This window comes from Perognathus longimembris, chromosome 12 (assembly GCF_023159225.1).
Source record: "Perognathus longimembris pacificus isolate PPM17 chromosome 12, ASM2315922v1, whole genome shotgun sequence".
Lineage (NCBI taxonomy): Eukaryota > Metazoa > Chordata > Mammalia > Rodentia > Heteromyidae > Perognathus > Perognathus longimembris.
This window is the reverse complement of record NC_063172.1, coordinates 23,080,546-23,152,634: the sequence shown is the minus strand read 5'-3', so window position 1 is coordinate 23,152,634 and position 72,089 is coordinate 23,080,546. Positions and strand designations below refer to the sequence as shown.

Below are 72,089 nucleotides of genomic sequence, written 5' to 3'. Positions count from 1 at the left end.
CCAGGACCAGCACCCAAACAAAAAGCAAACCAATAGATATCCATGTTAACAAGGGTAGAAGCTACAGTTTCAATCTTACATTACCAGCAAAGATATATGATGTTACATCTTTTTTTTTTTTTTACCATTCATTTGGTGTTCATAGCAAACATTTTAAAATCGAACACATATCTACTTATCTAAAGTGTTTACTATAGAATTTTTTATCAGTTCCATAAGTACCAAAAGAAGAGTTTGATTGAATATTAGAGTATATTTGTTCAATTAATAAATAATCCAATATTATCCAAATTATTCAATTAATAAATTAAGAGAATTATACAGGAGCTAGGAATGTGGCCGAGTAGTAAAGTGCTCACCTTGTATACATGAAGCCCTGGGTTCGATTCCTCAGCACCACATATATAGAAAAAGCCAGAAGTGGCGCTGTGGCTCAAGAGGTAGAGTGCTAGCCTTGAGCAAAAAAGAAGCCAGGGATAGTGCTCAGGACTTGAGTCTAAGCCCCAGAACTGACAAAAAAAAAAAAAAAAAAGAAGAGAGAATTAAGCAGGTTTATATATGCAAAAATGGGAGAAGTTCATATGTGTTATGTGAAAAAGATAATATTCGGGATTAGTTTGTATTTTTTTTTAAAGAAAAAGACAAACATCTACAAAATGAATGTGAACTGGTTCACAAGTTAGTGCTACAGCTTTCTATTTTACTTGAAATAATTTAATGGCTTATGGGAAAAAATTCACCTTTTTTCACTATTGATTTTTATGTCTAACATCCTAGGATTTTATTCATTTGTTTCCTTTAAAAATAAGTCTCAAAGTATCTAGATTTTTTACTTCCTTTGAAAAATTAATTTTAATAAACATAATAACAAAACTATTTCTGGCATTTAAAAGTATTTTTAACCATCTTTTATTTAACACTGACATGCTAACAATGTATAATTACTGAATAAAAGGGAAGCTTATCTTATTTTCATATCATTCTTAGGATAGCCATTCTTGTGTTTTTAAGTGAAAACAATCTATGGTCAAATCACTTTTCAATTTAGCAATCTGTAAAGAATGACATAGCATTTATGTTCTGCTAATAACTTATAACACAAACGTTTTTTCATATAGTAGAGTTGTGTCTAGAGAGGAAATTGGTTTTTAATAAGAAAATGGGAATAAGGACTTATGTTTTAAGAGGCATCTCAAGTCCTTCCATTTCCTTACGAATGGGACAATGGCATTCTTTCTGACAGAGGTATAGAATTCTGATAGAGGTATAGAATTCTATTGTGTATATGTACCACATTTCCTTTATCCCCTCATCTACTGAGGGCCATCTGGCTTGGTTCCATATTTTAGCAATGACAAATTGTGCTGCAATGAACAATGTTGTACTGGTGGCTTTAGTGTGGTCTTGCTTGTAATGTTTTGGGTAGATGCTAAGTGAAGTGAGCCAGACCCAAAGAAACATGGACTCTATGGTTTCCCTCATAGGGAATAATTAGTACATGTTTAGGCTAGTCATAGCAGAAGATCACAATAACCCAATAGCTATGCCCTTATGAACACATAAGATGATGCTAAGTGAAATAAATGAACACGTTTTAGAAACAAGTGTTATATCATTGTTGTAATTATTTTCAACATGCCATGTGAAACTGTACCTTTTCTTTTTGTTTCTCTCGTATTCCCTTCCAATGTTTGTATCCCCACTATCACTGTATCTCATCTGAGTGCCCTGGATACTGTAGATATGTGTATTGGAACTAGGGAAGGTAAAGGGAATATCAAAATTGAGAGACAAAGGATAAAAAGACTAACAATTCCAAAAGCAATACTTACAAAACCTTTTGGTGTAAACTAACTGTACAACTCATGGGGGGAGAAGGAAAGAGGGAGGCAGGGGAAAAATGAGGGAGGAGGTAACAAGTTGAACAAGAAATGTACTCACTGCCTTACATATGAAACTGCAAGCCCTCTGTACTGCACTTTGACAATGAAGAAGAAAAAAGAGGCATCTCAAAACCTAGATGTACAAATGGAAAAGAAAGTTTATACAACAAACTCATAAAAATACATGAGAGGCTGGGAGTTGGTACTGCAGTCTATCTAATCAGGAGATAAAAGAAAGAGGATTGTGATTTCAAGACCAACCTGGCAAAAGTCAACAAGACCCTATCTCAGCAAAGAAGCTGGGCATTGTATTTTGCTTGTAATCCCAGGTAAATGACAGGCACAAACAGAATGATTGCAGTCCAAGGCTAGTCCCAGGCCCAAATCAATAAACAACAATAACAAAAAGAAACCTGGAGAAGATCCTATCTGAACAAACAACTGAGAGAAAGGGATTGGGGTGTGGCCAAGTTGGTAAAATACTTGCTTACAGAGTTGAGGCCATGAGTTCACCCCATATAAAACAACAAAACCAACTACAACCACAACAACAACCAAACATATCTGCAAGTGAACTTTTTAAGGAAAAATTCTTAGATCCGCAGCACATTCTCAGTCCCTCTTCTTGACCATTTTCATCCATAGAGGAATTGATACAAAGTTCATTGACCTTCACTATATGGTATTATTAAGTAATTTGGAAGGATATGAATATCTTCTGAAAGTACAAGTTAAAGTTAAAATTGAGTATGTCAACTGAAAAACATGACACAATTTTTACATCAGTAGAATGTAAAATTTTTGTTAATAGTGCATGTAGTATATTTTTGTTTTCTTTTATACTCTGTTGCACTGATTTTCAAGTAACCTAAATGGTTGGAAAGTTCTTTGTGCTTTCAGAGCAGAATAGCCAGTTCCATCTTTTTCATTAGTAGTCCATCAGTATATTACTTTATTAGGCATCCTAATGAATGTGCACTTAAAAACATTATGACACTAGCTGCTGGTGGCTCCTATAACCTGAGCTAATCAGGAAGCTGAGATCTGAGGATCTTTGCTCAACGCCAACCCAGGCAGAAAAGTCCCTGTGAGATTCTGATCTCCAATTAACCACTCAAAAACCACAAGTGGAGCTGTGGCTCAAAGTGGTAGAGTCTAGCCTTGAGCAAAAGAGCTCAGGAACAGTGCCTAGGCCCTGAGTTCAAGCTCCACAATGACAAAAAATACTATGTATGGCTATCCAGATGAATTAAAGTGAGGGTATTTATCTGAAGGATGTAAGAGGCACAGAACAGCTAAATCCATTGCAGTACTATTCACAATAGTCAATCTGTGGAAACAGCCCAGATGCCTTATAATTGATGAAGTGAAAAAGAAAACATGACATAGATATGCATGAGAATATTACTGAGTCATAGAAAAGAATGAAACTATGTCATTTTGAGAGAAATAGATGGACCCAGAACTATTACATTAATGAATTAAGCTAGTCTCAGAAGGATAAAGAACATTTTTTCTTTCATTTTTGGATATCAAACCTATAATATAAAAACAAAAGAACATACAGTATTTTGTGTGTGTTTGTGTGTGTGTGTGTGTGTGTGTGTGTATGTTCAAGCTTATTAAATATATACCTGTGTGAGAACACCCCTTCAAATAATTGCCAAGCACTTTAACCTAAGAGAATATTAGTTAGTTGGATTTTTTTTCTGGGGTACAGGCACTAGTGGGGAAGAAAAATGAGGAGAGGAAGGAGGGTAAATATAGACAAATACTTTATATACATGTATGAAATGGAACAAAGGAACTTGATGAGACTGATCAGAGAAAGGGAAAGGAGGAGGAGGGAGAAGAATCAGTGTACACTTAAGTGGACTTGTTAAAACTCCATGTACAACTAATTTTAATAAAAAAAGAAAACATCAAAAATATGATACATGCTATGACACAGTTTTTAAATTTTAAAACAGGAATTTATACTTGAATATATACTTACATGGGCATACGTTACATATGATAAATTATATATGGTAAGTCTACAGCACTATGGCTGTTAAGTATTGAAGTATGGTTGGCACAAGCAAGGAGCCATTTAAATTTATTTTATTTCAATTAATTTAAATTTTAATACCACATAGGGATAATTGGGACCAGATGGACTTTATAGATCAAGAAGGGTATATATTGTTATGGTAACAGTAGTTATCACTCACTGTTTATTTTCATTTTACCTTCAAAATTCTTAGTTTACAAATAAATACCACATGAGATATAATAAAGTGGGGCTGGGAATGTGGCTTAGCAGTAGAGAGCTTTCTTAGCATGCATGAAGTACTGGGTTTGATTCCTTAGCACCACGTAAACAGAAAAAGCCAGAAGGGGCACTGTGCCTCAAGTGGTAGAGTGCTAGCCTTGAGCAAAAAGAAGCCAGGGACAGTGCTCAGACACTGAGTTCCAGCCCCAGGACTGGCAAAAAAAAAAAAAAAAAAAGATATAGTAAAGAAAGAAAATTAGATACAGGTAGAGAAGTTGAAAACAGGAACTTGAGTATTACTTCTGCTATTTAATGGGGTACATTAATTTCTTTATTTTCCTTTACTTTTGTCCTGGTACTGTAGCTTGAACTGAGGGCTTCAAGTTGTTGCTTGGCTTTTTTGCTCAAGACTGGCATTCTACCACTTGAACCACAGCTCGATCTCTCCCATTTTGCTGGCTAATAGAAGATACCGGTTTCATTGACTTTTCTATTCAGGTTGGCTTTAAATCAGGATCTTTAAGAAGGATTTCAGTTTTCTGAGTAGTTAAGACTACAAGCTGAGCCATCAATTCTCAGCTTACATTAATTTCGAATTATAATTTCTAAGCCTATATAATACCTGCAACATCTCTCGTGATATTGTAATTTCACAATGTTTTTGTTGAATTATTTAATACTTGTGATCAAAGTCTTTATACAGATTAAATCAATTATAAAACATGATTTATTTTGGAATTATAATGTGGAAAATAAAAGAATGGAGAAAAAGAAGTATAATAATACTGAAATCAACTTATGGTTATGCTGTTTATGAAATAGGAAATGAAAACCAAAAGCTTGCATAAAATGAAAGAGTAGCCACATTTCCCAAAAGTAAATGAAATTACTTGAGGCAGAGTAATTAATATGAATGAAACCTTTGGCATGTATGCTAGAGTAACCATTAACCATTTTAATGAAGAGGAATAAAACCAAACTATTGTCAAGTAATGATTAGATGACTTATAGGAGACATGCACCTCATTTAATTAAATTCCAATAATTAAATTTTAAAAATTGACATTACTCTGCATTAATAATATGACATTTTTAATGCCTATTATACAATAACAGTTGAAAAGTAGTCCTGTTTTAAAAGACTTGTAAAAAAATCTACTAAAGATAATATTTTGTAAATTCAGAGGATAGCTACTCAAATTTTTTTATTTAACAAAATAAGTCAGTTCATGAGGTCAATAGAAATTCCTTGTAGTGATATTTATAAAGACTTTATAAGCAAAAATCAAATGAATACTTTGTATTCATTAAATTAGGTGTTAAGTTAACCACATTTGGAAGGTTGCATTATGTCTTTTTTTTAACCTTTTTTTTCTTTTTTGCATGTACCTAGGTTTGAATTCAAAGCCTCACCCTTGCCAGGCTTGTTTATTTAGCTGGCATTCTTGACATTTGAACCTCACACCCCCCTATCCTGGAAGATGAGATTTCAAGAATCTCAAAAGGCGGTGTCTTTAACTTTCTTTTATATTTCTTTTCTTTTTTTTTTTTGGCCAGTCCTGGGGCTTGGACTCAGGGCCTGAGCACTGTCCCTGGCTTCTTCTTGCTCAAGGCTAGCACTCTGCCACTTGAGCCACAGCGCCCCTTCTGGCCATTTTCTGTATATGTGGTGCTGGGGAATCAAACCCAGGGCCTCATGTATACGAGGCAAGCACTCTTGCCACTAGGCCATATCCCCAGCCTTATATTTCTTCTTTAAGGTGGCCATTTAGAATAATATTTTAAAAGACCGTTAAATGTGTCTTAGGATGTTCTCATGTAATTCACATAAGAAGCCTAAAGAAATGTTATACATATACAGAAATGAAAATATTTTTCATATTTTAGGGGAAAGAAAATAATAAATAATAACTCAACTGTCTCTGTGATTTTTTTTTTTTTTTTGCCAGTCCTGGGCCTTGGACTCAGGGCCTGAGCACTGTCCCTGGCTTCTTTTTGCTCAAGGCTAGCACTCTGCCACTTGAGCCACAGTGCCACTTCTGGCCATTTTCTATATATGTGGTGCTGGGGAATCAAACCCAGGGCCTCATGTATATGAGGCAAGCAGTCTTGCCACTAGGCCATATTCCCAGCCCTCTGTGATTATTTTGAAGTATTATTTACTTTAAATCTCTCAGATAGATACACTGTTGTGACCTAGCTGATGTAGGGCACTATAAATGAATGAAAGATTATAAAGGTCTGTCTTAAAATAAATGAAAGGGGGATATTTTTTCTTAAAGATCATTCCTCTTGAAGTCATCATAAGCCACTAACCATTATTTTCAAGATTTGAAGAGACTGGCCAGATGGCTAGTGGGTTAAGTTTTAAGTGTTTATAACCACAAGGAAGAAATTAACACTGTTGGAAGCTATAGATGTTATTCATAGCATCAATTATACAACTCAGAGAATATCAATACATATTTTAAAGTAATAGCTGGACACTGGTAGCTCACTCCTATAGTTCTAACTATTCAGGAATCTGAGACCTAGGAGGATCTTGTTTGAGGTCACTCCATTTCCCCCAGCAGAACCCAAAGAAACAGATTTACAGCCATTAACTCCATGGGTAACAATAGCAATCACATGTCCTCCAAAGAAATCCTCTAGGTAACAATCTGAAATGATGGTCTTTGATGGTATTATAAAATCCACAAAAATTATTTCCTATTGTTTGCATATAATCATGAGGCATTGAAATTATACTGGTTTGTAGGTTATAAAATGTTATGCATGTTTCTTGTAGTTTTATCATAAAACTATGAGCTACAATTAAGATAAGATGTAAATTTTATATATGAGAAAAGCAGAGAAATTAGTAAATTTGCCTAAAACCAGTAATATCAGTGGGAACTTAACCCAAGTTTCCTGGTTTTAATGATATAAGATCACTCTGAGGCAGAATCATATTGAATGGGCAGATATTTTATGACACAGGTATTTTTTTCTTATACAGTGTCAAAACCAAGGAATGAATGCCTTCTTAATCTTTGCTATTCCTTTTGCTATTCCTGGTACACAACCATTCTGTGTCAAGGTGGGCCTTCAATTACATGTCCTTTGGTAACAAAAATACCTAACTTGAGGGAAAAAAGTTTCTAAAAATACTTCAGTTAAATATTAAGTATTTTAATTCGGATTTATGACTACTATTAAATTTTTGTAGATTTATCATCTTATAGAATGCTCTATAATTCTGTATTGTACTAATTCTGCAGGTTGCTCTAAGTTCTTGCTTCAAGAGTATGACAGATGATCCCAGAGGTTTCTTTAGTAAAGAAATTATGGGATGTAACATCTTGTGAAACCCGCTGAGTTTTTATGTTGACCATCAGAAGACAAGAAGTTTTACAGGAAGGCAATTACAACAATCCAGGGGAGAGACAGATGTGGTGAGAAGTTTGGATATATTTCAAAGGCAGGACCAAAAGATTTGCTGACAGATTGTGGATGTGAAATGTGAAAGATGATAAGGTTTTTGGCCTGAACACCTGAAAGAATGGAGTTGCCTTTACTGAGGAAAGGGAGACTATGAGAAAAGACATTTTTGATGAGAATGGAAGAATGGAACATTAAGAATTCCATTTTAATCATGCTAAGTATGAAATGCTTATTGTACATATAATTGGGGATAGAAAGTACACAGATACATGAGTCTGAAAAGTTCTCTAAAAACTTAGAAATAACCAGAAAATGCTTGTCATGTAAATCTATGAACTTGGACTCGATTTTATTAAGAGTATAGAGACGTTGACTCCATTTTGGAGCCTTTCACCATTGTCAGATCAAAGAGATATGGGAGAAACCAATAAAGGAGTCTGAGAAGCTAGTGGGGCAGGAAAAGAAACACAAGAGTGTACTAGGACCAAACAAAATGAGAACTGACAATAAGCCACTAGATTTAGAAAGATGAACATGATTTGGGTCCCTGATAAGTCAGAAATGGGAAGAAGAGTTTACAAAATTCTGAGAGAAACCCAATATGATTTTAGGTTTATAATCAGGAGAAAGAAAACCCATGATGAAGCAGGAGAGGGAAGAATTGATGGAATGATAGATGGAATCATTACAAGGATAGGATATGGTGATCAAATGTAGAATCTTCCCTTAGATGAGTATGCAAACAACTCACAAATAAAAACAATGGAGTAGAACCAGTAGAAAATACTTACGCTTTAAAATTATTTTAAGAGTGATGTACAGAGGGGTACAGTTACATAAGTAATGAGTCTCTTTCTTTTTCTCTATTTTTAATTTTTTTTATTTCTTTATTGTCAAAGTGATGTACAGAGGGGTTACAGTTTCATCTGTAAGGCAGTGTGTACATTTCTTGTTTAGTTTTGTTTTTGTTTTGTTTTTTTGGCCAGTCCTGGGCCTTGGACTCAGGGCCTGAGCACTGTCCCTGGCATCCTTTTGCTCAAGGCTAGTATTCTGCCACTTGAGCCACAGCCACTTCTGGCCGTTTTCTGTGTATGTGGTGCTGGGGAATCGAACCCAGGGCCTCATGTATACGAGGCAAGCTCTCTTGCCACTAGGCCATATCCCCAACCCCCAGTGTGTACATTTCTTATCTAACTTGTTACCTCCTCCTTCATTTCTCCCCTTTCCACCTGCCCCATTTCCCTTCCCTGATGAGTTGTTCAGTTGGTTTACAGCATATAGTTTTGTAAGTATTGCTGTTGCATTGGTTGGTTGGTTTGTTTGTTTGCTAGTCCGGTGGTGTGAACGCAGAGCCTAGGCGGTGTCCCTGAGTTTCTTTTGCACAAGGCTAGCACTCTACTGCTTGAAGCACAGTGCCACTTCCAGCTTTTTCTGCTTATATAGTACTAAGGAATAGAACCCAGGACTTCATGTATGCTAAGCAAGCGCTCTACCACTAAGCCACATTCCCAGCCCTACATTTCTTTTTTGTTGTTGTTTGGTTTTGTTTTTGTTGCCACTCCTGGGGCTTGAACTCAGGGCCTGAGCACTGTCCTTGGCTTCTTTTTGCTCAAGGTTAGCCCTCTGCCACTTGAGCCAGAGCGCCACTTCCGGCTTTTTCTATATATGTGGTGCTGAGGAATCGAACCCAGGGCTTCAAGTACAGGAGGCAAGCACTTTACCACTAGGCCATATTCCCAGCCCCCTACATTTCTTTTTGATCAGTGTTACAGTGTTACCCTCTCCCTCATTTCCTCCTGTTCCCGATTCCCCTCTTCCCCAAATTGTAAAGTTTATTTCCAAAATAGTGTCTAGTGAGAATCACTGTTGCTTTGGTTCACTCTTTGTCCCATCTTTGCTGTGATTCCCCTTCCCTTCCTGAAACCAGATGAACTTATAAAAAAGACAACAGGTACAGAAAAAAAAATGTCCCTCACCATAAAGACAAGATGCCCGACCCTACCATCCACCATGTGGCCAAGATGGTGCTTGCCAGACCTGATCACCCTATTTCTGTATCTTACCTTACTCATTGGTTGTAAGAACAGAAGTTCAAACTAGCTATGTAATGATGGAGGATTTATTTAAAGGAAATTTTGAAAGATAAGCTCTACTTTGAAAACTCCATGGAAGGTTTTATGAGAGTGAAGAAATGGGATAGAAGGATAACATAAAGACAATCACTCCCATTCTTCCTATTCTCTATCTCTAGGGTTACAGGGAATTTCATCTCTTCACCTAAGTTCCAGAGTCATTACTGTCCTGCACTTATGGGGATTCCTTTAAAAAAAATTTTAATTAATGTATTTTTCGTCAAAGTAATGTACAGAGGGGTTACAGTTTCATAAGGCAGAGAGTACATTTCTTATCAAACTTGTTACCTCCTCCTTCATCTTTCTCCCACCCTCCCTCGAGTTGTACAGTTATATAGCTGTCATTTATACAAGCCTAAACACACCATACCAAGACCATCTTTATATGATCTCCCCACATACTTGAATTTCTGAATCTCCACTTCAAATGGTTAAGAGAATCTCATTGGTTTGCTTGAGTCAGGTGATGAGAACTGAATGTGGGTGTGTGTGTGTGTGTGTGTGTGTGTGTGAGAGAGAGAGAGAGAGAGAGAGGTTGTATGTGTGTGAGTTGGTGGGGACAGAGAAGATATCACATTGGCACCGAGGAAAGAGAATTCATCGAAAAACAGGCAAATTGACCAACACATTACATATTTATCCCTTTCAATTCTTTTTTTTTTTTTCCAGTCCTAGGACTTGGACTCAGGGCCCGAGCACTGTCCCTGGCTTCTTTCTGCTCAAGGTTAACACTCTACCACTTGAGTCAAATAACCACTTCTAGCCTTTTCTGTTTATATGGTGCTGAGGAATCGAACCCAGGGCTTCATGCATGCTAGGCAAGCATTCTACCACTAAGCCACATTCCCAGCCCTATCCCTTTCAATTCTCTTTATAAGGACCCAGTAAGTTTCTTCCCTTCCATATCCAGGTCCTCCATTTCTATATGGAATGAAGGTATCCCAGTAAGCTGCAAAGTATTTTGGAATAAAAAAGAATATGTCTCCCTTATTTTGTTTTGAATACCTTCCCCCTACCCCCACACACATGTATGCATTAAGATTCTAAGTGGTGTTACAGGAATCTCTCATTTCTAATTTTTCTACTAGAAAGATTACCATAATCAACTACTATTTTTGGACAACACTATTCCTTGATGGGATGAGTTGTTACTTGGAGGTTTTGCTTTTGCCACCATGAGGAAAACACAAGAAAAGATTCTGTGTCACAAGAAGTTTTCTAAAAGTTAACATCCATACTATTGTTGTCTCACTATCAAATGATTAAAAGCCATTTATATTTCCAACTAGGTCAAGCCATTCTTACAATATAGAGATCATCAGTAAGGAATAGGTTTAGGATTAGATGTGATAATAGAAATAAATTCTGGAATACAAAGGATCAGTATGTTGGTCTCCATAAAAAATATCCCTTATGCTCATTTTTGGATACTGGCTTTCATTTTCTCCTAAAGCTGAAAAGAACACTAAAAATGTAAGTAAAATATCTTGGTTTTTAAACCTAAGGACATTAAGGAAATATGTCAAAAAGAAGAGAGTAAAAAAATCCCTATATGTTAGCAAGGTTTATCAGCAGTGTTTTTTAAGGGTGAAAGAAGTTCAGCGTTAGGTTATGTGTGGGAAGAGATGTGAGAAAGGCACGATTATAATCTCACTGCATTCCACTTCTTCATAGAAAAGTTTGTTTAGAGTAGGAAGATGCTTATTTTACAAGTTTAAGAAATACTTAGGCTTCTTGGATAACCGGCTGACAGTTAAAAGTGTCTGAAGATTTTACAAATTTAATGTAGAGACTAGTACAGCATGCATAAAAACATAGAAATTACTTTTGCTAATTTTAAAATATTATTTTAAAGTCTACACCAATCCTCTATTTAATTGTCCCTGAGAAAATATTACAAAGATTGCTAGATCATTCTGTGCTAGAACTGAATGATGAATGAAAAAGAAAATGGAAAAAGTCCATGAAATGATGACTTCATTAATTTGATTACTTTAGCCAGTTAAAATTTATTCATGTGTCAAATATTGTGTTAACTTTTCCAAGACATTTTTACATGTGATTTTTAAAGAACTCTCAAAGGCAGATAATACCTTCTATCAAACAATATAGTCAATGACTTATATAGATGATATTTCAAAGATCTATAAAGCTGGAAAGCTAGAGAAAGTTCCAATTTCAAGGAATATAGTGCTAATGTAGCCAAAATTGAAAAGGAAATAATGAATTTAACACTTTTTGTGCAGTAACTGTAAGAAATCTCATATCCTCATGTTTGTGTTTATTCGATTCATTATTTACATGTTAACAACTTTATTTTGGTATCTATTTTTTGGTAACAATTCCTTAAAATCAATGGACTTCTTACAGATTTGTCTACCGGTAAACTCAAAGATATACTTAGAAGCTCAGATATATAAGTCTCTCAACAAGTTTTTATAGTTCATTGAAAAATGCATAACTTTTCTTTGTCAATTAAAAATAATGTTTATTTTTATAATTTTAATAAGTTATTTATTTAACTTAGTTTCATAGATTTGAATTTAAATGGTCATAGTCTAAAGCTTTAAGAATTACTGTCAAATTCAGACCACTGCACTGTAGTTGAACTTTTGTTTTTCGGTTAATTGCGCTTAGTATGCATTTTATGGAGATAATCTTAACTGTGTTGACACTTCAGTATCTACTCATTGATATTCTGCTGCCAATAATAACTATTTTCATAAGTGATAAACAAAATTTAGCTCCTGAGAGTTCAAAAATATTTAACTATCATTAGCACTTCTCAAAAATGATATCAACATCATTTTTTCATTTTCTAGAATGTACTCAAAAATTAATTTTATACAGTATTATTAGTCTATCTATAAACTAACTGGGAACTCAAAAATCTGGTTTATCTTTTAAAACAACATAGTGGGCTGCGATGTAGCTGAGTGGCAAAGAGCTTGCCTAGCAAGTACAACATCCTGGGTTTTTTTCCCATTACCAAAATAGAAGGAAAAAAAAAAAACAAACCTCAACATAGTGCAAAATATGATCCATTGCTCCTTAAATTTTGTTGAGTCAGGCTACATTAACAACAATCATAAGTAACCTTTTCTGCATACTAAATGACCAATTTCACAAACAAATTATATTGTATATTAATTAGCAAAACCAATATACCAAATATATTACTTTTCATAAGTTTGATTCTATATGTTCTATATTCCAAACTCAAGTCTAAAATTTTATATTCATATTTTCAGTAAATTCTGATGAAGTTAAAAAATAAAAGCAGGGGCTGGGAATATGGCCTAGTGGCAAGAGTGCTTGCCTCATATACATGAAGCCCTGGGTTCGATTCCCCAGAACCACATATATAGAAAATGGCCAGAAGTGGCGCTTTGGCTCAAGTGGCAGAGTGCTAGCCTTGAGCAAAAAGAAGCCAGGGACAGTGCTCAGGCCCTGAGTCCAAGCCTGGGACTGGCCAAAAAAAAAATAAATAAATAAAAATAAATAAATAAAAAATAAAAGCATAATTGCTCTAGAAATTCATGAAAGAAGAAATTCATAAGATACCTACTTCTTATTCCTTTATATGCATTTGCTTGATTTGATATTTTACTGGGAGGTAATACTTTAGTTGAGAATTTATAGGAGAAAGTAACATGTTTTGCTTTTAGTATTACTATTGTGAAAACAAAAATAACTAAGACTAGATTAAGGCTTATTTTCTTTTCCTCTCCTCTCCCTCCTTAAGGATAGGAGAAAAATTACACCTACATAAAATACAAACAAGGTGAAAAAATATACTTGTGAAGGTACAGCCATATTCAGATATTTCTTTTAGCTTGACAATTTATAACGGATATGACATGTAGGCGGGATTTGTAAGGGAGTCTCTGGTATCTTCAAAGATCTAACTTACATCATTGATTTAATCTTTTCCATCTCCTAATTTTTAATGACTCTGCTTTCCCAAAGGCTTCTGTCATTTATTCCATGGGTTAGCAAAATAAGTGAAATTTAAAATAGAAGCACTACTGTTACACTTTTTATTGTCTTCTCCATTATTAACACTATATTTATTTATAGAGATAATATGATGTCTGGTCCACCTCTAATGAAAACACTTCTTGGATATTAACTAATTTGTCACTGAGATAGGATTTTTGTTACTTGTGAATAATGTGAAATAAAATGGTAATGTGTTTATTTTGCTTTACTGAAAAATTTCACCAAGAAAAATTTTGAGCAATATCCAAAATAAATTTGCTAGAAATGTTTTACATCATGAAATACTTCAAGTATAATTTTATTTTTCTTTTTAGATCAGAATGGAACAACTCTTCCCCAAACATGTTTTAAAAATAAGCAAAATTACAGTAGTTCTTACTTCCTAATATATTCATTCCTTCTGAGATCTATTAGGAAAGAGAGAAATAACTCTTGGAGATAAATTGCCAGATGGAAATCTCATGTCAAGATAGTCATTAATTTTTTTTTTCTGTGAAGAAACCGAAAATAAGAGTAATGGGGTTAGAGTTCAATAGCAATGCCCATATGAACGCATAAGATAATGTGAAGTGAAATGAACTCCATGTTATGGAAATAAGTGATATATTATTGCTGTAGTCAATTTCAACATACCTTGTGAAACTGTAACTTTTGTTCTCTCATATTCCCTTCCTGTGGTTTTACTCCTGCTACTACTGTAACTGATCTTTGTACCCCGAATAATGTATAGGATAATGTATAGATATGTATTGGAACTAGGGCAAAGAAAAGGAATACCAAAAAGGAGAGACAAAGGATAAAAAGACAAACCATTGAATTAGCGATACTTACGAAGCCAACTGGTGTAAACTAAGCATAAGACTCATGATGGAAGGGAACTGGGGAGTGGGAAGATGGGGGAAAATGAGGGAGGCAGTAACAAGATGGATAAGTAATGTGCTTGCCTTACATGTGAAACTGTAACCCCTCTGTATTTCACTTTGACAATAAAGAAGAAAAAAATACAGGACCTGGTACACATGTGAACTTTAACACAATCTAGTTTTTCCTTTAGTTTGCTGTACAACTTAATTTTCAATGATTTCATCAACAGGAAATAATCAGTTTATGTGTTTGTTTGCTAATTTACACTTTGGATATTTATCTTCCCCTGAAATACAGATCGATGTTCCTCTTACTGAGCAGAAATTGGTTGCCAAATAAATAACAGAAAACAAAACAAAACAAAAAAGAAGTAATGGGTTTAGCTGGGAATGTGGCTTAGCAGTAGAGTGCTTGCCTAGCATGCATGAAGCCCTGGGTTCAATTCCTCAGCACCACATAAACAGAAAAAACCAGAAGTGGCCCTATGGCTCAATTGGTAGAGTACTAGGCCTTGAGCAAAAAGAAGCCAGGGACAGTTCTCAGGCCCTGAATTCAAGCCCCAGGACTGGCTAAATAAATAAATAAATAAATAGTAATGGGTTTAACTATTTAGAAGCATTATTTAAAATAAGTTAATATAGGCATTTTCACCTTGAAAAATGTAGAGTTAGTATTCTTTATTGCACTAACTTATCTATCAGATAGGATTTTATAAATTTTCTCATGTCTGAGTGTCTGTTGTGCAATGCTATTCCAGGAGGAAACTGTGTTGGGCCTTTGGTAAAGAAGTTAAATTCACTTTTTCAGGAACTTTAGTGAATCGTTATAATTCCTTGGCTGTTAAAATTTGGATGGTAAGAAAAAACGTTGGGAAACTGAAATGTAGTTTGTTGTTTTCATGTTCTCACTTTTCAAAACAAAAAGGTGATGATCTTATTTTTCTCCCCATCTTTCTCCTAAAAATCTGTGCTAGTTCATAAAGTCATCCATTTGAGAAGCATAGTTTGAATAGTTTTTACCTCTTTACAAATGCTTTTTATGACTCTGGAAACAGGATATGCATGTGTTAAGAAGAACTTGAGTACAGTGACAGACACAAGGACGTACTAATGATAACAGGGTAGGTTAAGTGTGTTTGAGGAAGAAAAAGAACACTGTAGAAAAGTAGAAAACAAAAGGAGTGTCTTTTCTTCAACTTTGCATGGATATCTAAGACACAGTTTAAAAATTCTGAGTGGGTATTATTGTTTGGATATGAAGTGCTGTACCCCACTCCCAGCCTGCCCAAGGCTCATGTACTGGAGGCTTGCTTCCCTAGAGTGGTGCTATTTTGAGAAGTTCTGCAAACTACAGGAGGTAGGATCTACACAGAGGAAGCAAGTATCTGGAGGCAAGTCTATGGGGTTGAATCTTGCCCCAGCTATCCTTTGTCTATATTTCTTTTACACCATGAGGTTTGGGGCCTCTGCCACATGCTCTTAGCACCACCGGTGCCAGACCAACAAAAAGGACTATGGTTGGGTTGAAAATTCTGAAATTGTGAGGCAAAATAAATTCCTCCCATTAAGGTATTCTCTAAAGTATTCTGTTCACAGCTACAGGGATCTAACAGTAAGTTTTTATGTCTTTATGAGCAAAGTATCTTCTGTGAGACCCTCCTTCTACATTGGTGCTTGGGAATGAAAGGACTGACTGCCTTCTCAAGGTGTTATTAGAGCAAATGGCTTTAAATCTTGACAAAATAATTATGTCCCAGTCAAACAACAGTTCTTTGTGTTGTTGTTTTGTTTTTGCTGTTATCAAGACTTGAACTCAGAGCCTCATGCTATTGTTTGGCTTTCTTGTTGACAACTGGTATTATAACCCTTGAGTGATGCTTCAAGTCCAGCATTTTACTGGATAATTGGACATGGAATCTCAAGAGCTTTTCTATCTGGGCTGGCGTTGAACAACAACCTACAATTCTGGATAAAGGCATGAGCCACCAGTGCCTGGTGAAACAACACTACTTTAGTAAGCAGCTATGATTTTTTAAAATCCAGGGAAATGGTACATTTTTTCAAGTAAGAGTGATATTTTTCCTCTTTCTTCAGAAATAACTTTCAGAAGATTCTTAGTCATTGTTTCAGCGGGAGAGACACTCAGGGGAGAAAACTGGAAAGATGGAAACTTCATCTCTCTGACTTTAAATTTAAAAAAATGTTCAAAGTTTTTTAAAAAACAATGTTCTGTTGCTACAATTATTTTGTTAAAAGAATGCTTAAACAATGTTATTTGTGTGAGTCTTGGAATCATTCTACCTCTCCCCATGAGGTACTAATTTCATTATATCATTTCTTCTGGAAGCCAAGAGTATGGAACATTTTGTATTCCCCTCCCAGAACTGCATCAGTGCACCAGAGCAGATGCTAAGTAGGGACACTTTGGCATTTGGAAGGAATAAGTGCAAGGTGGCCATAAGGGTCTGTAGATTTATGTAGTGTTCATATCTCACACCTGCAACCAATCATGTATTGTTGAGCAAAAACTCTAATGAAATTTAGCCTGGTTTAAATTTATTAATAAGTTAGTAAACAATCATCAATGACAAAATGGCAGCTTGCCCATGAATTATCAAGGGGCACCCTTAGTGCAATGTCTAGAATTTTCTAGCCGTTTATGGAAATCTTGAATGTTAGAATATTACAAATGCTGCCATTTATCAGCTATATTGTTCTTGGTGGAAGGGCATTCAAAATGGTTAATTATAAGGATATATTGAGCATCTAAGTGAAAAGAAGAAATGTTACCTTCTAGACATGTTACTGATGGTAATAGTATTAATGGTAGCATTAGTATTTATGATAGCATTAATCTCCACTGCTGAGAAGTATAAATGATTCTTGGTCTGTATCATATAAAATACAAACAAATGGTTAAGCCTCCATGGAATATAAACATATACTTTTATATATATCATACTTTCAAGCCAAGGCAATCACTGCTGTACTTTTCATAAAACTATTCAGAAAAAAATATTCTGTGTAAATGAGACACATGTCAACATTTATCTTAGCTTTTGATTTGATGTCACAGGCAGACTCTGTCAATAACTGAATATGTGGATAAACTAAACTTGGACCTTTATTTCCCAGTGTGGTTTATCTAATGGTTAATATTTTCTCAGGAGCTTCTCATAGAGTTGAGTGATTAATCATCATATCTAAATCTTGGTCTCAAGTTCCTCCTGCCAAACTTTGTTCCTTATCTGCTTTTCTTCCAGTTATCAGATATACACAAAAGCTCTGAGTAACGAATTCTGCATTCTTCACTTTCCCTACTCCAATAAAACTTTTCCATTCCTAACTACCTTAATATCTGTTTCCCAGAGGACCAAAGTGAACCAGCTACTATGTATTAAGAAACCATTACATGAAAATGCTGTACTGTATTTAGGAAGTTAATTAACCTCTCCTGTTTCCTTATCTGCATGAGAATTGTTACAAGAATCACATGAAAACAATCTAGTGAAATAAATCTACTTAATTCCTATTTATACAGTAAATACTCAACAATAAGCATTAATAACATACAGGGTCATACACATGTACATGTGATCAGATTGAATAAAGTATGGCATACACAATAGTGAGAATCCATGGTATATTCCTTTGAACAATTAACAGACAATTGAACAAAATGAGTATCAGGAAGCTGAAACATGTATTGACTTGATAAGCACTAATGAGATTGTGGGCTGGTAAATGGAAATAGTAGTGGTGGGGGAATCGTCATAATGCTGAATGTACATATGTGGCAATGGAACTAGAAAATTTGCTGAGACTGCTGAGGGAAAGGTAGGTGGGGGAGGAGAATGTTGAAGGACTGACTGATCAAGGTGAACTATACACATGAAAGGATATGGTAAGGTGAAACCCTTTTTACAACTATGTGAAGATAATAATATAATATTATACAATATGTATAATATATGTATATTCCTTATATATAATATATGTAACTATATAATAGTTATTGAACCAAACATGGTGGTTCATGCATGTGGCAAGAGGATCAAGGATTAAATGTTTTGTAAGGTTCACCAGAAAGGAAACCCAGCACATGGCTCCGGAGTTTACTGGGGGGAAAGCAAATTGCCAGCCCATACAAGATGGAGGTGTGGGGAGACAGAGGGGAAGGAAGAAGGGAAAAGGAGAGAAAAGAGCAAGAGAGAGTAAGAGAGAAAAGGAAAGAGAGTGGTGACCGTGTTGAGCTGGATTATATAGGAAAAAGTGGATTGGATGTAACCTCAGAGGAGGTAGAGATAACTGCCTCCAGGTGTGCTAGTTACCTAGTTAATGTAGGTACTGGGTGCAGACTTAAACAGGTGAGGGGCATCTGCATGGATCCCTCGTGGGGGTGGACTTTATATGTTTAAGGTTGACTTTGAACCAGTCTTTGAACACCTATTAAAAAGAATACTGTAATGCCAGATTATGTGCATATTACTTGTAATTTGTTATAATCAGCAAATATTTAAAGACTCTCCTTTAGTTACTTTAAGACACACTGTGCTATATAATGAACACACACACACGTTCTTGAGGTAACCTGGGGTTAAAACCAACAAGGTATGTAGACGAGAGCAGTGTATACATATGTTGACAAAAGAATCCACTGCTTTATCCAGAATAAAGCCATTTGGGCATGGTATATGCAATTTGTAATGAATACAAATCATTTGTGAAATTCTCTCAGGAATCTGATTCTTTTTTTTTTTTTCAGTACTAAGGATTGAAATTTGTGCCTCACACTCACATGGCTGGCTTGCTCAGCCAGTACTCTACCACTTGAGCCATGCATTCAGCCCAGCTTTTGCTGGTTATTTTAGAGATGCAGTCTCAGGACTATTCTGCCTGTAGGATTTGAACCGATATCTTACATATTTCAGCTTCCTCAATTCTATGATCTTAATTTCACCAAATATATGACATTAGAATGTGAATGTGTTTAAGATTAAACCACTGGGCCAGAAACTCAAAGGAACCAATTAAAATTCTTCAGCCACTCCCTGATTAGCACTAGACCATTATTCCTTTAGAAAAGTTATCAAGTGGTCTGAGTTTTTCCCATGATTATATCTAGCTTACACTCAATGTTGTTGTTTCTAGGAAAATAGTATCAACTGAAAGCATTCCCTACCCTCTGCAACTCCTTACTATTTTCCTGCTTGTACTAGACAATGTAAGCCCACTGTTTAAATATTGAAATTAAATGTATTCTAGAAACATAGTGAACAGCAAGAAATCCCAGTATTATAGTGTTAACTGGTGTTAGTAAGGTGGTGGCAATTTTAACTAAGTGCGTACCTTCAGAACCACACCTATATTGTTCCTTACCCCATAATTTTAAGAAAAAGAAGTAAAAATTATGTTTCATATTTTTTGGGAAGCTGCTTTTTTAGGGGGGGGGAAGTTGCTTTCTTAAAAGTCAAGTTTTGATGCCTTACGGGGTTAGCAGGATGGATTTTTAGGGTTGAACAGTCCTCTTGGAGAATCTGCCAGGAAATTAGACTTTTCCCCCAAAGAAACCCATGGTGTTGATTAAGTCAGTATTCTTATTTACAAAAAGGCATAGGATTAGTCTCTCTCTCTCTCTCTCACACACACACACACAAACACACACACACGGTGAGACTTTGTGCCCATTGTATCTATAGGGCTTTTAAGCTAATTTTAGGCAAGAGCTGTCAGTATATGACCACTGAAAGAAAAAGACTGAGAAGGAAAGTAAATGGCATGTGGCCTGGTGACTAGGGTGAGAGGTTACAACTACAACTGTGAGAAAAATGATTTAGTCACTTGTAGCTAGATTTCTCCAACCAAACCACCAAAGAGTGGAACTATTCAAACATAAAAATTGTATCTATAACAGAATAACATGGAATTAATAACACATGTGCAACTTTATATTTAATATATTTGCACATGAGTTTGACATAATAAAATTTACTTATTAGAATCAGGTATCACTTAGGGATTTTTTTTCTGTCTTAGAACTAAGTTATGGTACTGTTGCAAAAAGTAGAGCCTATTGGGTCTCCATAGACTGTCAGGTCACAGTGGTAATATTTAGAGTCTTCTGGATCCTTGGTACTCAAAATGGATATTCCATTTATTTTTTCCACATTTTTATTAGCATCCTTAAGCACTACAAGATTACACCCCTTCCATCACTCTCCTTTATCCCCACCCCACAAACCAATGTCAAGAAGAGTATTCATGACAAAACATTTTCACCCAAGGACTATTACATTTATACAGATGTATGTATGCATCTGAACAGAATATACAATATGAGGAATATTAAATAAAAATTAAATGAAATAGTCATTAGAAAAACTGGTCTGTTTAAGTATGGATCTGTAAAAGAAACAGCTCTATAATTGTCCAAGTGGGAGAAATCTTGGTAGTGTACTCTTTCTGGATATTCTTTCCTCTGCAGGGTTACAAGTGCAGCACAGAGGGGTAATCATCAGTTTGCAAAATCTACTGTGAAAGGACTGAAATGATCTCACTGGAAATGCTTTCCAGAGATTCTTCTCTACTTTCTAAAACAATATAATTGGACATGAAATGAATGGTGAGCACATTCCAAACTACACACATAGCAAGTGATAGCAAATGTTTTCTTTAAATAAAAAATTTCCCTTAAGTAAAAAGAGATTATGGTCATGATCCGCCAATTAGAAACAAGAACATGATTTAAGAGCTATGGTAAATTTTTACATGAGAATTGTAGCAAGACCAATTTACTTTGGTGGCTAATTTTCATAGCAAATAGAGGTTATAAATTGTGCTACATAACACAGCACACTTTAACTCACTATGATTAAGAGAGAACAAAGCAGAAAGATTATAAATAAGTGATTTGATGAAAAGGCTGGATCTTACAAAACCAGTTCTGCCCTGTTAAACATATTTAGAAAATGTTATAAAGTTTATTAAATTTAAAAAGCTGCTTTAGTCTTTCCTAATGTCTGAAGATATTAACTACATTAAGTCAGTCATAAAACAGATATACTTTTTAAATGCTGTATTGGCCAACCCAGCTTGATAATCAAAGTAATCAAAATCAGTCTTATTTCAAACAAATACTATCTTGGCATATTTAAGTAGGTAGAGAATGGTTGCAGTCTAGTGAAAAGGGACTATACATATAAGCTTAATGAAGGCCCTAAGAACAACTGAAATAACTTTTGGAAGATTTCTTAATTGGCCCAGGGAGTCATGTATTGAGAACTTGAAGCAAAGAACTTATGTAATTTGGGGGCGGGGGGGTGGAGGGGGTATGGGGTATGGGATGGGTCCTGAATCTGGGCACTGTCCCTGAGCTTTGTTGCTCAAGGGTAGTGCTGTATCAGTTGTTCACATACAGAGTTTGGGTAGTTAAAGGAAGACAAGAATTTCACAGACTTTCTTGCTCACGGTGGCTTCCAACTGTGTACTCAGCTTCCTGAGTAGCTAAGCTAGGATTACAGGCATGAACCTGTAACTGGGTTCTGTGATTTTGAAGACCACTGCAGCTGTTGTATGTAAGACAGATTTGACATAACAAGAATGAAACAAAGTTAAGTTAGAGATAGTTGTGATTTTGAATTAATCAGTAGATACAAATTATTCCTACTGTTAGATGATCCATCAGTTGTGATGGTGAAGAGTCAAGTAAGACTGGGTTAGGTGGCAGCCAGAACTCAGAGGTCTGCTTAGGATATAACAGAACCAATATATCATGAGAGTGCCATGTATATGATTTAGCTTCAATCTCTTCTCTTTAATCTTGATTTTTTTTCCAAATTTTTATTATCAAACTGATGTACAGAGAGGTTACAGATTCATACCTTAGGCACTGGATAAATTTCTTGTACTGTTTGTTACCTTGTCCCTCATACCCCCCTTCCCCCTCCCCCTTACCCTTTCCCCCCCTGAGGTGTTCAGTTCACTTACACCAGTTTTGCAAGTATTGCTTTTGTAGTTGTTTGTCTTTTTTTACCCTGTGTCTCTCAATTTTGGTATTCCCTTTCAATTTCCTAGTTTCAATTTAATCTTAATTTTTAAGTCAAGGCATTATTTTCTTTTATATAGACATTCTTAGCATTTTACACACATGCATCTCTGATGCTTCAAAAAATATAAAAACTGAACTTTCCTGAGTTATTATTAAATGGGTGTCCTACATGGAAGTCTTAGTTTTTGTTCTTCCTAGATGTCAGATGGTTTTAAACTGAAGCATTAGCAGGATATGAATTTGAGTCGAACTTTTTAAACTTTTTGAATGAACTTTTTTTTTTAAGTCTGTTTAGTCTGAAGAGAACAAGGCCCATTCAGAATGTAACCCATGTGTATAAATTCTGTAGTCTGTTATGTCCTTACATAACGTCTGTGGCAGATGACATCGATTTCTATTGTTTGTTTTAAAATTTTTCCTTTTATAAAACAAAAATTATGGCCGGAAAAGAGGAGATGTTGGTCAATGGATACAAACTTGTGTTCATCTTATAGGGGGATTTATTTAGGTACACGGAGAATGTAGTTTAACACTGTAATAATAGATGTTTTTACTTTCCTTCCTCTATGGTAACTGTGGAGGTGAGGGATAAGTTAATTAGCTTGAATGTGGCAATCATTTAAAAGGATCACTTTGTATACCTTAAATATATACAATTTTGTCAGTTACAGCTCAGTAACGCAGGAAAGAATAAAAATAAACCTATAGTGGGCTTATTAGACAGTATTTTCATTTCAAATCTTTGCTGTTACTTCTTCATTCATCCTTCAGTATGGCAATTTTGGAAATTTTAGCCTTTTTACCCATCCTTCCTCTATAATCTGATATTTTGATTGCTTCAAATGCCAAAATGCGTGGTTGCCGCCCTCAAATTTCTCACTTGCAGTGCTGCCATTTCTCCTTAGCAGTGAGATAGGGAAAACTCCCTGAAGGTTAAAAAAGAAAAAAAAAAAAAAAAAAAAAAAAAGAAAGAGGGACAAAGTTGAGGCGCTTGCACTTGGGCTGGTCCTAAGGAGTTCCACGTCCACGGCTGTCACTTTGTGCAGGATGGGCACGGCCCGAAGGCTGGAGAACTCGAAGGCACGGGAAGACCCCGGACCCAGGATGACCCCGCACGAGGTTCCACTGAGTCCCTCCCGCCCCCCTCACCCCCATCTCCAGGAGGTGTGATGGAATCTTCCTGGCGTTTCCAGTTCAGTTAGAGGCTTACAATCAGAACGGAAGGCGAATCCTACTAGGGAAATAGGGAAGCTGGGGACAAGTCAGGTACTAACGGTGGGACGGCAGGAGGTGGCCGCTACCGGCTGCGGGCCCAGAAAACCGAGCGCTGACCGCAGGAGGTTAAGAGAACGAACACATTTAGAGGAAGAATAAATGAAAACAGAATGAAACAGGAGTGACGGGCACTGAAAAACGATGCGGCGTTTGTTAAAAATCCATTCTGGTGAAGGAGGGAGGGGAGAGGGAAAAAAAGAGAAAAAAAGAAAGAAACCGCCTCACCCACAACCGGCTCCGCCGCCCAACCCGCAGGCAGGACGCAAGGAATCTGGTAGCGCCTCTAGTCGCTCTAGCTCCACCCACTTCCCCCCGAAGCCCCGCCTTAGAGCTGCGTGCACGTGCGTGACAGACACCGCCCTCCCAGATCTCTCAACCAATAAGAGAGGACTTCGTCACTCGTCTCTGCCAGGTCGCAGGTCACGTGACGGCGTCTCCCCTGCTCCACCCCCGCCCCTCCCCAATTCCTCTCCTACCCTTCCTGCCTGTAGGTTCTAGGAAGATGGCGAAGGTCTCAGAGCTTTACGATGTCACCTGGGAAGGTAATGTTTTGAAACAGGGCGGGCTCCGGAAGACCCAAAGCCATGAGAAGTAGTTGGGAAGTCCCCACTTCCCTCGGAGAGCTGGGTTTCCCCGGTCTGTCTTCGGCACCCGAGTTGACTCTCCCTGGACGGGCCAGGCTTAGGTAGAGGTGGAGGCTGACCCCCTTTCCTGGCCCAGGCCACTGACTGCGGCGTTCCCCGCCGCCTCTGCCTGTCGGTGAGCTGACAGATCTCCCCTCCCGCCCGGCAGCCCGAGGCTGCTGCTTGTGCGAGGCCAGAGCGACGTGGGGCCGGCGCTGTCACCCCTTCTCTCCCCCTGGTTAGTCGGCGGCGTGGAGCTGGAGGAGGCGGTGGTAATTGAAGCTTTTGCAGCCGAGAACCACCGAGCCTGTGAGGCCTGTGATGTGTGTGAAAAGTGTTATGGGTCTGTGCAGGGAGGAGGGTGTGTGGGTTTTGACACAGGTCTGATTCCTCCACATGCACTTTGCATCTTGTTCTCTTCTCAGCTGGGTTTCTTGTTGCTGTTTTTATTCTCTGCCCCACATCCCCTTAAAGTACGTTTGTACTCACAACACAGCTTTATGTTTAACTCTGCTAGTAATTTCTGAAGGCGAAACATACCGGGCACACTGTGGGACAGGAGCTCATGTGTGATGCCATTCTACCCTTCCCCTTGTTTGACTTAAGAGTCAAGCTATCTTTTTTTTTTCTTTCTTATTTATTGTCAAAGTGAGAGTCAAGCTATCTTTGGACCAGTTCTATAAGTGTTTTTCCCCCCACCTCTGCCGCCCCCAAAATTTAGTGGGTGGGGTGCCAATGGCTCTTGATTGTAATCCTTGCTACTCTGGAGGCTGAGTTCTGAGGATGGACATTCAATGCTAGCCCTGGCAGGAAAGTCTGTGAGACCCTGATCTCCGATTAACCACAAAATAAACTGGAAATAGAGCTGCAATTCAATTAGTAGAGCCCAGGAACCTCCCCCCACTTTCTCTCTCACACACATAGACCCACAAAACTTTATATATACTTTTAGTAGTTCACAATGCTCCATTGTCCAGTGAATGCCAAACAAAACGGAGTATTTGCTGTTGGGTTGTGAAGAAATCTCTCTTTTTTTTTTTTTTGGCCAGTCCTGGGCTTGGACTCGGCCTGAGCACTGTTCCTGGCTTCTTTTTTTTGCTCAAGGCTAGCACTCTGCCACTTGAGCCACAGCGCCACTTCTGGCCATTTTCTGTATATGTGGTGCTGGGGAATTGAATAGAATTGGCCTCATGTAAACGAGGCAAGCGCTCTTGCCACTAGGCCATATCCCCAGCCCCAAGAAATCTCTCAAGCATTATAAAGTTGCAAATATATAAGGGAAAGGGAAAAAAAATACTGGCATTGTGTCCTGCAACACACTGAACTGTTTCTACTTGTATAAGGGGAAATCCATTATATTTAAAAATTTTGAGTGTGTGCATGCACCTGCCTGATTGTACTGAGGTTTGAACTCAGGGCCTCCAGCTTTTTCCTTTCTTTTTTGCTCAAAGATGGTACTGTACCACTTGAACCACACTACCACTTCAGGATTTCTACTGCTTAATTGTAAATAAGCATCTCTTAGTTTTATATACCCACACTTCCTTTGATTGGAGATCCTCAGCCTCCTGAGTAGCCAGGATTACAGGCATGAGCCACTAGCCACAGTTTACACTCACATTTTTAAGTGTACATATCAAGTTAAGTAAGACAGGAGTTTCTACCCTCAGAGACCTCACTGTCCAGTGGAGAAGAAAATCCAATATGTAGTTTTAGAATGCCTGTGTCAGAGTATATCCCTTCAGTCGGACAATAAATAGATATATGCATAACTGTTCTTTTCATTATTTTAAAGACATATTTTAGGGAATTCAAAGTAGTATTAGGAAGATATGTTTAGGATAGCTTTTTTTTTTTGTATTTTGTAGCACGTATGCAACTTGAAGGATTAGTAGGTATGTAACCACCTACTTTCAAATTATGTGATTTAATGAAGTCGCTTGGCCTTAGCCCTGTGGTTATTATAAAGAGAAGTGGTGTAATTATATTTGGAAAAAAACCACAACAACCACCAAAAAAACTACCTCACAAGTTGGTTGGGGAACAAAAGAAAAAAATACATTAAAGTGTCTAGCAAACATACTATGTCCTCCTATAAGATATCCCCAGCTTTATTTGGAGATAGTTTTTATTGAATGCCTCAATTGTCATGCTCCTTTTTTGTCCTAGAGCTAAGCACAGGCTATTTCTTCTATCAGAAGTGTTCTTCCCTTTGGCCTCCTTATTTTTTCTCCCATTAACTTTTTTTCATTTATTAGAATTCCTAAAAGGTCATATATTGCAGAGGACCTTCCTTGACCACACGTGGCTACACCCCATTTTTCTATTCTTCCACTACAATTTTATAAAGAAGGAAATAAACCCACCCTCAAATTAAAAATCAACTAAGCCTACTTCTGGATCATGTATTCCCAAACTATGGAAACACTTAGTTGATTCTTCTAAGTTACTTCTGAGGTACTTTTTTTGTTTACTATCACTTCACTATTACTTGCCATTTAGGAGGAAATCGGTGATTACTGACTGAATGAGTTGTGAATGGTATTAATAATAAACTACCAAATTGTTGATCAAAGGTTATATATATATATAAATCATTTTTCTCGTGTTGGGATCATTTCTTCAGTATCTTTGGTAAACTTAGTCAACTCAACTAATGAGCAAAGTTTGCTCAATTGTGAAATAAAGGTTTAGGACTTTCTGAAACTAAAACTCTTTTGCAATGGAATTTTAAGAAAAGATAATCTAGAATTTACAGACTTACAGTAATAGAATTTTAGAAATGGAATGTTAACAAAGGGACTCGACATTTAATTTGGGAAGAGGTAGTGTCAAAGCTGTACAATTCAATGGAATTCAGTTTAATAGCATCCAGAATTGATAAGTTCAATTCTTTTTTTTTTTTTTTTGGCCAGTCCTGGGGCTTGGACTCAGGGCCTGAGCACTGTCCCTGGCTTCTTCCCGCTCAATGCTAGCACTCTGCCACCTGAGCCACAGCGCCACTTCTGGCCATTTTCTGTATATGTGGTGCTGGGGAATCAAACCCAGGGCCTCATGTATATGAGGCAAGCACACTTGCCACTAGGCCATATCCCCAGCCCAGTTCAATTCTTTTGAAAAGAAAATTTATCACATATTTATAAAATACCTATTTATAAATCTGAAATATAGAATATATGACTTATTTATTTGTTCAGCCAGTTGAAAGCACCTATTATGTAGAGGATTTCTTCATTGGTGGGAAACAGAATTTAGACTAACAATCAAAACCAGTCAAATTTCTTGAGAATATGTGTTTAGATGGGATTGAATAAGATGTCTAGCACAATGCCTTTCATATAATAGGCACTAGATGAATATTTGTTGAAAAAATTAATAGTTGAGAAAATTTTAGTCATTTATGCTCACTATCCTTGAGCTATATCTCCACATCTTTTCCTTTTAGTTATTTTTAAACTAGCATCTAAATTTTTGCCCAGGCTGACCTGGGAAAACCTCTTGTTTACAACTTATGTGTAGCTAAGATGGCAGGTCCATGTCACCAGGCCCAGATTATTGATTGTAGGCATGACTTGCTGACTTTTTCCCTGGGCTGGGCTTGAACCTCAATCTTCTCAAAGTCTGCTCCACCCCTACGCCACCCAAGTAACTAGGATTATATGTGAGTTCCTGTGCCTTGCCATAGCTCTTTGCTTAAAATATTATCAATAGTTGTTAAGCTGAGATCAATAAATTCTTGATTCATGCTGGCATAAGTGTTAAATACTTCATGAACACCATAAGGTTGTATGCAAAGCTAATTACATATATGCACGTGTATATTTCTGGGAAGAGATGAGCGAAGATCTTACGAATTAAAACATCTAAGAAATGATTATCTTCTGTGGGCAGTATCATCCACATTCAGTTTAAATATTAGCCTGTTTGGTAACATTGAAAATAGTGGAGTACAATTACTGTAGGCATTGTTCTATTTCTTGAGGGTACAATGCTGAATAAGATAGATAGGATCCTAAGTTCCATGGAATATATGTTAAGATTTTAGTTCTAAACTGAAGATCTTTTTTTTTTTTTTCTTTCTTGGCCAGTCCTGGGGCTTGGACTCAGGGCCTGGGCACTGTCCCTGGCTTCTTTTTGCGCCACAGCGCCACTTCTGGCCATTTTCTATATATGTAGTGCTGGGGAATTGAACCCAGGGCCTCATGTATACGAGACAAGCATTCTTGCCACTAGGCCATATCCCTAGCCTAAACTGAAGTTCTTATATTTTCAGTTCATACAGGACACACCTTCCAGATTGTCCTCAGTTAATAAAACTCAAAACTGAGCTCTTCTTCCTGACAGACTATGTCAGCAATACCACTTCATTCTTTTTGCCTTTGGAAAGATGCATGCTACCATTTTCTCTCCCTCCATCAATAAGATGAGTCCTGCTCAGCTTTTAAGATATAGACTGTTTTTGCAAATGATGCTTCCAAAAATGAATCCCTCTTTTCTACATTCTGAACTTCACATTAAGAACTATTTCTTAGAAAGTTACTCAGTGCAGTTATACATGCTAACAAATGCTTGAGTGTGTGTATAAGTTGAAATAAAAGTTTTACTTAAATAGTATGAGTTATACATTCTTTTCTATTCATCTTGTTTAATTTCCACCCAAATACTATGAGAAATAACAAAACATTTCATATTGTGTTAATGTGTAGTATCATGTGTTGGGGAAAACATTTCTGTTGGAGTTCTCTGGATGTTAACTTTTTTTTTCTCCAAATTAAATGGGCTGTTTTCACATGAACTCTTTTCACCATCCTTCCACAATCCGATTAGACAAATTTGTGGGATTATGAATAATTTAAAACTTATTGTATCGTAAGTACCCCTTTAAAAATATGCTAGTTCATGTAACTGACTCTGTGTTACCTCAGAATTTAATAGTTACTATGAGGAGGGAGAGAGAGGAATTTGGACCATAGGAGACAGCAGAGCAAAACTCAGGCATACTTTTCCATCTTTTTCAGCTCATCCATCTTTTCACAATTAATACCCTAGTCCTCATGGAAGAAATATGTACAATAATCAGAGCTACTCTTTTAATGATGATCCTTAGGTCACCTCACAGCATTTATACAGTAGTAAGTAAAATGAATAAGCAAGCAATGAACATCTTTACCGTGGTAAATGAAATGACTTTGTATTTGAAGCATGTGTATTTGGCCGGGGTGTCATAGTACAAAATGAAACAAACGTATTTGAGGAAGGAGTACCAAAACGTCTTTATATTTAGCTGGAGGATGAAACTATTATTCCCCTTAAAGTAAGAGTAATTAAAAATTTTATAGCATTTTACATTTTGTGAGGTGCCATGTATATAAATTACCTAATATTAGGAATTCTAAACACAGGGACTAAGCAGAGGAGGAAAATGTTTGAAATTGGATGAAAGACAATAGTAGCTTATGATGAACTGGTAAAGTGTTTGCACTGTTAAATAACAGGTCCAAGATGAGCATGCAATGTTCATGTTAGAATTTAAATGCTAATCCTTTAACTGTAGGTCTTTGCCCTTTCTGCTACTTAGTGTTCTGGGTGTCGGTGTCAGCATTTTTCTTTTTTGTAAAGTACCAAATGGTAAATATTGTTTTGTGTGCTGTATGGTTTGTTTCAGCTTGGTCTACAAACAACCATGGACATCTCCAAAATGAGTAAAGGTAGATAGATTCTGATAAAACCTGCAAAACAGGTGGCTGTAGAATTTGAACCTGGGGTTTTAGTTTCTTGAGCTGTATTTAAATTCTGTGACCCAAATGCCATGTGAAGAATGAAACCAAAATAAATGGTTGAATTAGAACAAGATGAGTAAAACTGGCTATTTTCGAATATGCCATTGATTTAGATGGCTTCAACCCCTGTTGATTCAGTAATCAAAGTAGAATTAACCCCTAAATCATTTGCATGAAAACAGGGAAAGAACTAGAGGGGAAATACTAACAATTTTTTTTTAGCACATATACTAGGCAATTACCAATTTGTTTGTTCATAAAAAACAGATGATACATCATTTGTAGATGAGAACATTGAAGTCCAAAGTGATTTAACCCCACTAATACCACATTGCTAAAAAGTGATGGAACTGAGATTCAAAACTGAGCCATTTGTATTACTATTATGGAATACCCCAGACTGTACTTTGTTTTGTTTGTTTCTTGATACTGGGACTTCAACTCAGGGCCTGATGTTTGCTTAGCCTTCTGGCTCAGGGCTGATACTCTTACCACTTTAGCCATGCCTCCAGCCCCACTTTTTGCTTATTAATTGGAGATGGAGTCTCAGGTTTTTCTCACTTGTCTGGCTTTGAACCACTGTCCTCTAGGTCTCAGCCTCCTTAATAGCTAGAATTATAGGAATGTGCTAAATGAATAGCAATTTATTTGGCTTACGGTTTTGCAGGTTGGAAAGTCCAAGATTGAATGTAGTATTTAGTATTTGTGGAATTTGCCTTGTTGTGCTGTCCATAATTGGACAAAAGAATGTGTGCAGGAGGGGGCTGAATTCATGCTTCCATCAGGAACCTAAGCCTGTGATAATTAAACCTTCCTTAGTAAATAACCTCCTCCTCTTATAAAGCATTGATCTATTCATTGCAACAGAGACCTCATGACCTAAACCTTTCAACATGGTTGAACATTTGGTGGTACATTTAAACCATAGAAATGCTGCTCATTACAACTTCTAGAAATCCTTACTACATAATGTGCAGAGTTTTTGTGCGTTTGTTGTTTCACTGCATGTATTTGGCATTATTCATGTTATTCTTTTAAATACAATCAAGAGAATTTCTTTAAGTGTCTTTTGCTGTTTATTTCCTTGCTTTCATAATTAAGGTAGTTTGTGGTGAATACGCTGATACTCTATGAAAATTTTACGTTAAAAATTTTATGTAGCAGTGAATGAGCTTTATTGCATGTATTTTTCTAAGAAAATAATCCTGTCTTTTGTCAAACTCTGGAATTGGTCTGTGACCAATTAAAACCTGTAGTTAAAGGAGTAGAGGATCTTTGTAACAGAACACATACACACACACACACACACACACACACACACACACACACACACACACACACACACACACACACACACACACACACACACACACACAGCAGAACCGAACTCAAGGTCAGGGTGCTATCCTTTTTCTTTTTAGTTCAAGTTCAGCTCTCTATCACTTGAATCACACAGCTCCACTGAGCTACAGGCACCCACCTTTATTGGTTTTAGTGATAGTTGTGATATCAGTTGTGATACTATTTTAGTTTTCTAAAGGATCTGTTGCTCTTGGTACTTGGTTTTCTATTTTATCAACTTTAGATATTATATATTTGTATACTAGTTTGAGTTTATCTCTATGTAGTAGCTGATTATAGTTAGTGTTTTGGACATTGTTATATGTGTACATTTGTGTACAAGCACATAAATAACAAATATTTCTTTCAGAAATGCGAGATAAGATGAGAAAATGGAGAGAGGAAAACTCACGGAATAGTGAACAAATTGTAGAAGTTGGTGAAGAACTAATTAATGATTATGCCTCTAAGCTTGGAGATGATAGTAAGTTCTTTGAGTTATGTATTGCCTTCAGGCATGTGTTATTTATGGCTCTTTATTATTTTTTAACTTATCTTCATGTATTTATTTTTCTATTGGCCATTATCACTCTTATCTGTGACCTTTTTGTCTCAGCAAAGTTAATGGTGCTTTGAGAAAGATTTATAATTAGTAGTAATAAGGCTGTCAGATAGTTTTGTTTTAAAGCTCACATGTCTGCTAAATGTCTGGCCAAAGTAGATTTTATAAACATATTTTATTCTGTCCAAAGTATCTTTTATACAGAACCTTTTAGAATAGTAAAGTGTATTAAATGAGTAGAGATTTTTACTTTATATGACAATAAATATTTTATTCCACTGAATGCATCTCCTTAATTCCAGAAATAATAAACCAGTTTTTAATAAAGTTCTCTAAATTATCAGAAACTATACACATTCATTAATTTCTGTTTGAGATATTTTTGTATTCTTTTTTTCCCCCTTTAGTTTGGATCATATATGAGCAGGTAATGATTGCAGCCCTTGATTATGGTCGAGATGATTTGGCTTTGGTAAGTATTTAAACTAATTGTATTGTCTTATGTTTAATTTCCTTTGTAAAGTGTATATAAGTAGTTAAGAGTTATATATGGGCTGTTGTACGTGTTTCCTATAATGAGTTTTGTGTGCTGCTTCTTTTAAGTGGAGAGTTGGGTTAGTAGCTAAAAGGCATAGTGCTTGCCTAGCACAAGGCTCTGGATTGAAATCTCAGCACCTTGAGGATCAAAGGAAAAACATACACAGAAAACAAAATAGTGACTAACCAGACGCTTTTCAGATGCAATAGAAATTTGTGCATTTTTCATAACCCATTTAGGATACATAATATAATTACTGCTCTTTAAGTTTTTTTCTTTTTTTTTAAACCAATTATATTTTCAGTTTTGTCTTCAGGAGTTAAGAAGACAGTTTCCTGGCAGTCACAGAGTCAAGCGGTTAACAGGCATGAGATTTGAAGCTATGGAAAGGTAACCAAATCTTGTGAACAATGTGATTCCATTTAAAGATGTCAATATAGAAACCAATATTTAGATTATCCTATACCCGTGGCATATCTTTAATTTCTAAAACTCTTACTGCTGAGCTCTAGACTGATAGAAGAATGCTTTCTAGTACAGATAAGGATGTGACATAAAATGTAAATCCATTTACTACCTCTAGCCTAGTCAGATTAGATCATGTTTTGAAGTAGAAACTGGCTTTAGATCCTGGTTCTAGAATTTCTTTTCTGTTTGTTTGTTTGCTCTTTTAGACAGTCTTAGTACTACAGCACAGGCTATTGCCTGCATTAGCTTTCTGAGTGATAAGATTATGCGCATGTACCACCATACACAGCTTCCTAGTTTTTGACTTGACATTATTTAACTTTTTAAAAAATACTCTTTAGTTTTATTTCTCTAAAATAAGGGTATTGCCAATATCCTAGGACTTACAGAAATACACACAGATACACACATACTTACACATTTTAAAACAAAGAATATGAAAGGACTTTCTAACCTTTTTAAAAACACCACCTTACAAGTAACATTTTACCTAGAAATGGAAGAGAGAAAAAATTTGTTATTTTAATTGAAACATAGGGACCTAATTGTCCCACCCTTCCTTCTTTATTCAGTGATAACTTCTGAAGCACATCTGTGGGAAACTACAGAAACAAATTAGTAGTTAATCACAGCTGAATGTAAGTTATAATGGAGTTTTATGCCATGTTTGAAACTAGAGACATAGGCAATACCAGGTGATGTAGACTTCATATGCTCTGTTAAGGAATTTTATTGAAGCTTGGAGAAACCATTACAATATTTATGGAAATGAATACTAGTTGGATTGCTTAGTAAAAACACTATATATGTGAATAGTAAGTAGTCTCAGAAAGAAAATAGTTTTTGAGACTGTTGTAATTGTCAACTATGGCACAAAGTATAGAGAAATGAGGATGAGTGACAAATTAAAAGAGGCAGAAAATGGGCTACCAGTTATATTTTGTGGTAAATGGAAAATATGAAAAATGATTTATTTTTCTGTTTTGAATACTTAGTTGCCACCAACCAAGTTTTACATATATATGTGTATATATATATATTTATGAATGGTGATGAGAAAAATGTAGGTGTAGGTGGAAAAAATTTGAGTTTGAAATACTATTAGAATTCTGACTGCAAAAAATAAGGAGGCAGTTGACTGTATATTCTGAGGGAGATATTCATAGGAACAAGAAAAGTTCACTCCCAGATTTATGCTTGTATTGGGAGGTTGGAAAGATCACTCATACCAAGTAGTGAGAATGTCCTCCAACACAAGTTTTATATCAAGAATATTGAATGTATTTTTGTTCGTTTCTAATAATCTATTCTTCAGCTTTTTTAGTAATCAGAAACATAGATATATGTCAGTCTATGTTTATAATAGCCAATCTATTTGTTTATATTATTACTTGTTTATATTACTTTTTGTGCATCCTGTCCAAATTTTCCCTAAGGGCCATGAATGTATGTAAGTGTTTATACTTCCAGTCTATTGATGCTAATGTTTCTGCTATGTTTGGTTCTGATGCCCCAACCTGGTTGCTAATTTTTATCTTTGTATTTAGACCAAATTGAATCAATATCTTTTGAAGTAAGTTTTTCTTTATGTATTTTATATATGATGTTTTTTAGATTTTTATTGATAAATGAAGATGTGAAAACAAGCATAGTAATTATGAATGCACTTTAATTCTTGCCAGTATAATTTTTCTTCGTATTTACTATTTATTGGTACATTTTTAAGGTAATGATTCTTAAAAGTTTCTATTTCTTTTTAAATAGATATGATGATGCTATACAACTCTATGATCGAATTTTGCAAGAAGACCCAACTAACACTGTAAGTTTGCAAATGGGCCTGAAAATGAGCTAATGTTTAATTTAAAAGCTACAATTAATTCATAGAGCAAAATAATGCAAAACTACATATGGGCCAAGTTTTGTTTAATAGATTTGATATTCTTCACCAAGATTTGACTTCTAGAAGATGTCTTATTAGAAAATAAGTTTGTTGAAATTTGTGGGAAAATTAATTATATTCGTACATAAAAGCCCAGAAGAACTCTATTTTTATAACATTTTGTAGATATATACTATCTTCTTTATGTAGTTATTTTTTACTTGTTTTAATAAAAAAAACGAAAGAAGTAATTAAATCCTTTACTGGTTAGGTAAACATTTTTGAACAGATGATCAATTCAGTTTTGCCAGGTACATTATTTTCTCATCATTATCAATTGTCCCTTAGTCCTTTGTTTTTTTCTTTAAATGTTAACTCAGTACTCTGATGAAACACCAAAATGTTTATATCCTACCACTATGTAAGTTCTATTCCTATATCCTTGGAAAACAATGTTCTAGCTATTGATGGAGAAAGAAGGCCATATAAGAATTAAGATTAATGAGCCTACTAGCACACTGACTTTACTGTTTTAACATTGAAGTTACTGTGCAGAAGACATCACTTTTTCCTTTTTTCAAAGCAATTGAGAAAGTTGTGCCTCTTTCTTATCCATAGTTGTGAATCAGATTTTTGTACTGTCATTATTTGGTTATCTGGAATGCTTAAAGGTGATCACATGACTTAGTTGTCCTGTTCTTTTCCTACATATCCAAGATAGAAATTAGGTTATTCATTAAAGCTTGAAGGGACTCAACTTCAAACTAATATGCATTCATTATTATTTGAAAAACAGTTGTTTTCAGTGTGCTTGGTTCTAGAAGGAAAAGTGGATTAAATATCTTAGCCTTGCTTTTATAGATGCAGAGTAATGTAGTAATTTTACTGTGGTCTTTGAAATACATTTACTGAAATCAGAACTTTTGTGTGGTACTGGGGTTTGAACTGAAATTCTGATGTTTATTAGGCAGATACTCTACATTTGAGCCTCCTTTCCCCTGCCCCAGCTTTGTTTTGTTTCTTTAGGTTGTTTTTTTTTTAATAGGTATATGTCTGTGTGTGTGTGTGTGAGAGAGAGAGAGAGAGAGAGAGAGAGAGAGACAGAGAGAGAGAGAGAAAAAGAGAGAGAGAGAGAGAGAGAGAGAGAGAGAGAGAGAGACAGAGAGAGAGAGAGAAAATCCTAAAGTTTGAATCCAGGATATGGATGCTGTCTCTGAATTATTTTGCTCAAGGCTGGTGTTCTACCACTTGAGCTCAGCTCCCCTTTCAACTTTTTGGTGGTTAATTGGAGATAAAAGTCTCTTGGACTTTTCTGCCTTGTCTGCTTCAAACCTCAGTCCTCTCTGTTGTCCTAAATTCTGATTCTTGTTGTCTTGCTGTATTGGACTCATAAAGAATGACCATGGCTTAAGATGCAAAAGGACAGTGAGTTGGGGAAAAACATTAAATTTCAAATAAATGTCATTAAGTAAGTCTTAGCATTATAAGAAGAATTCAATGGTTAGAATGTTTCAATGGTTCAATGGTTAGAAGTTTCAATTTTTTCCTTGGCAAAGTTTTCTTTTGTTTTGTTTATGTAATACTTTGTGAAATGGGCATTCAAAACGTAGTACATGCTGATGCTAAAAATGATAATACAAAATATGTGTTAAAATTAATTCAGTTCTTATACTTTGGGGCCCACATTTCCTTCTAATAGACAAACACTAAATTATTTTTGTTATTTTTTCAGAGACTTTTGTTTTATGTACATACAACTATATGTTTTGGCAATTACCTCATGAAAAGTTCCCCTTTCACAGGGAAATAGTTGGAAATTCAAGAGTAGCATGCATTGCTTAACAATGTGTCTTTGACAAGTTGTCATGTCATCACCTCCTTCCTGTTGAATTAACTGCATAGCATTGAAATAGTCTTTAAGTTCTCCCTGGGTACACATTTAGATTGATGCATTGTAGCTACTTATACCGTTATTTTATTTTCCATTATTTATAAGATAATTATTTTTTGAAAGTAATTTTTAAAAGTCAAATTCCCTTTACAACATTCTAGAGCTTTGCAGAAGCAAAGTACCCTCTAGCCTGAGGGTACTGGCCTTAACCTGTGCAGGATGCTCCTTACCTAAAAATATTAGTGTGGCTTCCACTGTAGAGGAATGATTTTATGGTCAAATAAATGAGAAAACTAAACATAATTAGGTATTTTCAGTATATCCCTTATGAAACTTAGACTGTTGATATATTACATCCAACAATTTTTACTATAACTTCATATGTGTTATTTGAAGTTCAGTATTTTAATATCTGTTATTTGGAAAGATTGTAGATTTTTCTTTTAAATTCTAAAAAAGTTGTCAGAACTCACATTTCCATAATGATATTCAAGTGCCCACAGGGAGATTTCCTTTTCCCTAATCTTTACTATCATTCTACTTCTCAAGATATAGATCTTATGAATGAGACAGAGTAGAAGACTTTGGGTTGGATAAAGATTAGGATTTCCTGCTGGCTTTTAATTATCAGAATTTCATCAGAATTTATTTGGATGAAATGATGCGTATATTGTGCTCATCAAAAACAAGGTGTATTAGATTGTTAGAAGAATGTTTGAATTCCCTAGTGAGATGTCATGGGGTATGTTTATAAACTCTCGCTAAGCAGTAGTTCTACAATGGAATTTCACTGGCACTGAGATAATAATTTGCACAGTCAAATCACCTTCTTTGCAAAAACTCAGCGAATCATGAGGGCCTAATCCTTTATTAATGTCAAACCACAGGCTGCAAGAAAGCGGAAGATTGCCATTCGAAAAGCCCAGGGGAAAAATGTGGAGGCCATTCGGGAACTGAATGAATATCTGGAACAGTGAGTGTTTACAAGAGGATTGTGTTTTGTTATTCTGATAAATCTTTTTTAATTAAAATGGAATTTGCATTTGATTTTCCTATTTGCCTCCATGCTGTTCATTTACAGAATATCTACACACTTACTCCTTCCCACTTTCCTCTACTAGATTTGTTGGAGACCAAGAAGCCTGGCATGAACTAGCAGAACTTTATATCAATGAACATGAGTAAGTTGTTAAGCACACATTACGATTTTATTAAGGGCAGTTTTCATCACTGTATGTTCATAAGACAGTGATTTCCGAAGGAAAAGTGACAATTACCTTTATTTTAAATGAGAGATAAAATAAATGAGTAATTGAATGAAAAACAAAACAAATAATTTGCAGATGATTATATGTGAATAGTTAATAAGTAGGTCATCTATGTTTTGCTGGTTAGTTTGGAAAATAAATTTTCCTTTCAAACAGATAGCAAGGGCTTCATTTGCTCAGCTGTTATTTTTTTGAACTAAAATTAGTGAATTTTTAGAGTCCAAATACAAAGAGTGTAATACTCCCTGCTGTTCAAAGATTCTGTCAAGTGTATGCATTATATTAGCCTTAATTCTAAGAGAATCAGCTCTTCCAAAGTAGAAGCGTTGTGTTGCCTGGGTTAAAAACTAAGAATAATCAAGAATGTTGAATGCTATAGGAACTTGATTATTGGATATTTAATGTTTTTGTTAGCTTTCTTATTGATGTAGTGACAGGAGGAAATCCCAGTGTGAGAGGATTAGTGCCAAGTCTTAGTGCAGGTTTTCTAATATCACAGCATTAAGACTAACCTCTATCTAGAAGCCTAGGCTCTCCCCGCTCCTTCTCCCTCCCCCTTATTTCTGAATCTGAAGTATATCACACTGGTTCTTTCCTTCTTTTTGAGAGAATAGAATCAGATTTTCACACACATTTCTTACTGTGCATGAATAGTTAACCTTGTTCTCACACTATGTACAACTGATAAGAGTTAAGTAAAATAGAATGAAGACGTTTGTTGCCTTTCCCTAGATTTATATGTATAATTTCAAATAAAAGACTGAAGTAAAGTGAGAGCTAAAATAAAAGTTATAGCTACCATTCAGTTAAGTGTATAATATATTCCAAGAACCACTCCTCATTTGTCTGTTGCATGAAACTCTGTTTATGCTTAGGAAACTATTTACCTAATTCTATTTAGAATACACACATGCACACAGACGTGCTTACATGTATATGCTGGAACATATACATGCATATACATGCTTATATGTACATGTAAGTAAATGTTCTCATTCTTTCATCTATGAGACTATATAATACTTACATTTAGATGTTATAAAACTCAGTTTTCAGAATTCAATAAAATATAAATATTGATGATTTTAGTTTGTTTGTGAAACAACTAACAGTCATTTAAAAATTTTTTTGACTGAAAGCATTTGAAAATATTTCACACTGAGTGTGGTGGTTCAGGCCTATAATATCAGCTCTCAGAAGGTTGAGGCAAGAGTGCTATGAGTTCAACACCAGACTGGTTGCAGTAGATAGAACTTGACTCAGGAAAACAAAAAGAAAATAAGTGAGTAAATAATTAAAAAAATTTTCAAATCATTGTATATGTCTCTCTGTTTTCTACTTAAAAAATAGCCAATGCGGAAAATTTGGAAAACTCAAAAAGACGAATATTACTTCTAATTCCATCAGCCTATGTTAATACACAGTTATCAGCCCATTTCAATCCTATGAACGCTTATTCTTTGCCTTACTATCAACTTTTGGTATCAGCTTAGTTAAAGGGACATGTAAAAGAAACTGTCTTTTGATTTAGATATTTTAAGTAGAGACAACTTTCTGCCTTTCCTTTTAGAGATATGGTAATTAGATATCGTTATAATACTTTTATTCTAGGTATTCAGTTGTCCTTTCAGTCACTCATTACATTCCTCTTACGTTTCAAGAATCAATGCTAAGTTTTCCATATAAAACTGCAAACAAATAGCTGCAGATTTAAGATGAGAATCTATATGTAAGATATTTCATAAATCTAAAATATGCTATAGTTTCTGGGTAGTCTGAAAAGTGCAATTGATTCTTCAAGCCCTTTGGATTTGACTGCTTATGTCTCTTTTTTTTTCTGTCATCACTGAAAATTTCAAAACTGGGTTTCATTGGGGTAGTGTGCATTCAAGTAGTATCTGTAGTATTTATATAGCTTTCTGGAGTTGCACAACCTGAGATTCAGTTTATTCTTCTGTGCCTCATTGTTCTCAGTTGTAGATTAGTGAAAATGATTTTTTTATTTTTTAGTATTCTGTAGGATAAAATGAGTTGTTATATATAATATATTTGGTGCAGTATATAACACTTAATAAAAGGCAACTATTGTCAATATACATGTATAGAACTGACTTTAAAAACTTTAAAATAACTATATTAGGTGTTAATCTAGGAGTATGTACCCTAATAGATGAGTGATAAATGCTACAATTAGCTATAGGTACCTTAGTGAGAATAAATCTGAACATCTGTATTCTTTAGGATTTCCTATAATGAGGATATTCACAGGGTTTTAGCATATAAAGTATATTTAGGTAAATTGTAGTCATATGGCTTAAAGTTGTTTCTTCAGAGCCCTTTTGGCAGTTCTCTGCATAGGTTTTCAGCAAGATTTTTGTTTTATTGCCACATGATTTAATAGTAGTAAAGGCCATGTCAAAACGAACTTGATTCATAGGTTTAGAAGTAAACTTAAGTTATGAGAGGACTTTGTAATAGAATACATGATATCTATACATATATTACATGTAAATACAGATGTTTATATATTATATATACATACATAAATATATACACACATATTAAATTAGATAGTACTTGATAAAATATTTCCTTTTTATGTGTTAGATACTTATAGACTTACAACAGTATCTTTATATGTTGGTCCAATGTCTTAAAGCCCATGCTACTAATATTTAGATGTCATAATAATGACCCAATCTTTTCAAGTGTAGTATCTATTGATAATTCATAGGCTGATTTATATTTTAAACATATATTTACTTATTTATTAAAACTTGTAATTTCATTAGTATTTTGAGTGCAAGAGAACTGCTAATGAAACTTCTTGAATTGTTTTAGGAATATATATCTAACATCACTAAAATGATTTTTAGACATACCTAACATAAAACTGGTGACTTTAAGATAAAATACTTTAGATAAAATTGGGTACTTAAGCTTTCTCCTATTGATATTGTTTAGCTATGCAAAAGCAGCCTTTTGTTTAGAGGAGCTTATGATGACCAATCCACACAACCACTTATACTGTCAACAGTATGCTGAAGTAAGTATTTTCAGAAACAACCATATGTGATTTTATTTTTGTTGCTGTTGCATATTGTATGGTACTAATATTTTCTTACTAATAGGCAACTATGTGAAGCTTTACAACATCTGATGGATGTTGAATTAAAGAATCAAATTTATGACCAGAGATGTTGAGCATTTCTTTATGTATCTATTGACCATTCTTATTCCTTCTTCAGAGAAGTCTCTTTTTAAGTCTTTAGCCAATTTTTGGGGGTGTTGTTTCTTTGAGGATTTGGTTTTGGGGGGGTTAATTTTTTGAGCTCTAAGTGTATTTTAGAACTGAGCCCTGTCTGATGCACAGCTAGTAAAGATCTCCCGATTTGTGGGCTATGTCCTTTGTCATGCAGAAACTCTTCAGTTTAATGCAGTTCCATTTATCCAGCCTTTCTTTGATTTGTTGTTTCTAGATATTTTAGTAGGAAGTTTTACCTCTGCCAAAGAGCCCTAGTGTTTCCCCTAGCACTTCCTGTAACATTGAGCTCTTTGATCCATTTGAAATGGAAATAAAGGTTTTTGTTGTTTTTGTATTTACAGTTATTTCTTTTTTCTTCCTTTAGTTTATTCCTTATTGTCACTGTTTTTGATTTCTTTACCTTTTGTCTTGTATATAAGGGTTTTTTTTTTGTTTGGTTTTGTTTTTTTTTTTGCCAGTTCTGGGGCTTTCAGGGTCTGAGCACTGTCCCTGGCTTCTTTTTGCTCAAGGCTAGCACTCTACCACTTGAGCCACAGCGCCGCTTCTGGCCATTTTCTGTATATGTGGTGCTGGGGAATTGAACCCAGGGCCTCTTGTATAAGAGGCAAGCACTCTTGCCACTAGGCCATATCCCCAGCCCAAGAGTTATTTTTTTTTTTTAATTTTTATTTTTTGGCCAGTCCTGGGCTTTGGACTCAGGGCCTGAGCACCATCCCTGGCTTCTTCCCGCTGAAGGCTAGCACTCTGCCACCTGAGCCACAGTGCCCCTTCCAGCCGTTTTCCATATATGTGATGCTGGGGAATCGAACTGAGAGCTTCATGTGTAGGAGGCAAGCACTCTTGCCACTAGGCCATATTCCCAGCCTCGCTTCCGGCTTTTTCTATATATGTGGTGCTGAGGAATCGAACCCAGGGCTTCATGTATATGAGTCGAGCACTTACCATTAGGCCATATTCCCAGCCCTTGTCTTGTATGTAAGTTTATCTGATTTGAGAATGGGAAGGGGAATCACAGAAACAGGGGGACAAATATTGAGCAGTGTTATTCAATAGACACTGTGTTGTAAATGAACTCAATTTGGGGGTTGTCAAGGGAGAAAAGCGGGAGAAAATGTGGATGGGGTAACACTTTTTAAAAAAAATGTACTCATTACCTTACTTATGTAACTGTAACTCCCCTGTACATCACTTTTACAGTAATTTTTTAAAAATAGACTAACATTTTAAAATTGTAATATTGCCATGAAAATAATAATCTTTAAATTCTACTTAAAAGTCATGTTTCTGGACTTTGTGCTGTGTTTTAATACTATTTTCTTTCCTAATTATTTCACAATTGTAACTCCTTAATTGCTTTGGAAACTTGTATAATGATTATGGTTTTAAAAATCTGTATCCTTGTATATTCATAACAAGACCAATATTTGGAGATGTGGAAATATTTATTTACTTTGCTCACTATTAGGAATAGCAGTATAATGCTGTAAGCTTAGAAAGACTTCATTATTATGGAATGTAAAAAGACAGTTCAGTATCTTAAGTCTAGGTTTATAATATTGGTGATAAAAATAGAATGTTGTGAAGAATATTCAAAGCAATCGAAATAGAAATTGTATTGCACTTTTTTATTATGTCAAAATTTTTACTTTAAAAACTACTCAGTCTTTAATGTTCATAGAATAAAATAGCTTAAAAAGAGAAGTTATGCTTTAAATTTTAGATTAAGTTGAAAACCTAAGGTGAATTCTTTTAACATCTTGCATTTGTTTGCAGAGTATCTGTTTCAATTACTTAATGTCTATGGTACGATGAAACATGCTATATTTCAAAGTAGTAAAATAAACAGGTTTCAGTGCTCTGCAACTTTTAACAGGTCAAGTATACCCAGGGTGGACTTGAAAATCTTGAACTTTCAAGGAAGTATTTTGCACAAGCATTGAAATTGAACAACAGAAATATGAGAGCATTGTTTGGGCTCTACATGGTAAGTTGAAATGTGTGCTTAATGTTACTTTTACAGAACTTGTCACTTAAAATCCATATTTACACCCCCACCAATCATTCTTTGCTAGTTTTTATGTTTTGTTGATTAGCATAGTTTTAGAAAGGGATATAGTTAGAATATGTTTCAAAGGAATTTCAAGAAAATATTCCTGGATTCTACCGGAACCAATTGCAGTGACTTGGATGGACAGTATAGATAACACTATCTCTTCGTTAAACAGATTCAAATGATACCTCAATAAATTATTACCAGTAATAGCATATATATATATATATATATAGCACCTTTTGTGACATGTGACTGGCATTGTTATTTATCCTACTTTCTTTGTTGTTGTTGTTTCCAGTCCTGGGGCTTGAACTCAGGGCTTGAGCTCTGTCCCTGGCTTCTTTTTGCTCAAGGCTAGCACTCTGCCACTTGAGCCACAGTGCCACTTCTGGCCTTTTCTATATATAGGTGGTTCTGAGGAATCAAACCCAGGGCTTCATGTATACGAGGATATTCCCAGCCCCTACTTTCTTTGTTTTATTTTATTTTTTTGTCTTTCATTTTTTGGTACTGGGAATTGAAACTAGAACGTCACACTTGCTAAGCATGTACTTTTCCATTGAGCTAAGTCCCAGCTTTCTACTTATACAAATATGGATGGTACTGAGGATTGAAATCAGGGCCTCACCCTATCTTAATTAAGCAAGCACTCTTCTACTTAAGCCATGTTGCCAATTTTTTTTTGCTCTTCTACTTTGATTTTTACAAAATGTGTGAAATTTTGCCTGGGTTGGACATTGATGGGATTACAAATATGCATTACAATACTCTTATTTCTAAATCACTAAGACCTCACATCAACTATTTCAGTGTCACTTGTACCATTTCGCAGATGGTAAAACTGAGACATAGAATCAATTAATTTACACGACATTGGACCTAGCTGCTCAGATTTCATTACTGGCATTTGGTGCTAAATCTTTTTTTAACCACTAGATTTACTGAAATTCATACCGAAAAGGTGATCTTAATTGTTTTTATGTATAAAAAATTTTGTACTGGCTTACAGATACTGCAGTGACAGGAGAAACGTGTTAAAGAAAAAAACGTAAATCCTAGATGAGGTGTGAAAACAAAGGCTAAACTTCTTTTTAAAACACATGGACAGATTGTTAAAAATACAGTGTGTCCAAGAATAGGACAAAACTTTTACTGTAGTCTCCTCAGAAGTATAAACATAAATTTTAAATCTTGCCTATGATTTTGCGTTTTATAGATTATTATATAAATAAGAATCCCTCAGTTGCATTTTTAAAAAGGAGATGGAGGTTCAAATTATAATCACTAGTAAGTTCTGTAGAACACAGTTTGAAAGCTTTGAAAATGATGAAAAAAGGATTATAGATAATTATTTTATTTCAGACCCAAGTCTGATTACTTCTATTAGACTTTTTTTTTTAACCTGTAGTGTATACAGTTGGACTAAATTATTTTTCAGTGTATAAAGTTGGACTAAATTATTTTTCAGGTTCTGACTGATTTTAGAGTTTATATAATCAAGAAAAATGAAAAAAACTAATAATGTTCTAATGATAAAATGTTCTTTTGACTTATAAAATGTTTTTGTACTTTTTTTAACTGTCTAGGGATCTCACCTTAAGTATGTGTGGTAAATGCATAATTAAATTACAGATATTATTTAAAAAGCATTTAGTTTTTCTTGTTATTTTGCAGTATGATGTATTTTAAAACAATTTCATTTTAACACTGATTTTATTCAAGTTTATTTACTTTAAAAATCGTTATATAGTATTTTCAAATTTTGTGTTAACTACTCGTTGCAGTTGTGACCCTTGCATGTTTTTTGTTATCTTGATTGGAAAAAAAGGAATTTTGTTTTTGATGATTTATTTTTCTGTTTTTAGTCTGCAAGTCATATTGCTTCAAATCCAAAAGCAAGTGCAAAAATGAAAAAGGACAACATGAAATATGCTAGTTGGGCTGCTAGTCAGATAAACAGAGCTTACCAGGTTTGTATTGATAATTTCCCTTTTTTTTTTGCTATTACTATATTTATTACAATTTTGTTAATGCTATTTTAGTAATTATTTTTCTACACAATTTTTTTTAAAGAAACAGCTGAGTTTAAATGGTGTATTTTCTCTTTAGTTGAGGGTTTGTTTGGTTTTTTTTTTTTTGGTGTTTTTTGTTTTTTTTCAGTATTGAAGATTAAATTTAGGACCTTCCAAAGTTATGGGGAAAACATTCAACTATTTGAGTAATGCATCTAGTTTAAATGTTACACTTTCAGGAAATTAAACATATCCAATGATACAAAGTATTATTAAGTTGATTTCTCTGGATTGTTTTTGTCTTTTTAGTATACATATATATGTGTATGTATAGATATGTACATCTATATTAATATGTGTATTTGCACATGCTTATTGTAAAGGTGATGTTCTGAGAGGTTACAGTTACCTAAGTCAGATAATGAGTACATTTCGTTTTGAACAGTGTCACTCCTTCTCTTGCTTTCTCACAGTTTTTCCCTCCTGTCCCCATCAAGAGTTGTATAGTTCATTTTCAACATTGTGTCTAGTGAGGAACTTTGCTGCATTTGTTCACTCTTTGTCCCACTCTTTCTGAACTCTTTCTAAAGGGGGCTTTATCCTTCCAAAGACAGATAAGTGAACACACAAGAAAGAAAGTAAAGAAAATAAAAACAGTAACAAAGAAAAATATCTTACCATGTAGGTTTTAAGATAATTTTCTTACCATTGTGTTTCTACAAAACTCAAAGGCAAATAGAACTTTTGTACTTCTGGGCCTTTATCAAGTGTGTTTTAATCATGTAAATTTAATTTTTAGTTTTATGACTTTTTTTCTCTAAATGTAATTTCTTAGTATTATTTTCACATAGTCTTAGAAATCTCAATGACCCTACATTTGGCAAATACAAAGAGTTGTAAATCATCAGAAAGTATAAAATACACAACATATAGCCAGTCACCAATGGGTCACTTTTTTAATCATAGGAGGCTGAGATTTGAGGATCACAATTCGAAGGCAGCCTGGGCAGGAAAGTCAGCGAGACTTTTATCTCAAATAAATTACTCAGAATATACCAGAAGTGGTGCTGTGGCTCAAGTAATACAGTGTTAGTCACAGAGAGGCTCAGGGACAGTGCCCTGGTCCTGAGTTCACACCCCAGAACTAGCAAAACTTAAAAAAGAAAACAAAAAACAACAACAAAACACAGCTTATTTAGAAAAAGTTTAAGGTATGTGAATTAACTTCAGTGAGAGATTTCTCAAGAACTTAAAAAATGCAGGAAAGCAAAGCCTAAATTTATGTTACATCAGTTTAGAGCTCTTACATTAATTGAATTTAAATTTTAATTAAGTTAAAATTTTAAATCAATTAATTTAATAAACGTTTGTTTATTTCTTAGTTTTCTTTGAGAATATTCTTTAGGAGAATTTCCAGGAAATTTTTAGCAGGAAATTTTCTCCTGAGAAATTATGAACCATACATACATCTTGTATGTTTATAAAATAAGCCTTTATATAAAGCATTTACTCTTTTTGCTTAAACATTCTTTACCTATATTTCTGAAACATATTGTTATATTATTTTTAGGATAAAATATTGCTGTCAAGAAACTCAATGTCACCCACAATTTCTTTCTTAAATGACTTAAAAGAGTTTTTTTTTTTTAACCAGGAAGTACTTAATTTATTAAGCTACTGCTTTTCTTTTTTTTTTTTTTTTATTAATTGGACATAAATTTTTTTACAAGGTGTTGTGCAAAGAGGGTGCAGTTACATAGTAGGGCAGTGTGTACATTTCTTATGATATCTTACAACCTGTTTTTCTATCCCTTGTCTAGGTCAGGTTGACATATATGCAATATACAATGTATCAAGAACATATACAGTATTCACAGACTTGGTCTCTACTGTCTCTCCGTCTCCCTTTGTTAACAGTCATATATCAGGGAGATCATGCCCCTTTGTTTTCTGTGTTCTAGGCTTGTCTCACTCAACATTATTTGTTCGAGTTCCGACCATTTCCCTGCAAATAACAATATTTCACCATTCCTAATCGCTATGTAGTATTCCATTGTGTATAAGTACCATATTTTTTGGATCCATTCGTCTGTGGAGGGGCATCTGGGTTGTTTCCATATTTTAGTTATTGTGAATTGTGCCGCGATAAACATGGTAGTACAAATGCCTTTTTGATATCTTGGATTTTGCTGTTTAGGATAGATGCCTAGGAGTGGTATGGCTGGGTCATAGGGTAGGTCTATATTGAGCTTTTTGAGAAACCTCCATACTGTTCTCCAAAGTGGTTGTACTAATTTGCACTCCCACCAACAATGGAGAAGGGTTCCTCTTTCCCCACAGCCCCTCCAGCATTTGTTGTTTCCAGAGTTCAGAGTATAGGCCATTCTAACTGGGGTGAGGTGGTATCTCAGGGTTGTTTTTATTTGCATTTCCTTTACTAGCAGGGATGTTGAGCATTTCCTCATATGTTTCTTTGCCTTTTTTATATCTTCTCTTGTGAAGTCTCTCTTTAGCTCTTTTGCCCATTTCCTAATAGGTTTATTGGGCTTGGAGGGGCTTAGTTTTTTGAGTTCTCTGTAGATGACCGATATCAGGCCTTTGTCTGTTGCTGTGCTGGTAAATATCCTTTCCCATATCGTTGGCTGTCTTTCTATTTTGGTGGCTATGTCCTTAGCTGTGCAGAAACTTTTTAATTTGTAGTAGTCCCATTTGTCGAGTCTTTCTCCTATTTGTTGTGCCCCTGGGACTCTATTCAGGAAGTTCCTTCCTGTGCCTATAAGTTCTAGTGTCTTTCCTACTCTGTCCTTCAGTAGTTTCAAGGATTCAGGTCTGATGTTGAGGTCCTTGATCCATTTTGAGTTGATCTTGGTGCATGGTGATAGGCTTGGGTCTACTTTGAGTTTTCTGCATATGGCTGCCCAGTTCTCCCAGCACCAGTAGTTGAAGAGGCTATGTTTATTCCATTGTATATCTTTAGCTCCTTTGTCGAATATCAGTTGGCTGTAAGAGTGCGGTTTTATTTCTGGGTCTTCAGTTCTAATCCATTGGTCTTCCGATCTGTTTTTATACCAATACCATGCTGTTTTTGTTATGATGGCCTTGTAGTAGATCTTGAAGTCAGGTATTGTGATACCTCCTGCATTGCTTTTTTTGCCTAGAATTGCTTTGGCTATTCTAGGTTTTTTGCTGTTCCATATGAATTTATGGATTGGTTTCTCTATTTCAGTGAAGAATGTGGCTGGGATTTTGATAGGTATTGCATTGAATTTGTATAACAATTTGGGCAATATGGCCATTTTCACTATATTGATTCTGCCTACCCATGAGCATGGGAGGTCTTTCCATCTCCTTGTGTCTTCTTTGATTTCCCTTATTAGATTTTTGTAGTTTTCATTGAATAGGTCCGTCACGTCCTTGGTTAAGTTGATCCCTAGGTACTTTATTCTTTTTTTGGCTACTGTAAATGGAATTGTTTCCATAATTTCCTTTTCTGTTTGTCTATTGCTGGTGTACAGAAAAGCTGCTGACTTTTGTGGGTTGATTTTGTATCCTGCTACTTTGCCAAATTGGTTTATTAGGTGTAGGAGTTTGGGTACTGAGGTTTTTGGGTCCTTCAGATACAAGATCATGTCGTCTGCGAATAGGGATAACTTGATTTCTTCCTTGCCGATGTGGATCCCTTTGATGTCCTCCTCTTGCCTTATTGCTATGGCTAGGGATTCCAGCACTATGTTGAACAGAAGTGGGGAGAGTGGGCATCCTTGTCTTGTTCCTGATTTTAGGGGGAATGACTTAAGTTTCTCTCCATTTAATATGATATTAGCAGTTGGTCTGTTGTATATGGCTTTTATTGTTTTGAGGAATGTTCCATCTATTCCTGTTCTCTCCAAAGCTTTTAATAGGTATGGATGTTGTATTTTGTCAAAGGCTTTTTGGGCATCGACTGAGATAACAATGTGATTCTTGATTTTAGTTCTGTTTATGTGGTGAATTACGTTGATTGATTTACGGATGTTGAACCATCCTTGTGACTGAGGGATGAAGCCTACTTGGTCATGATGTATGATATTCTTGATCACTTTCTGGATCCTATTAGCTAATATTTTATTGAGGAGCTTTGCATCTGTGTTCATTAGTGATATTGGTCTGTAGTTCTCTTTTTTTGTTGGGTCTTTGCCTGGTTTGGGAATAAGTATGATATTAGCTTCGTAGAATGAGTTTGGGATTTCTCCCTCCATTTCTATTTCGCGGAAGAGTTTGAGGAGTATTGGAATTAGCTCCTCACTAAAGGTTTTATAGAATTCGTTGGTGAATCCATCTGGGCCTGGGCTTTTCTTAGTAGGGAGGTTCTTGATTACCTCCTGTATCTCACCGTAAGTTATTGGTTTATTTAGCTGATTTATTTCTTCTTGGTTCAGTTTGGGCAGTTTGTACTTCTCTAAGAATTGATCCATTTCTGTAGAATTATTGTTTTTTGCTGAGTAGAGGTTTTGGAAATAGCTCCTTATGATTGTTTGAATATCGTGTGTACTTGTTGTAATTTTTCCTGTGGAGTCCCTGATTTTACGAATATGAGTCTCTTCTCTTCTTTTTTTTGTAAGTCTTGCAAGGGGTCTGTCAATTTTGTTTATTTTCTCAAAGAACCAGCTTTTAGTCTTATTTATTTGTTGAATGGTCTTTCTATTTTCAATCAGATTTATCTCTTCTTTAATCTTTGTGATCTCTCCCCTCCTAGTCGTTTTAGATTCTGTCATTTCTTGTTTCTCCAGTTGTTTTAGTTTCATCGTGAGGGTATTCACCTGCTCTGCTTCCATTCTTTTAATGTGGGTGCTGAGTGCAATGATCTTGCCCCTCAGTACTGCCTTAGCTGTGTCCCATAGGTTTCTTTGTGATGTGTTTTCTTTGTCATTGTGGCTTATGAATTCGTTGATTTCATCTTTAATTTGATCTGTGGCCCAAGTGTTGGATAGCAGCGTGGGGTTTAGCCTCCAAGAGTGTGTATAGGCTCTGTGGTATCCTTTGTTGTTGAGGGTTACCTTTAATCCACTGTGATCAGATATAATACATGGGATGACGTCAATACTTTTGTATTTGCTGAGGTTCTTTGTGTGGGCTATGACGTGGTCTATTTTGGAATATGATCCATGGGCTGCTGAAAAGAAGGTGTATTGGGTCTCTGTGGGGTGAAAGGTTCTATATAGGTCTGTTAGATCCATTTGGGAAATGGTGTTATTTAGGTCCTCAGCTCCCTTACTAATCCTCTGGGTGTTGGATCTGTCTCTTGGAGAGAGAGGAGTATTAAAGTCACCCACTATGATTGTGTTTGCGTCTATCTTGCTCTGTAATTCTTTGAGAATTTGCTTGACATATGTCGGGCCTCTTTTGTTTGGTGAGTATACATTTATCACCGTGATTTCTTGATTCTGTATTTTTCCTTGTATCAATATGTAGTGTCCTTCTTTGTCTTTTTGAGTGGACTTTAAAGTTAAAAGAGTTTTGTTTGGTTTCCCAAAGGAAGTTTTTCTTTGGGTCCAATAGTCTTGCTATATCTTGTTTTATATTCTTTAGTTTTCCCAAAGACACAGCACATTTGTTTAGCATTTGGATTCAGTGCTGTTATTTGAGAAAAGATACTTTTTGAATCTCAATTATAAATACTTTTTTTCCTGTTGAAGTTCTTCCTTTCAGGATTCTAACTGTGTCAATTTCCTTCTGTCTTCCAGTTCCTGTACAACTTTTTTCTTTTTTTTGTCTTTTATTCTTTCTTACTTAATGTTTTTTTTTAATGAACTTTATTAATATTCCTTTTCTTGTTTTTCACATTTAAATGCAGTGGCATCACTGGACTATTTGTGGAATGGCAGGAGTTACCATTAGGATAAAGATGCTTTTCCAATTTGACTTTTCCTTTTTTCTGTTTTGTTACACAAAACTCATCATAACTTGCCTATACAGTCTTTGTCACAGTTAAACGTGACTCAGATTTTTCTGACTCTAGTCTTCTATTCTACCCTATAAAGGTCTTGAATTATAAAGTATTACACTTAGTTTTAAATGTTAAGGATTGTGGTAACAGCTGTGTTTTTCTTTTGTTCCCTCCTTTCCTTCCTTGTCTGAACCATCTCTTTATCTTGTCCTAATGTGTCTGCCCTATTCAATTTCATTTTATTTTCTAGTATTATTTCCTCATGGTCTTCAAGTTTTGTGAGGGTATTTTTTTTTTGCCTGTCATGGGACTTGAACTCAGGGCCTGAGCACTGTCCCTGGCTTCTTTTTGCACAAGGCTTGCACTCTACCACTTGAGCCACAGGGCCACTTGGGGCTTTTTCAATATATGTGGTAATAAAGAACCAAAAACCCAGGGCTTCATGTATGCAAGGCAAGCATTCTACCACTAGGCCAGATTCCCAGCCCAGAGTTTTGTGTTTTTGAAAGATAATGTACACTAGAAATGTGGGAGGATTTGAGGCTTTATTAAGGCCTAAGACCTGTAAGTCATATAGGGTCTGAGAAATTATGTGGTTAGACTAGTTTTAATCTCAAATTTGCATTCTGTGTTTTACATTCGTCTTTGAATAGGAGGCTGTGAAGGTTCTGTTTTGAAGGCTACCTGCAAAGAATTATTAGTTTTTGTTTGAGGGACTGTTTGTTCATAATTTTGGTATGGTGTTCCTACAGAACAGTAGGTTCTTCTCTGTTACTTCCTGTACTCACCACATTGCTGTTCATCTTTTTTAGGTAGTACTACTATTGGGGCCATAACCACATTAAAGGGGTTTTGGAAAATTGCTTGTAAACCAGGCTTTTTTTTTAAGATATCATTTGTAGGCTTGCTTTCTGTTGTGTTGTGTTTGTTTTTTTGTGTGTGTTATCTCTTTGTTTTTCCACTCCTAGTTAGAGAAAATTAAAAAAAATTGAGTTCCCTTTTAATCTTACCATTGAGTCACCTTTATGTATTTATTTTAGATAATATAGTGACGGTTAATTCCATTAGTATATCCTAAGGCAAAATGTTTGCAAATATTAGATAGACTGTGCCTCAATTGCACTTTGGGGTAGCCTAGATCTATAATAGGATTCCAAACAGAATAGGCTGTGAGTCTATGTGTTTCAAAGCCACAACTACAGCGAACAAATATTAATTTGATTTTTATTATCCCAATTTTGTTGCCTAAATGAGAACTGTATTGAAATCAGAGTGTATAGGTTAGTACTCTTTGGCATCTGGCTTCTTTAACTCAACAATAATGTTTTGGGGATTTATCCATCTACTTTTTCATTCCATTTATTCTACTACTTTGTTACCCATCTTATTTTCCACAACTTGTGTAAATGTAAAGTTTAGCTCAATGTAAACCAGTTATTGCAATGGACGAACCATGAATCTCCAAATTTGTTCTTGTGATTTTTCCGTGTTCTCCTCCAAGCCATCAACGTTTTTTCTTTTCTTTCTTTCTCTCTCCTTCCTTCCTTTCTTCCCTTCTCCTTCTTCCCTCCCTCCCTCCCTCCCTCCCTCCCTCCCTCCCTCCCTCCCTCCCTCCCTCCCTCCCTCCCTCCCTCCCTCCCTCCCTTTTTTATTTGTTTACAAAATTAGCCCTGAAAATACGTGATTAGAACCATTACTGTTTACATTTTTAGGCAATGGTAAATAAAATCCTTCACAAGGATTTGCTAATCAATTGGAGAATAGAGGTAATAACCATGTCCCATGCCCTTTATTTGCCAAGTGAAATTAGGAAAAAACAAAACAAGTTTTAAATATGATACTGTGACCATATTATAATTATGGTTGTATTTTCAGCCCTTATGTATCCTTTAGTAGTGATGCCTTACAACAAGCAATACGAACTTGATTTTTGTAAGCTTTTTCCTTTTCTTGTCATTTTCCTTTTATTTACTCTTATCAAATAAAGAAGAAGCAAATGTCTTAGGAAGTAGTTGAATTATGTTAAGCAGTAGGCAGAAGGTCACAGGCAGGTTACCAGTTCCTGAAGCCTATGGGTTCTATGATGTTACCTATTCTTGATCACTTAATCTGTCTGAACAGGTCATGAGAAGTTTGTCAAATTAGCTTAATTACAAAAGAGAAGAAACACTTCATAAATCAAGGACTGAATACTGCTTTAAAAGCATTGCTATTTGAAGAAACATTCAGTCACTTGAAAATACGATAACTGGAAAATACTAGGCATTTCTATTATCACATTTTAAACAGTACTTTATCATGAGAAAATAGGTTCCACACACAAAACACTTATCTGGTAAATCTGTTGTGCTAAATCAGACTGATAAATAATAAGGATTGTCAGCTCAGTTAGATAATTCATTTTGAAGTCAGCATGGGTTATTCAACAATAAATATAAATTATGTGTGTTATATTGAAATTAATGTACCATGAATTTACTTTTAAATATACATAATAATTTCTGTACTATTTTTTGTTTTTATTATAAAATCCAACCCCATTTTAGTTTACAAAGTAAATTTTACTGCTCGTGAAAACTTGTGTGTATTTTTAAAATATCAGTATGTCATTTTAATTTGTAGCATAAAGTCTTAACCCAACAACTTTTTGTCCCTCAAAGATAACATTTAGTCAACTAGTAACTCTGGAAAGTTAATAACCTACTTTAGGTAATTTTTGAGGTTTCTTGAAACTCAGAAGTGCTTAATAAAAAATGCTTTCCTTCATATTGGGCCTTTTTGAAATTGTAAAAATCTGTTCAGAATGGAGATAAACAGAAATGGACCACAGTCTTACATAAATATGTATTTAATTTCATTACAAATTACACTTTATTTCATAAGTTTTTTTCTGGACTGAATTTTTAAATCAAGTCTATGATGTTGCCAGTACTTATTACTTAAACTGACCAAATATGCAGTGAAATAGTTATACTTCACCTGAAGATAAAAATTTTAATGAAATATCTGTTGAAGAACTTATTTCATGCTAGTGGTAAAATAGAAAGTGTTAAGTTGCATTAGCAATATGAAGGAAAGATTGTGATGTTTATGAACCAACCTCTGAAACAAAACCTAATTGAGCTCTGGGTTTTCTTCTTTCTTTTTTTTTCCTTTCTTTGTTTTTTGGTATGTGTAATTAGTTTGCAGGTCGAAGTAAGAAGGAAACCAAATACTCTCTTAAGGCAGTTGAAGACATGTTGGAAACATTGCAGATCACCCAGTCTTAAAGTTTCAGAAACTCTTTGACGTTGGATTCTACAACTGCACAATTGAACTGATTGGCCTGTGACTTATTTACTAAATGCCCATTGCTATTTATATTCTAATTTTCTGTGAAGAAAGTGGTCGTAAAGAATGTGTTTATATAAACCTAAAAATGCCTTTTACTACTAAGCAGGAAGATGGAGAAAATCCATTGAAAAAAGATTTAAGACCTATTGATTGTACAACATTCTCTTCATATCACATATATTATAACTGCTTTTAAATCAGAATATGATGTAGAAATAAACTTGTTAAATAAAGTATGATGATTTATTAAACTTGCATATACAGATTCTAGCTTCTTTTTTGCTATACTCATAATAACCATATTGCTTTAGAATTCAGTTTCTAGTTAGCATCTTCCCATTGGTAATAGAAAAACACAGTACTCCTAACTTGTCCAAACAAATTGTTTTTACTTTGTTAGTAGTGTCAAGTTGGATTTTGTTCTGCAATTTAGTAAGCTGTTTGAATTGTGTATGTCCTTTTATTCTGATCGGTCTTATCTTGAAGTATGTTATTCACCATATCTGTAATTTTTTTCTTTTCCCAAAAGGACTTTTACCTTTAAATGCTTTTAATATTTATGTATGTCCAACACCTATTGACCTTTGTACGAGTTATATTTAGTGAGCCTTTCACTGTAAAATTACATAAAAGATATTTAGGGATTACCGAGGACAGTGATTGTTGACTGGCCAACATTATTACTTGTCTTTTGTAAAAATCTAAACTACTTTTAGAAGGAATTATCTCAGTTCTCATATCACCTCCTGAGAATGACTATTTCATATTCTTTTTGTAAATATCCTTCCATCAACAATATCTTGTATGTTTCAGTAGGACAGGAAAGACTTTGGAACTTAAACATTTTATTTAGACACAAAAGTTTTTAAAAGTAAGCAATTGTTCATTGAAGACAAATAGGATAGGTATAATTTAAATTTAACCTTATTTTCAGTAGCAGTTTACAAAGTCTGGGGGTACTAAAGAATTAGGGAGCATCTGGTCCCTCGATGGCATTGTGGATCACCTGAAACCACATGAGCAGTTGACAAATTTTGCATTTATTACTACATGAGAAAAATGGCTATTTAAGACACCTTATTTGGGGTTCCTGTTTCATTAGCTATGTATGTTTCTGATTAGCGTGGTTACCATTAAGGTTTTTCTTACTAACATGCAAAGCTCATGTGTACTTCAGAATTTTATTGTTTAAATAAACAGTTACATATAACAACAGAATAGTGTAGCTCATCAGCTAGCATTCTAAAATAAGAGGTCAACAAGTTGTAATTTCATACCTTTCTTCAATTATAAAAGCAATATTAATTTGGAACAAAAGAGTTGAAAAAATGGGAATAGGATAGTGTAATTCAACTTTTTAAAAATCTTAAAAATATCTTTTCTTCTAAAGTCAAAGCTCACTTTCAGAGAAACTTAGTGCTTCATTTCACAAAACTAAGGTTTCAGAAAGGACTTGGGACATGATTTAAGTTAATTCCATGTTGATAAAGGAGGCTGAGGCCTAGAGAAAGGAAACTTCTTTGACAGCAGGTACCAGGGTGTCAGAGTTTCACAAGTCGTTGGCTCTTTTTGGTATCTGATGCATGTGTCATGTGATATGTTTTCCCAGTCTAGGATGACCAAGTGAAAATATATTCAAATATATTCAAAGTCAATAAAAATCATTTCTTAGCAGAAGAGGGATTAGAATTTAGATTTTTCTGACATCAAACAATTGTTATTTATTTTGACTTCATTGACATTAATTATAAATTATTTCAATGAATAATATTAATTGAATAATGTTATTGTAACAAACTGAATTTAAGCTTAAATGTTTAGTGACTATGAGAACTATTTCAAAATAACCTAGAATTATTTCCATCCTGTTTCACATTGGACTTCACACATGCTCTATTTCCCCTCTCTTCTCTTTCGGCAGGCAAACTCTTGTTATGGGTTAATTGCATTACTCCAAAATATATATTCATTACTTCCACAAACTTGTTCCCCTAACTTCCATAGAGAACAAAGTCTTTCCTGTTCTTCCAGAATAATAAGCTCAGTCCCCTCTGTCATGTACATTTTTACATTTATTTTGGCCTACTTTAATTTGTTTGAGGGGGATACGCTTGTTTTTTTATGGTAATTCAACATGCCAGTTTAGATGTACAAAGACTTTTAATCAATGTTGCCCCTCTTAAAGTTCCCCATCTCATCAGTCCCCATCCCCTCAAATTACTAGATTTCATTTTCACTTAAGTAGATTGAATATTAGGACATTTTGCCCATTCCCTCCTTTCCTCTTTCCCCTGTATCTCTCTCCCTGCACACCCACTGGTAACTCATATTCCAGTTTCTTAGTATTCTTTTGTTAAACTGTGATTTTTTAAGGTAACGTTATAATTTAGAGCACTTTAAGATTTATAGGAAGTTTTGAACCTAGAGCAATCTATTATATGGCTTTCCCTATTATAATACCTTATATAATCATAGTACATTATCATAACAGGAAATTGCTATTGCAATAACAACAGTAACTCATCTGTAGAGTTTATTTATATTTAACTACTTTACATGCTTTGTTTTCTGTTTATGAAGTGTTCTTGTGTGTAGATTTATTATATAAGAATTTCACCACAATAACTCCCCTCTTTCTACCCCATAATAGTTAATGCCTTGATCTAAACCTGCTTATCACCTATTGATCTGTTGTCTGTGTTGTTTTATTTAAATGGAATCTTACAGTTTGTAATATTTTGAGGCAGTTATCACTTATATTGTCATTTGTAATCTCAATAATATATTGTGACCTATGAATTTAACAAAATGAGCTAATTGTTGAAACCACAAATGCTAGTGAAAGAAAAGAGGAGAATCACACAATGTCTATAGGTTAAAAACAAAATACTATCAAATATCACTTGCCCTAAAGTTACATAATTTTAATACAATTCTCTCAAAATAACAGGATGATTTGTAGCTACACAGGTGAGTCCTAAAATACATGAAAAAGAACTAGAACGGCCTAAGAAATTTGGAATTGGAATGAAGATGGAGGAATCATACTCCTGGATAGTGTTTGGCAGAATAATAGGTACATAGGTCAATAAAATGGAATAAAATGTCCAGGAAAAAAATAACAGTACAGAACACTAATTTTTGACAAGGACACATAAGCAAATGAAGAAATTGTGTTGGGGGCTGGGAATATGGCCTAGTGGCAAGAGTGCTTACCTCCTACACATGAAGCTCTTGGTTCGATTCCCCAGCACCACATGTATGGAAAACGGCCAGAAGGGGCGCTGTGGCTCAGGTGACAGAGTGCTAGCCTTGAGCGGGAAGAAGCCAGGGATGGTGCTCAGGCCCTGAGTCCAAGGCCCAGGACTGCCCCCCCCCCCCAAAAAAAAAAAAGAAATTGTGTTGGGATAATATCTATCTTCCAAAGTCTAAGTATTGATGAAACATTTTAATAGTGAATGGATTAGGCAGAAATTTGAAGAAATCTGGGTTTTTATCCAACTAATTTGAGAGCTATAGTACAAAGATTTTCCTTTACTGTGATTTCAGTTCCTTTTAAAGCAACTCAAATATTACACGAAGACATGGGTAAGAATTCTGTGTAAAGGTATCACATCTTTCGAAAACCCTAGGCAACAATATGTGCTGTCAACATCACCTATTTAAAGTAAAATGAAAGGTCTCCAGAGTGGTAACTAATAGCTAGGGGTTTCAAGAAGTGCACTTAAATGACAACTGATTTGGGATCTAATTTCACTGCACTAGTCCACCTGTCATAATCAGTAGGTGAGAGAGGATCCGAGTTAACACAGCTCCATTGGTTGGTAATTCCTCAATGACAATAAACTCCTGGAATAAATATTGCTGTAGTTCTTGTGAGGGGAATCAAAGCGATGTGGTTCCAAAATTAAACAACAGAAGAAATACTGCATATAAGACTATCTCAGTAAATGAATTCCATAAAGCACTCACCATATACATGATTTAAGAAAAGCAATAGCAGCTGGGAAATAGACCAGGATCTAACTAGGAGTCAAAGCAGTACGGAGAAACAATCCCTGTTGTTGTGGTCAGTGTGTCTGCTGATTATCTGGAAGGTTTGTTTACATTATTATTATTATTATTAACTGTGTGTGTGCTTAAGCTTTTGTGCTCAAGGCTTGTACTTTACTACTTTAGCCACAGCTCCCCTTCTGTCTTTTTTTCCTTTTTAAAATTTTTCTTTTCTTTCTGTCCTTAATTGGAGATAAGAATTTCACAAGCTTTCTTGCCTAGGCTGTCTTTGAACTGTTATCCTTAGGCTTGTAAGTAGCTAGATTACAGTCTTGAGCTACTGATACCTGGTTAGATATGGCATTTTAATCTTCATATTATGCATAGTAGTTTTGGAATAGAAAGGGCAATGTATAATGTACATTTGAAAATGGCTCCTATACCTGCGCAAAAGTAATTTCATAGACATTAGAAAGAGATGGAATCTTTAAATATATGAACATTAAAGGTATTAAGGATAATAGGATCTGGTAATATTTATATTTATTTTGAGCTGGATACTGCTGAACATGTCATTTTACATTTTCTAATATCCCTCAAGAAAATATTGACCATTCTACAAAGACTCGGAGTGTTTTGTGTAGATTGAAGTTAAGAGTTTTCAATTTATAATTAATTTTCTATTAGTCTCAAGGAAAATAATTTTCATGTGATCATTTGAAGTCATTGCTTAGAAATAATATAAAGCTTGCTGTTTTTGTATATTTTTCTGACAAGCTTGTAGAAGTACGCCATCTAGAGTTTTAAATTCTTAAATTATAAAAAGTCCCAGCAGGATGAATTTTTTAAATTAAATTTTATTGACAAGGTGATTACAGAGGGGGTACAGTTATGTAACAAGGTAGTGAGTACATTTCTTGTCTTATTTGTTACACCTTCCCTCATTTTTCTTTCTCTTCCCTAGTTCATATAAACATATATACAATATCCAGTGTACCACTGGGGATATTCCAAAGGAAATTCACCTAGTACATTAAACATAACAACAACAACAAAATCCTCCTGTTTTCATCTCTTGGAGTTCATTTTCCAGCAGGATGAATTGTTAAACTACAAAAGAAAGCAGGATTTGTTAAAAGCATGCTAAATATCAGAATATTTGTAGAATTTTGTTATATGTACGCACTTGGTTTTTACATGCAGCTTCCTTAAGATTGCTACATATGGATAAGATAGACAGTTTTTGTTAATTGTCCTAAATTAAGCAATTTACCTAATGTGTACACTTGTGATAGGTAACCAGTCAAGTTCAGGAAGTATAATTTTTAAAGTCTGATGCAATAACATAATCATATGTGATTGTCAATTAATTAAAATATTTATAGAAAGATTTTAAGCAAACACAAATATACTCTCAAACAGTTTCAGTAACCTTGGTGTGTTTGATGGATTTTTAAGGATCTGCATAGCTATTAAGTAACTCTTGGTGTTAGAGATTTACATACAAAGACCAGATTTGCATACATACCAAGAGGAAATGCTTTCCAAATTATAAAATGCAAATGAAAAGAATCTTCTATTGAGTCTAATTCCTGTGAGATAGGCAAGACTCATGCATTTATCTTAGAACAACAATCAAATACTCTTGAGAATTGTTTTAAAATTTATCCATAGACTTGTATGTCTTTCTTAAGAAAATGTACTTCCGCCTCTCTAGGCATCTTCACCTAAGCAGTGTTTAAAACATAGTTATGTCATAGTGATTGGGATAGGGAACGATTTCATGAAAACACCAATATTGAGCGCTTGTATGCATGTCTTATTTAGTTTGTAACAAAACCGTACAGACAGGTAACAAACAGTAAATCCTCTTTTAAAACCCAGAACTTGCTGCTGAATATGAGATTTTGGAGGAGGAGGAAGTAAGGAGGAGTAAGGAGGAATATAATTCCTACAACAGTTGGGAATGTGGGGGCTTGTTAACTCACACAGGTTGGTTCTATGAATAAAGTTGATATAAAAGCAAAAAAAATCAAACCATTTTTTTGGATTTGAAATAAAAAAAAAGCTGTTTACAGAGGTTAAGTGCCTCAACATTAATCTACTTTTCATGATCATTTTCTATTCTTGCTTTGTCTATTAATGTGTAATATTTAATACTTGGAAGTTTTACTTCAGGATGTTGAGATTTTGTATTAATTGAGGAGAAATGATGTTCATTAGGGGGGTCAGCAAGAGACCAGACTGGTTAGTGAAATGAATATTGCTTTCATTTAGTAGTGTCCTGTATTAGTGATTTCCACAAGCTAGAGGAAAAATTTCTGGGAAGTAGGTATTTTGTCTTCAATTTCCTTTCCCTAGCATCTAGTATGTACTGATCCCATGATGAATGATTATGAATATTTGTTAATTTCATATCTTGTATCTGTGTCAACTGGTATCCACAAGGAATATCAAAAGAACAGCTGAAGTTTAATACTCAAATTAGGTTAGGAGATTATGAATTTGAATAGCAAAGTTTCAAAGTTTTTGGTATAGTTGTCTTTGAGTTGAATTGACTGTGGCAAATTTCATTTAAAGCTCAGTAGGATCTCTCTGCTGAAAGCTACAACAATGCAGAAGTTTACAATGAAAGATTTATGAAATTTCCAAACTCACTAAGGAAACCAAAAAAGACAAAAATTTGAGTCACTGCAAATATCAGTGTTTTTTAAAAATCCAAACTCATTTATTTTCAGTTATAAAGGATGCATACATGTTACTTATAATATAGCTTTAAATATTGGCTTCAAATAGCTACCCAGAATATCATCTAGTTGCTATGGATAGTTCTGTTATTTGTCAATGCAGGGTTTCCTTCTTGGCAGAGTTCGATGTTTATGATGGCATCTGTGTTTGCTGGTTGTTGCATTTGCAGTGGAATTTGTGTTTCAGCCAGTTAAATAGGGTGGGAGGGGAAGAAAGCAAATTAAACTTGACTTCTTGGAAATGAAGCAGCAGCTTCTTGTTACTTGCACCCATATATTCCATGAACACCAAATGCGTCTGCAGTCTTGTTCCTAGGAAGTCAACATATAAATGACTACATTTGCTGGATAACAGGCTTTTATAGTAACGTGAAAACCCAAAAGATAGATAGTAAATATGATGCTTTGTCAGTTGACATGACAGTTTTAAAATAAAATTTTAATATGGGAGATTAATCTCTATAGAATATTTATTTTTCATTTTGTGTCAAAGAAATATCATCATCATGATTATACCACTATGCTTTCATTTATGAAAATTACGTGAAAATCTAAATTTTGAAACTTCTGCCTTTTTTATGCTTACAACAAAATAAAAATAACTATGCTCATTAAAATCAAATTTAAATATAATGTGTTTTTGCCAGTCTTGTAAACGCACCTAAAAGTTCCACTAAAAGTAATTTGGATATTTATAACATCATTCATAAGCCAAACAAAATTATCTTAAGCATTAGCCTGCTATCTACACATTGGTTGCTCACATCTGCAATCGTAGCTACTCAGGTGGCTAAAATCTGAGGACCATGATTCACATCCAGCCCAGCCAAGGAAGTCTGTGAGATTATCTCCCATTAACTATCAAAAAAGCTGTTTGGGGTTGTTTATTGTTCCATATAAATTCTTGGATTGCTTCCTCTATTTCATTAAAGAATGATTTTGGAACATTGATGGATATTGCATTGAATTTGTAGATAGCCTTTGGTAGTATTGCCATTTTCATGATGTTAATCCTCCCAATTCAGGAGCATGGGAGATTTTTTCCATTTCCTTAGTTCTGCTTTAATTTCCTTTTTCAGGTTTTTAAGGTTCTCATCATAGAATATATGCTTTTTTCTTTTGTCTTCCTTCCCCATCGGTTTACCCCTGATGCCACTGTAACTGATTTTGGTACCCTGGGTATTGTGTATTGTATATATGTTTTTTGGAACTAGGGAAGGGAAGAGGAACATCAAGGTGAAGAGGCAAAGGATAAAAGATGATCCAATGCAACAGCAATACTTAAAAACCAGGGGCTGGGGATATAGCCTAGTGGCAAGAGTGCCTGCCTCGGATACACGAGGCCCTAGGTTCGATTCCCCAGCACCACATATACAGAAAACGGCCAGAAGCGGCGCTGTGGCTCAAGTGGCAGAGTGCTAGCCTTGAGAGGGAAGAAGCCAGGGACAGTGCTCAGGCCCTGAGTCCAAGGCCCAGGACTGGCCAAAAAAAAAAAAAAAAAAAAAAAAAAAAAAAAAAAAAAAAAAACTATATGCTGTAAACCAACTGTACAACTCATAGGGAGGACAAGGAGGCAAATGGGGAGAGGGGAAGGAGGGAGAAAAATGAGGGAGGAGGTAACTAGTTGGATGAGAAATGTACTCATTGGTTTTTGTGTGAAACTTTAACCCCATTGTACATTACTTTGACAAAACAAAAAAGCTAGAAGTGGAGTTGTAGCTTAAGTCTTAAAGCCCTAGCTTTGAGCACAAAAGCTTAGGGACAACACCTAGGCCTTAAGTCCAAGCCCTAGGATTCCCCCCACACCCCATGCAACACCTAGGCCTTAAGTCCAAGCCCTAGGACCGCCCCCCCCCCCCCATGTGCATGCATACAGGCACACACACACACACACACACACACACACACACAGAGAAATATTTGCTCACTTATTTAGCTCATGTCTAATGTGATGCTTCTCTTTGGTGAAACATGTAATATTAGCTGGTTTTAATGATGTTGCTACTTGGATCTGCATCTATAGATTTGACCCTGGGAGTCTGGCATATAATTGATTTTTGCAATGTTAAGTTTAGAAAAGAACTGGGCACAATGATGTATTTAGGAACACAAATGCGTATTTCAATGCACATTGCTAAAAACGGGAAATTCACCATTGTTTATGTAGCACACATAGTACTCGAGCTGTGGAAAGTTGCCAAACGTATCTTTCAGTTCATCATCATTTTTTGCAGCTGAATTATTTCAGGTTCTAGGTTGTCAAGCACATCATCCACATAGAATGGTGTCGTAAAGATGTTTTCTTTTCCTGTCCTTGAATCTTGCATTACATTCCTCAATTAGTTTTACACATTCACCAGCAAACCAAGTGGTAGTGTCTTAGAAGGGGTTTGTCATTCCACAGTGAGGAAATGTATCATATTATTCATTTGGAGTTGCACATTCTGCAGCTTTAACTTAACATGTAATAATTTCACATTGGAGCGAAGGGAGCTCAGAAACTACCAGAAACCTCATAGCTTGGTCTTCGGCTCAGTCAGGTACTTTGTAATATCCACAATGAAAGCTAGAGCATGCAGCTTCTTGTTATCACTGAGATTCCCGACAGACTTGCCTTTCATTTCTATAAGCTGCTTGACTTCATTTCTGTTTGCCAAATTTTATGTGCATGTCTTCCCAACTCAGCCACCATCCTTCAGTGATAAACAAGATCAACATATACAGACTAAAGATTATTTAATAACTTCTGAAACTGTTTTTGACAAAATTTATACCTGCACTGTTGTTGACATATTGTTGAGCCATAATGACTGTGCATACAGAGTTTTTCTTGGTGTATGATGCAGTGGCATATAATTAAGTCACTTGAATCAAAAGTGAGACAGTTCAATTCTATTTTTATTTTTTTGATTTTTCTAATTTTATTTACTTTTAAATGTTATTATAAAAGTGATGTACAGAGGGGTTATAGTTACATAAGTAAGGTTATGAGTACATACATACCTTTTTGAACAGTGTTACCTTCTCCCTCATTTTTCCCACCTCCCTACTCCAAATTCCCTCCTCCACAAGTTGTAAAGTTCATTTCCAACATATTGTCAAGGGAATATCACTATTGCATTGGTTCACCCTTTTCCCCACCATGTATGTGATTCTGCTTCCCTTCCCCAAATCAGATAAACTTATATACAACACAAAGGACACAGAAATAAAAAACAGTGACAATAGAGAATTAACCAAAGAAAGAAAAAAAGAAATAACTGCATACAGTACACTGAAAAAACTTCTTGTTTCCACTTCTTGGAGTTGATTTCGATAAGCATCATATGCACATAGCTATTAAGCTATTGTGATCCTCTGCTAAGAATATCCTAGACATATTCTAGTTATCATAAATAAGGGAAAGCATGCTGCCTATATTTCTTTGGATCTGGCTTACTTTGCTTAATATAATTTTTTCCAAGTCTTTCCTTATGAATGGGGTGACACAATCACTTCTCTTTGTTTGTCAACCATGGTTGGAGCTCCATTGCTACTAAGGCTATTTACTTTTCCAAATATTAGCTCAATTTCTTTTCATTGATAAAACAAGTCTTGTCAACAAGTCAACCTCTTGTCATTCCAGGTATAGCACCCAGCAATAGCAGCTCCTCTCGTGTGTCAATATCTGCGGTTATCCCATAAACAAAAATGGCCATTGGGGCATACTTGTTATATCTCTTGTCACATCACAAGTCACATCTTGTCTTATCACAAGTCACAGAGAAAAATCAGAAACTCCTACAGAATGATTCAATGTTTTCTCAATGTCTTGTGCTAAGTAATTTGGTCTGAGATGGTTCTGTGAGAGGAACTGGCACCCTGAAATAATTTTTCTTTGGTATTAACAACTCCACAGCAGTCACCATGCACTGTGCACTCTTTTTACAAACTCTTCCTCTACCTGAGACCTCAGCTTCTTTGTGACTACCATGGTCACTATATAATTGCTGAATTACTTTTCCTTGCATAGTGAGACCTAGTGAAAGTGGCTGTTAGTATTCCAAACTCCACCTAAGAGCACTGGTTTTATCAAGATGCAGTTTACCTCTCAATTCATTGAGTTTAACAAGTTTTAAGTTGTAAGGATGTTTCAGATTGGCTTTAAAAGTTATCACCATAAATTAAGCAACATGAGTTTGCCTTTGACTTCAACAAAAACAAATATCATTTGTCCATTTCTCTTAGATCAAAAATCTTCATCAACTGTCTTTTCTTTGTAACCACCATTTGTAGATGTCACACCACTAAAGTTTTTTTTTTTTTTTTTTTTTGGCCAGTCCTGGGCCTTGGACTCAGGGCCTGAGCACTGTCCCTGGCTTCTTCCCGCTCAAGGCTAGCACTCTGCCACTTGAGCCACAGCGCCGCTTCTGGCCGTTTTTTTCTGTATATGTGGTCTGGGGAATCGAACCTAGGGCCTCGTGTATCCGAGGCAGGCACTCTTGCCACTAGGCTATATCCCCAGCCCAACCACTAAAGTTTTAATAACTCCGGAGTATATGTTAGCGGCAATCTCATTATTTTGCCTTAATTGCTGTGCTATATGTTTAGATGTTTGTTTGGAACATTAAAATATTTGTATTATTGATTCTTTTTTTTTTAGGTATGAGATAGTGCTTTATTTCTTTTTTTTTCCAAATTTTTATTATCAAACTGATGTACAGAGAGGTTACAGTTTCATACATTAGGCATTGGATACATTTCTTGTACTGTTTGTTACCTCGTCCCTCATTCCCCCTCCCCCCTCTCGCTTTCCCTTCCCCACCCATGAGTTGTTCAGTTCACTTACACCAAACAAGTATTGCTTTTGTAGTTGTTTGTCTTTTTTACCCTGTGTCTCTCGATTTTGGTATTCCCTTTCAATTTCCTAGTTCTAATACCAGTAAAGACCGTTTCCAATATACTCAGATAAGATTACAGAGATAGTGTAGATACAACCATAGGAAGGTGATACAAGAACATCATCAATAGTAGAAGCTACAGATACATATGGGACGTTGAAAGTAGTTACAACTGTGATATAACAATCGCTTCCATAACATGGAGTTCATTTCACTTAGCATCATCTTATGTGACCATAAGGGTATAGCTATTGGGCTCTTGTGATCCTCTGATAGTATTGATTCTTGACATCTTTCCAATGTGCTATTGTTTCCCTATTCTATCTGAGATTCAGTTTAAGTTAGGATTGTTGGTGGTGGCCTGTGGACAAAAATTGTCTACATGAAAAGGTGTCAGTAAAGAAGTTGACATGAGGGAGTTTCATCAAGGTCAGGAGAAATCATCTCATCAGGTGTCATTTCACCACAGTGTGTTAACTCTTTCACAACGTCCATATTCCTTGCCTGTCATTGTCTGTCCTCTGAATTACCAAAGTACCGGCAAGGTGGACTGCTGAGAAGGCTACTGTTAAGAAACATATGGACTTGTTTTGTCATTTGTAAGCTATGTCCTGCTTTGCTTGTAAAGGATATTGCTTACTTTTCCCACAGAATCTCTAAATGTTCCATTTTGAGTATGAATATATCACACAATATCTGAGATAGCATGAAAAGACCAAATCTAAAAATCATGGCCAGAGAAGGAGAAACATTGCCAAATAAAGACAAAGAGACCACATTCAATAAAATAATATCAGAAAATTTTCCCTAGACATGTTCATTTGGGTTTGTACAAAAGGCTTTTGAACACTAAACAGATAAGATCAAAACCAAGCTTCCCAATGTCATTTTATACTTAAAGCTCTAAATATACAGAACATAAACAGAATATCAAGGCTACAAGAGGAAATCACTAAGTCATTTATAAAGGCAATCAGAATAGTAGCAGATTTTTCGACAGACATTCTAAAAGAAAGGAAACCATGGACTGATATATTTGAGCTCTTAAAGAAAATAATGGCAATGACAAACTAAAGCTTAAAGTGAAAAGATGGAAAAAGACATCCAAAGCAAATTGAATCTGAAAGCAAGCAGGAATAATTATACTTATCAGACAAAGCTGACTTCAATACAAAATTAGTCACAAGATCAAAGAAGGTGGATATAATGTTTGTAAACATATATACCAAATATCATTACAGCCAATTTCATAAATCAAACACTATTGGACATGCAATAATACTGAGTGACTCTAGTACCTCATTCTCACCAAAAGAGATTATACAGATAAAAAAATCAACAATGATAGTTCAGAATTAAATGGATTTAACACATACCTACAGAATATTCAATTCTACAACTCCAAAATATACATTCCTCCTATCCTGTAGAACTTTCTTCAAAATAGATTTATATACATTCCTCTTATCCTGTAGAACTTTCTTCAAAATAGATTTATATTTTAGTACACAAGCAAGTCTTAAAGTACAACAGAATTGCAATCATTTCTGTATGTTATCACAACATGAAATCAACCAGAAATCAATGGCAAGAGAATGTATAGAAAACATTCAAACACATGATGATTAAATATTGCACTTTTTGTTGTTGTTGTTGTTTTGTGCTGGTCCTGGGGCTTTTACTCAGGGCTGGGGCACTGTCTCTGAGCTTAAGATTAGTGCCCTATCACTTGAGCTATGACTAAACTTTCATTTGATTCAGAAATGACAATGAAAACATCACTTACCAGAAGCTTTTGAGACACAGCAAAGGAGAAACTTTATAGCTATAAGTGTTTATATTAAAAAGAAAAACAAGAGAGCTCAAATACTACTAAGGACCTCAAGCTCTTACAGAAGTAGAACAAGCAAAATCACAACTAGTATACAGAAAAAAGTAATTAATGAAATAGAGACTAAAAACAGTATTAGAATTGATAAAACAAAATACTTGAAAAATAAACAAGATTGGCAAATGCTTATCCAAATTAACCAAAAGAAAAAGAGCAAAGATCAAATTAATAAAGTTAGAGATGAGAAAGAGTGCATCACAAGAAATGCCAATAAACACAAAGATCATGAGGAAATATTTCAAAAATCTATATATAAGTAAACTGGGAAATCCAGTAGAAATTGGTATGCTTCTAGATGGATCTGATCTATCAAGATGGAACCAATAGAATACAGACTAGTTAGTTAAATCTATAATGAAAATATTATAGTTTCAAAAAAATCCTTTAATAAAGAAAAGCCCAGGACTAGATGAATTCACTGCTGAGTTCTAGCAGTCATTTAAAGAACACTAATGCCCATGCTTCTCAAATTATTGTGGAATGGAATGCTAACAAAGTCTTTCAATGAAACCATTATTGCTCCAATACAAAAGCCAAATAATAATCACAGCAACAACAACAATACAACAACCTTATTAACCTATGTGGTTTTAAGAACAAGGAACTTGTCAGCAATTTTCTTGGTGGCACAGAAACAAAAATTTTTAGTTGAATACTGGCAAACTTAATTTAATAACACATTCAAAAGATCCTAGGACATGATAAAGTTAGTTTCACAATAGGGGGAAAAATCAGAGGATAATCTCAATTGATGTTGAAAATTCCTTTTACAAATTCAATATCCATTCATTATAAGTTTTAAAGAAACTAGAAAGAGGAGCAATGTACATTACAGTACAAGAAATGTATCCAATGCCTAACATATGAAACTGTAACCTCTCTGTACATCAGTTTGATAATAAAAATTTGAAAAAAAAACACTGTATATTACACACCGACTTGCAACATCATATTAAATGGGGAAAATCTGAAACCATCTTTTCTGAAGTAATGAATAGGCAATTGTTATTGTTAGTTTTCTTGATAATGGCCAAATGGTGATGGAGATATAGCCCAAAGGTAACTCTACTACTTGGTTGGGAATGCAGCTGTGTTCAACCACTCTAGAAAGCAGTATGGAGGTTTCTCAACAGACTAAACATACAGCTTCCATATGACCTAGAAATTCTCATTTTTTTTTCCTTTCTTTTTTTTGCCAGTCCTGGGGCTTGATTTCAGGGACTGGGCACTATCCCTGAGCTTCTTTTTGCTCAAGGCTAGCACTTGACTACTTGAGCCACAGTACCACTTCCGGCTTTTTCTGTTTATGTGGTACTGAGGAATTGAACCCAGGGCTTCATGCATGCTAGGCAAACACTTTACCACTATGCCAGACTCCCAGCCCCATGACTTAGCAATTCTCCTGGGCATTTACCCAAATGATCACAAACAAGGCCACGCTAAAGCTGTAAGCAGAACTATGTTCAATGCAGCATTGTTTACCACAGCCAACATATGGAATCTACCCAAATGTCCCTCATGGATGGATGGAGCAAGCAAATTTGGTATATACACACAATGGAATCTACTTATCCTTCAGAAAGAATGATATTGTAGCATTTTTAAGAAAAGACTTGGAAAAAATAATATTAAGTGAATTAAGCCAGACCCAAAGAAACATAGGTCGCCTGGTTTCCCTCATTTGTGGTAACTACATTGTGCCTATAAATCTACAAGTAAACACACTGGATAGGTAAAAAGAATACACTGGGATCTGATACATTATAAGGTCTCTTGGCATTTACACAGAGACCAAAGGAGGATATTCCTAGGAGCAGATCACATTGGTGCAATAGCTATATGCACATGATCATATAAAATAATATTCATTGAAATGAGCTCCAGGAATTGGAAACAAGAGGTTTTTTTTATTCCTTTGTTGCTTGTTTTGTTTCTCCTTTTATCTTGTTTGTTAGTTGATCTGTATTTGGAGGGTACCAGGGACACAGAAATGGTTGGACAAAACATGTATAGATGCAGCAGTAGTACTCACTACACACTGTGTTGAAAATGAACTATACAACTTGTGGGTGGTGACAGAAGGGAAAAACTGTGAGAGAGCAAGAGAAAGAGTGACATTGTTCAAAAAGAAATGTACTTATTATCTGATTTATGTAACCACGACCCCTCTGTACATCACCTTTACAATAACAATAAATAAATGAATAAAAAAGATAAAAGAAATATTTTAAAAAGAGTCCAGATTATCTACTCTTTCCATTCTTTTTCATGATAGTGTTTGACTTTAGTCAGAGCAATAAAGAGAAGGAAATAAAATAGATATAAATAGGAAAAAATGTACTTATTTCTCTTTGCAGATGATACAATCTTATGTATAAAAGACCCTGAGGGCTCCTCCAAGACCATTATTAAACCTAATAAACACTTTGAGTATAATATCAGAATGAAAAATTACCATACAAAAGCCATAGTATCTTTATAGTTTAAAGATGTCTAGTATATTCTCACTAGAATAGCCTACAAAAATGGAGATAAATCATAAAATTATGTCATTTAGAATAGCCTAAAAAATAAAACACGTAGGAGTAAACATAACCAAGAATCTGAAAGACCTTTACAATGACAACTATAAGGCGCTAAAGTAAGAAACTGAAGAAAACATAGAAGCTATAACTCCTATGTTTGTGGACCCACAGAATTAATATTGTGAAAGCAGCTATACTATCAATAATGAACTATAGATTAAATGCAATTCCTATAAAAATTCAGACATTTTTCACAGAAATGTTAAAATCAATTACAAAATCCTTACAGAAGTACACAAGATCAGAATTACCAAAGAAATCTTTAGTAAAAAGAATAATATTGGAAGTATCACAATATCTGCCTTTAAATTATATTAGTGTGATAGAAACAAAAGTGACATAGTATTTGGCATTAAAAAAGATATAGACTAACGGAATATAAAACTCAGACATAAGCTCACATGGCTATAGAAACCTAATTTATACAAAGGTATCAAAACTGTTGAAAAAATAAAACCTCTTCAACAAATGATGTTGGGAAAATTAAGTATCCTTATGTAGACAACTATCTTCTCTCATTCATTGTATGGAGGTTCCTCAGAAAGTTAAACATGGAGCTCCCCTACGATCTAGCAGCCCCACCCTTGGGCATCTACCCAAAAGACTACAAACAAGAACACACTAAAGCCACCAGCACAACAATGTTCATTGCAACACAATTTGTCATTGCTAAAATATGGAACCAACCCAGATTCCCCTCAGTAGATAAATGGATCAGGAAAATGTGGTACATATACACAATGGAATTTTATGCCTCTATCAGAAAGATTGTCATTGCCTTATTCTTAAGGAAATGGAAAGACTTGGAAAAAATTATGCTAAGTGAAGTGAGCCAGACCCAAAGAAACATGGATTCTTCAGTAATTAGCACAGATTTAGGCTAGTCATAGCAGAAGTTCACAATATCCCAATAGTTATGCCCTTATGAACACATAAGATGATGCTAAGTGAAATGAACTCCATGTACGGAAACAAGTGTTATGTCACTGTTGTAATCATTTTCAACATGCCATGTGAAAACGTAGCTTTTTGTTGTTGTTGTTGTATCTCTTGTATCTCCTTCCTGTGGTTGTGCCCGTGCCATCACTGTATCTGATCTGAGTGCCCTGGATACTGTATATACTTGTATTAGAACTAGGGAAGGGAAAAGGAATATCAAAATCAAGAGAGAA

The 72,089-nt window shown here is 35.1% G+C and overlaps 1 protein-coding gene across 1 annotated transcript; it reads left to right on the top strand.

Moving 5' to 3' along the window:
- The first annotated feature begins 24,310 nt into the window (after positions 1-24,310).
- Positions 24,311-55,078, top strand: Emc2 (ER membrane protein complex subunit 2). Its single transcript, XM_048358840.1, has 11 exons — positions 24,311-24,421; positions 31,994-32,107; positions 32,593-32,657; positions 33,028-33,113; positions 34,956-35,013; positions 37,852-37,937; positions 38,086-38,145; positions 41,197-41,278; positions 43,371-43,481; positions 45,416-45,520; positions 54,671-55,078. Exons 1-11 carry the CDS (start codon positions 24,382-24,384, stop codon positions 54,755-54,757), a joined length of 894 nt encoding a protein of 297 aa, XP_048214797.1. The 5' UTR covers positions 24,311-24,381; the 3' UTR covers positions 54,758-55,078.
- Positions 55,079-72,089: the final 17,011 nt, after the last annotated feature.

Bases quoted from the DNA above. Each gene is read 5' to 3' on its own strand.
- Emc2 (XM_048358840.1), top strand. From the start codon at position 24,382: ATGGCGAAGGTCTCAGAGCTTTACGATGTCACCTGGGAAG. The intron at 32,108-32,592 runs GTAAGTTCTTTG...TTCCCCCTTTAG, and splicing joins CTCTAAGCTTGGAGATGATA to TTTGGATCATATATGAGCAG. The intron at 41,279-43,370 runs GTAAGTATTTTC...AACTTTTAACAG, and splicing joins ACTGTCAACAGTATGCTGAA to GTCAAGTATACCCAGGGTGG.